At 44.8% G+C, this 50,801-nt stretch overlaps 1 protein-coding gene across 1 annotated transcript; it reads right to left on the bottom strand.

The window, feature by feature from the left end:
- Nucleotides 1-2,985: 2,985 nt before the first annotated feature.
- ABHD6 (abhydrolase domain containing 6, acylglycerol lipase) lies at nucleotides 2,986-35,127 on the bottom strand. The gene is made up of 8 exons (XM_004368647.2): nucleotides 34,979-35,127; nucleotides 22,364-22,520; nucleotides 21,037-21,150; nucleotides 19,675-19,807; nucleotides 17,249-17,406; nucleotides 12,270-12,324; nucleotides 11,724-11,824; nucleotides 2,986-4,460 (listed from the first exon to the last, which is right to left on the bottom strand). Exons 1-8 carry the CDS (start codon nucleotides 35,095-35,097, stop codon nucleotides 4,284-4,286), a joined length of 1,014 nt encoding a protein of 337 aa, XP_004368704.1. The 5' UTR covers nucleotides 35,098-35,127; the 3' UTR covers nucleotides 2,986-4,283.
- Nucleotides 35,128-50,801: the final 15,674 nt, after the last annotated feature.

The following is a 50,801-nucleotide window of genomic DNA, read 5'->3' as shown; positions in this document are numbered from 1 at the left end:
GAGGCTTCCCATTGTTAGGGGGGAGCATGCCTGGGTGAGGCTTCCCATTGTTGGGGGGGGTATGCCTCGGTGTGGCTTCCCACTGTTGGGGGGAGTATGCCTGGGTGAGGCCTCCCATTGTTAGGGGGGAGCATGCCTGGGTGCAGCTTCCCATTGTTGGGGGGGGTATGCCTCGGTGTGGCTTCCCACTGTTGGGGGGAGTATGCCTGGGTGAGGCCTCCCACTGTTGGGGGTGCGTATGCCTGGGTGCAGCTTCCCATTGTTGGGGGGCATATGCCCGGGTATGGCATGAGAGACAGAACAGAGACTAACAAAGATGGAAAGACATCAAGAGAGTTAAAAACAAAGATGCTCACAAATCTGGCCGAAGTGTATTTCAGCCAACCCATTTCTGAAGCAGACCCACTGAACTGCCATTTTTCATAAAAGGTTTCCTAACTTGATACAAGGAAATCCGCCGAGTAGAACACAGGCACCTGTGGGTGTTAAGTCTGCGTTGGTCATTTTAGAAAGACGTCATTAACCAACCGATCCACGGTTATCTCCAGATCGATATCTAGGGCTTGGAAAGTATACAAGGGGCCTAAACCCGGCATTTATGTTTAATTAAACCCCAAATGTGCCTAAAGGCCGTGGGAAAGCACTTGGCCAGTAAGAAGTCCAGGGTGCTGACCCTCCCCTTCAAAGGCCACATCTCTGCAAGTGTGCTTTCCACGCCTGGCCCCCTGAGGGGCAATGAGATCCAGCTGAGACTTCTCCCCAGGAAAACTGCTTCGGACAAACAGCATTATAATTTCCAGAGCATGGGAGGAGGTGTGGGGGTCTCAGTGTGGGGAATGAGCCACACACAGTGTGGGGAAAGAAGAGGGCAGGCTGTCCCCTGATGCCCCCTTAGCAGGATGATGCTGGGATCCAGGTGACCTCTGTTTCCTGCCTGGACATGGGAGGTCCTTAAGTATTTGCAGAATGAATGACTGGGTTGCCTTGCCCAGCAGGAGCCCAAGACAAGAGGCATGGCCTTGGGGACATATGGCTGAGGCTGCTGCACAACGGCCTGGTCCTGGTGATCCTAGAGGGCTGTCTGTCCTGCCAGCAGTGCTTCAGGCTCAGCTGGTAGGATGGGCAAGAGAGTGCCTACCTGAACTGGTGAAAGCACGTCACCTTCAATTATAAACAGAGAAGCTCCCCTCTACTTGTCAGCTGTGTGATCTTGGGCAAGACACTTCACCTTTCCATGCCTTGGTTTCCGTGGCTGTAAAATGGGCACAGGACTGCTCTTATCTCCTAGGGCTGTGAGAAAGCTTGGTGAGGTGATGCGTGGAAAGCACAGGCGAGCACCTGGCACACACGTGTGTGATTCAGTTCTCCAGCCCAGCCTGACATACATTCCAATTCCAGAATTTTCTGGGACCTTCCACCAGGCAAACCAACAAGTAGGGTTCCCTGGGATGGGGGATACTCACTGGGGCTCAAGTGGAAGGCACAGACTTACAGCACAGGTGGCCCTGCTCAACGAGGCAGCTAAGCTGTCACTCCTGGTCACCTGTGTCCTGGACAGGAGGTCCAGACTGACAGCAAACTGAGTTCTAACCACTACTTGTCCCTTGGTCTCTTCAATACCTGCCTGGGTGGGTCCATCCTCCTAGGAGCCCTCAACTCCAGACAGTGAGGTCAAGAACCCAGTCATGATTCCTGGGGCTTTCCCTTGTTATTTTGGAAGCTCCTGGAAGTCTTTCAGGGAGGGAGGGAGGGAGGCCTAAGCCTATCATTAAAGGCACACCGCACAGGGCCCAGCAAGGTGTGTGTGAATTGCGGAGGGAGGGCAGCTAGCTGGCAGTAACCAGCAGGCTGGTCATAATCATAAAGGCAGGAAATGAGGAGCAAGGGGGAGCTGTGCTTTTCTGCTTTCAAGTCTTCCTGGCACGGGCCGGAAGTGCAGAGCCAAGGGAGAACCTTGACAATCCACTTTAAAGGTTTACCCAAAACAACTCTTCCATATTCTCTGCTCATGACTCCAGTGCTTTCTGGTGACAGCGGAGGAGGTGGGAGCTGTGTCCCACTGCAGACCTGCCCACTGACTTCCAGAGCTGGGGTGGGCAGCACACACCCTGCCTGAATAGCCCCTCTGTGGGGACGGGGAAGGGCCTTCTTTTCACGTGCTCCTTGGCTGTTATACAATCCAGAACATAGTAACTCCTTCCCCTAGGAGGGTTTCTAGTCTGGGGTACTTATCCCAGTCTGCGGCTTCTTCAGTGGTCCTGAGGAGACCACCTCTCATCACCCAAACCCACAAAGATGGACCTTCTCTGCCAGAACCTCACCCAGCTCAGACTTCTTGTGAATAGAGGACACTGGAACAAGTCTCAGACCTACTTTCTTTTCTGTTTCACTGATTTTTGCACTTACCTATATTACTTCCTTTAGGTTTCATTTACTACTTCTTGAGATAGAAACTTACTGACTTTCAGCCTTTTTTCTTTTGTATTTATGTATTTAGGCCTATACATTTCCCTCTGAGCACTGCTTTAGCTGCATCCCACGAGTCTGATATATTTCCATCTTTTTGTTTTTTAAGATCTGTGTTCCACACGTATAAATTATTCAGATTGAGCCCAGAATTCCATTTTAAAACGATAAAGTTCATCTCACTCTATTTCCAGAACTACTTGGCTGTAGCATCTCTGTATCAGGATTAGAAGGAATTCGGCTCCTGGGGAGGTTAGGGCACAAGCAGTAACTAAATGCACAGAAGAGGGTCATAAGGAACAGCTGGATGACTCTTGCCCTTTGGTTCTGTTTTTAAACACTTTATTGTGCTTTAGGTGAAGTTTACAGAGCAAATTAGTTTCCCATTCAATAATTTACACACAAGTTGTTTCGTGGCATTGGTTGCAATCCCCACAATGTATCAGCACTCTCCCCCTTTCCACCCTGAGATCCCCATTTCCATTCATCCAGGTTTCCTGCCCCTTCCTGCCTTCCCGTCTTTGCTTTCGGGCAGGAGTTGCCTGTTTGGTCTCATATACTTGATTGTTCTAAGGAGCACGTTCCTCACGTGTGTTATGATTTGTTTTAGAGACCTGTCTAATCTTTGGCTGAAAGTGGATATCAGGAGTGGCTGCCCTTTGCTTTTGTATGCATTTTTCAATTGAATACAAACTGCAAACATGATTTTTTAAAAGGAAATTCATAAATCACCCCAGCCAAGACTTCCACTGCCTGTAGATCTAGCCTTACTTTAAAAAACACATTTTAACTTTAACAGCAAATCTGCCACCATTGCAGTTAATTAGAAGCTTCCAAATAGAAACCATCTGCATGGAGCTGATCTAGACTTAGTAAATTTATTTCAGGTCATTGTGGTCAATTTTACAGCTGTTTGGACTTACTTTCCATCACATTACTGTTCAGAGAATTCACAGAATTCATTAACAAGCTAGCAGTTTACATCCAAGGGTTTTCGGTAGCACAGCAAAAATAGAAAAGAGGCCCACGAGCTGCTTGTGTACAGAACCCCACTGTGATTATGCAGATCGATGTCTAGAACATTATTGCTTTATTATCCTATTTTTAAAATGATAAATTATTCCAGGAAACTTCCCCCACCCCCTGCGAGGTGTGCTTCGCACCGCGTGACTGCTCCGGCCGCACTGGTGACAGATGGGACGCGTGGGTGACAAACACACCAACCACCCGTGGTTCCCACTGCTCCGGCAGCTCCGAGGGCTGGCCGAGGGGCGTGGAAACGTCTCCTACGCTCTGCCATCCTCCCCCCGGGCCTGCAGCTGACAGGCTGCGTTCACGTGTGAGTCTCTATGTAAAGCTGAAATCAGACATAAATGTGAGGGGCTCAGTGAACACGCACACTAATGCTTCTAGAACAGTCATTGGCCAGGCAGGGGGGCACTGAAGAGACAGATACCTCAGGTATGAGTCCGTGAAGAATGTCAGAAGGTAAGTGTCCTCGGGGATCACGGCCCAAGGTGGCTGCTTTGCACAAGCCTGTCTGTGGCAGGAACTTGAAGACTTCGCGGTAGATTTTTATGGCTGGGTTTTCTTTTTCTGTTCTACATGAGTTTCCATTTGTGAAAAACATCTTGGAGATTTCCTCGGGGCCCCTGAAGCTCTGCGGAACTCTAGGTACCAGGGAGGGGAGCCTAGCTTCTTCAGGGATGCTGGTGCTCCGACCACATCTGGGGCAGGATCCCTGAGAAGTGGTGGCCGCGTCAGATTCTGGAGATGGGAGCGGATGCATGTGCAGAATGCAGGCTGCAGTCAGGGGCTCAGTCCAGCTTCTTGTTGTTGTCTGTGTTGTGTACGGATGCTAAAAAGTCGATGATGAGCTTGGCTGTCTTCCGGGGTCTCTCCATCACCACTGAGTGCCCACAGTTCTCCAGAAGTTCCACCTGGCAGTTGGCGATTGACTTGGCCAGCATGTCTGCCCCAGCCACATCGAGCACCTGCGGGGCAAGAGGGGAAACTAGATTGTACACAGAGTTTCGGATACCTAAGTGCACTCTGAGGACACAACTTCCATAGAAGCCTGCCCAGGGGAATTCTAAGACCAGGTCATGTCAAGGTTGGGGCTTGGGGCTGTCTGAGGGAAGGGACTGGAATGCTTCATGGTTTATTCAGCAACTAGTTACCAGGAGTTGTGCTGCTACCAGCAACACTGAGGTGAAAAACACAGTCCCTGACTGTGGGGAGGTTGTGGTCAGGCAGGGAAGCCAGACAGGGCAACAGACGAACGCAGCACAGAGAGCTGAGAGCGAGCAAGGAGGAGCAGGGAGGAGGGGAGACATCATTCCGGAGTCCTGTGGACCCACGGGAGAGGAAATAGCACCAGGGTGGGAGGTCATGGCTACTGCAGGGGACAGCAAGGAGCCTGGGTGACTGAGACATGGTGGAGAGAGGAGGGGACAGAGAGGAGGGGGCCAGCTACTCCAGCCATGGGGAGGGGGGCGCGGGTCAGGCCTCGATCTGAGGGCAGTGGGGCACCGCGAGGCTGTGTTAAGGAGAGTGGCTGGATCCACTTTAGCCAAGAGAATGGACCCTCCAGCTGGAGCAGGAGGAACCAAGGCCCAAGCTGTGGGACAGGCACCTGGGGAAGACACAAGAGGTGAAGCTGATCATCACAGAGTGTGGGGTACCTCCCTGAAGATCCTTTAGGGGGTCCCAGAGCTTTGTAAGCCCCAGCCCTGAAAGTATGTAAGTAATGGGGAATGCTTTTCCAACGTGAAACCCACTGCTTTCTGAGGGCTGACACTGTTGAAACAATTCATTCAAATGTCATTTGCATTTGGGTTGCCCTGCTGTCTCTCCACTGCAATGTAATTTTTCTCCCAAACTGCCTTTCCTTGGAGCTGGATTCACATTCACTCCCCGCACCGCACCCGTTAATAACCTCACCTTCAGTTCATCCCAGACAAGAGGGCGCCTCCCCTCTGTTCTTAAAGGCAAAAGAGAAATCTCCAACAAACTCGCGGCCTTTCTGTTTCTGAGCCTTACTCTCATCAACCACGCAACTCCAGGAGCATCTTTCATACAGATGACAATGCCCGCTGGCCCTCCGCAGTTGTGCGGTATGGTGGCCAGCCTACAGGGCGCCAAAGAGGGAGGGTGAAAGGCCGGCAGGGGTGGCTGCTGTGACGCCAAACACTGAGGACGGGGCAGGAAAAGAGCCAGCAGCTTGGGAAGCAAAAGGCCATGAAACGAAGGTCCCCCAGAAGCCTCTGCTGACTGGCCTCGGCCTTGGGGATGGTCCACAGAAGACCTCAGATCTGATCACGTTCAGAGCAGGCCCACGGAACGTTAGGCCCTTTCTCTGGAACCAAATGGACTTCAGAGTCTTTGAGGAAATCAGGACCATGGGCTCAGGCCAGTTATCAGAGGCGTGGACATGTGTGAGAATTTATTTTTCTAAAAACCAGAGAAAAGTTACTTCCATGAATATTATCTCATTTGAGTCCCACAGTAACTCTGTGATTTTTGGAGGGGCTGGGTGACTGCTCAAGGTCACGAGGCAGATAAAGGGCAAAGGCTGGGCTGGAAACCCAGACTTCTGGCCGCCAAGGCTACTGGTGCTCTCACCACTGCACTGTCTCCACAGGGCGATGGGTTCTCGCCTGTAGGTCCCGGACAGCCCCAAATCACCTTTGGGATTTTGATAATGAAGAAAGGCCCTCATTGTTCTGATCCTGATTGAATAACTCCCTGCTGGCCTAGCCTGGGTCAGGCTTCTCTGAATTAGACGCACACAAAGCTTCTTTCAGGCCCTTGGCTGCTGCAGGAGGGGCCAGATGAGACCGCATTCTTCTCTACGTCCACGCCTCTGCTCTGGGCATCCTCGGCCAGATCTCAGATGGCTGCATGCGGAGGCAGACTACCCTGCCCTACACATGCACACGTGTGCACACACACACACACACACGTGTGCAAACACACACACACACGGGGCCCAGGCCTGGTGTCTCTGCCTGCCAGGGCTGCCCCACACAGTGGGGCCTCTGTCAGCAGGTGCAGTGGGCATGTGTGGCCCCAGGCTGACTCCCTGCCGGGGCCTCCGTCAGCAGGTGCGGTGGACGTGTGTGGCCCCAGGCTGACTCCCGCCGGGGCCTCCATCAGCAGGTGCAATGGGCGTGTGTGGCCCCAGCCTGTCTCCCCGCCAGGGCCTCCGTCAGCAGGTGTAGTGGGCGTGTGTGGCCCCAGACCTGACTCCCCACCAGGGCCTCCATCAGCAGATGCAGTGATGATCAGCAGCCCAGGCAGGGCCCACAGCAGTGGCTTTCACCCTGGAGTCCTTTGGGGAATTGTCTCAATGGGGAGAGCTTTTCTCTAATTTCCTTTTCTCACAATGTTCAGTAGCACAAGACTCCTGGACACCCTTTATCAGCCAATGTAACTCTGTTTGCCTGTGGGCCTTATAAAGGCTTCACGTCTTATTGCCTCATCTTGCTTTTAAGCTTCAGGAAGAACTCTGAGTTAGATGTGGATTCTAAAGAACAGCTGCAAATGAAGGAGCTGCTGGGGTGTAAATCAGGATCCCTCTGGAGGGCCAGCTGACAAAACCTATTACATTTTAAAATGTACATGCCCTTTGATCCAGTGATTCCATGTCTAGGAGTTTACCCTTCAAATATGCTTATATGCTCCATAAACACACATGGATAATGATGGTCACTGAAGTACTGTTTATAGCAAAAAACTGGAAACAACCCAAATGACCATCAGTAAGATACTAATTAAAGTTAATTATGGCAGAATCATATACTGGAATACTATGCAGCTCTCTGGAGTCCCTGGGTGGTGATGGGGCCAAGATGGCGGAGTAGTTAGACGCTTCCGGTGGACCCTCTTACAACAAAGACCCGAAAAAACAAGTGAATCGATTGTGTATGACAATCTAGGAGCCCTGAACCTCAAAGGCGAAGTTGAGGAACCGAACTGAGTGGCAGGGGGAGGGAGAGATGGTTCGGAAGCAGCGAGGAGTTGCCAGACCTGACCTGGCAAGAGCCTGAGCCCTTCAGGCCTGATCAGCTCACGGGTGAGCAGTGAGGCAGGCAAGCAGTGCTGCTCGGGAGGCATTTTCCGCACTGGGGGAGACCCAGCAACAGAGAGTCTACTCGGCCACCCAGAACCAGTGAGAAGCAGCCCTTGATAGGTGCAAGACAAGTACTTGCATCCAGCCTACCGCGCGGATCAAAAACACAACCCTTAGGGGAAAACCTCTCTCCCATTTACCTCCCTGCTCCCTGCTCTGCACTGGGTCCTGGACCGGCTTCAGCAATTGCCAAGTCCCCTGGGCTGGAAGGAGGATCTGTCACATGCCCTGAGCTATTCTCCCAGCCTTGGAAAGTGAACAGATTAATAAACGGGGGAAAAAAATAATCTGTCGGCTCCCCTAAGCCAGGAACTCAGGGTAGGCACAGCTCCTTTGCCTAGGCACAGGCGTAAGGGATCCATGGACCTTTAGTGCCTTTCCCCCTGCATAGACTTGTGTGGGCCCATTTCAACAGTGTAGGCCCTCATTACCGCAGTACAAGGTATATACCTGCAGTCTAACTTCAGCTGTTTCAACTGTGAAGTGGCAGGTTCCTGACATTTGCCACTGCTCTGCCCATTAAGCAGGGTCTTCACCTACCCACATCAGGGGCCTGAGGACTGGTGGCTTCACCCACACCACCTAGCCACCTGCGATAGGGGCCCATGAATAAGAGGTGCCCCCCAGTCCTTACAGCCAACAGCACTGGGTGCTCATAGTCCAGCTGCAAAACCTATCCACCTATGCGCTCTAGGGAACAGGGACACGCCTTCCTCCTGGACACCTGGGGGCGGCTGTCAGCCCCCACCTTGCTCAGAGTGTGTCCCCCTGCTGCAGCCAGATTGCTTGTGCCTACACCAATCACCCATGCCTGTCTAGGACTGTAAGTGAGAGCCTACACTACACACTTGGTGGCTATCTACCTGGGCACCTGAGCTGAATCCATACAGGAGGAGCGGGCAGACTCCTGAGCTCACATACCTAGTAACAGATCTAGCTACCTGGTGACAGGACATTAGAGCTTCAAAGCTGCCAGTAATCAAACTAGCTCATACGAGCAGCCTATTTGGGCACATCAAAACAAAACAAGAAGCTAGGACACAGTAAGCAAACATAAAATAAATATAATAACTTATTGATGGCTCGGAGACAAAGTCAGTATCAAATCACATAAAGAGGCAGTCCATAATAGCTTCAGCAAGCTCCAAAAATAAAGAATCTAGAAATTTTCCAGGGGAGGAATACACAAGATTAATATACAGAACTCTTCAAGAAATTAGGAAGGAAATTAAGCAACACGCAGAATACACAACAGAGGAAATTAAAAAGATTAGAGAAGAGCATAATGACAAATTTAACAGGCTGCAAGAATCCATAGAGAGACAGCAATCAGAAATCCAGAAGATTAACAATAAAATTTCAGAATTAGACAACTCAGTAGAAAGTCATAGGAGCAGAATTGAGGCAATGGAAGTCAGAATTAGTGAGATTGAAGATAAAGCGCTTTACACCAACTTATTTGAGGAAAAATCAGATAAAAGGATTAAAAATAATGAGGAAACCCTAAGAATTATGTGGGACTCTATCAAGAGGAATAACCTACGAGTGACTGGAATACCAGAACAGGATGGGATAACAGAAAAGACAGAATTGTTGAAGATTTGTTGGCAGAAAACTTCCCTGATATCGTGGAATCCCTGAGTGGTGAAAATAGTTACCATGTTTAGCTGCTAACCGAAGGTTGGAGGTTTGACCGTACCCAGAGGAACCTCAGAAGAAAGGCCTGGCGATCTACTTCCAAAAAATCAGCCACTGAAAACCCTATGGAACACAGTTCTCCTCTGATACACATGGGGTCACTATGAGTCAGAGTCGACTCAATGCAACTGGTCTGGATGCAGCTCTTAAAAAGAATGAGTAAAAGATTTTTTTGGGCAAGAATCATCCATAAATGCTAAATCTAGGGCAGAAAGTTTGATAAGGAGCAGAGTATCTGCATGGTCTCAAAGTGTCTCCTCGGACTGCTTACTGGTGGCAAGAGGAGAAATAGTAACTCTACAATGAAGAAATCAGATGACACCTTGACCAGGCAATCAAAACTAGTATCACCAGTGACCTGCAGAAGAACACTGTGTGTCTGAGGACATGACGGCTTGCTGCTTATGAGATACTCTGGTTAGGAATCATGAGAAACAGCAGACAGACTCAAACTGAGCAACATTTTATGAAGTTATTGCCGTGTACTCTTGGTAAAGTAGAGGGTCAGCGAAAGAGAGGAAGACCCTCAACAAGATGGATTGACACAGTGGCTGCAACAGTGGACTCAAGCGTAACAAGGATCATGAGGATGGCACAGGACCAGGCAGTGTTTCGTTCTGTTGTACATAGGGTTGCTATGAGTTGGAACTGACTCAATGGCACCTAACAACACTCTTCGAATATGTCAAAGTCCTAAAAGACAAAGTTAGACCTTGGAGTCGCTTCCTATTAAAGGAGACTAAAGAGACATGGAGTGCCTCAGTAGTCAAATGGTTCAGTGCTCGACTACCAGCCAAAAGATCGGCAGTTTGAATCCACCCAGAGGAACCTTAAAAGACTGGCGATCTGCTTTCAAAAGATCACAACCTTGAAAACCCTATGGAGCAGTTCCACTCTGCACACATGGGGTCACCGTGAGTCGGAATCAACTCTCCATGGAAACTTAACAAAGAGACAGCTAATCTGTGATCCTGGAGTGGATACCACATAGAACATTATTGCAGCAAATGACGAAACCAGAATACTATGGATTGTAGATTGCACTGTATCAATGTTAACTTTCCCGAACGTGATACTGTATTGTGGACATGCGACGGAATATTCTTGTTCATAGGAAATACACCCGAAATATCCGGGGTAAAGGGGCATATGTAAGCAGCCTTCTCCAAATGGTCCGAAAGTATTTTTTTTCCAGATAAACAAATGAGAATGATAAAGCCAACATGGCAAAATGTTAAACACTGGTAATAAATAAAATGTGGTACATCCGTATCATGAACTAACAGTCAGCAATAAAAAGGCACAAGCTATTGTACGTGCAACAACATAAGTGGACCTTGAAAACACCACGCTGAGTGGAAAAAAAGCCAGATATGAAAGACTACATGTTGTACGATCCCATTTATGCGGAATTTCTAAAAAGGCAAAAATATAGAAGCAGAAAATAGATCATAGTTGTGTGGGGCTGGGGTGGGAGTGGAGATGGGCTGCAGATGGGCAGGAGGGGACTTTTTGGGGTGACAGAAGTTCTACAATGGGGCTGTGCCAACAGCAGCAGACTGGGAGAATTTTATGGTATGTAAATTACACCTCAATAAAGCTGTTAATAAAAATGAATTTGGGTAAAGAATACACAGGAGTACTCTCTACTATTCTTAAAATTTTTCTTTAGGTTTGAAAGCATTTCAGAATAAAATATTTTTTAAAAAATAAAACGAGCAGATCTGTATGGGCTGATGTAAAATGATTTCCAAGGTATGTATTTAAGTAAATAAAGTCAGGTGCAAAACAGTGTATACAGTGTGTCTGAAAAACTTGCCTATCTAATCTGTGCATATATATGCGTGCTAAGAATAGGGTGGGCAAACAGGGTTGCTGCCTGTTTCTGTAAGTAAAGGCTCATCAGAACACAGCCATGCCCATTTGCTGATGTGCTGTCTCCCGTTGCTTTTGCACTACGGCGGCAGAGTTGTTAAACAACAGAGACCGCAGGACCCACAACACTGAAAATATTTTCTATCTGGCCCTTACAGAAAAAGCGTGTCAACCCCTGGCTTAGAAAATGTAAGACAGATACACAAGGCAGTAAAGAGCTGGCTCGAGGAAGTGGGAATTGGGATCTGGGATGTAAAAAGAGACCAAATTTTCATTATAAACTCTTCTGTATTCTTTAGATTTTTTTTTTTTTTTTGTCTCAGGTGACTATACAGCATTTATAAAAATAATGTTCAAAAACAAGTTAAGATTGCCTTTCATTTTCAAAGACAAACGTTATCGCTGTCAACGCTCCCTGTATACTCTGGTGCCTGAACCTGCTTTATCCCGCCTCTTCCTGACAACAGAAACAAGTTAGCGAGTCTCAGTTTATAGAGGAACACTTGCCTTTCCTCCAGGCCATTTGTCCTCAGAGGCCCGTGTCACCTACCTGGTCCTGCTTCCCCCAGATGATCTGCGTCGGCACCTTGATCTTGTCCATGTTCTGATGAAGGGAGTGTCTTGATCTCTCACTGACGATTTCGAAAAATACTTTTCAGAAAAGGAAAACCAAGTCAGTGCACACTGGTCTATGCCCGTGGGCACCACCAGACACAGGACGGTCCCCAAGTCCAGGCCACCGTGTTCTCTCTCCAAGGACCCAGGAAAACATTTGGAGTCTCAGAACTTTAAGAAACAAAAGCCAGCCATCCACAAAGCATCAGGACGGATCAGTCCCTGGAGAAGGACATCATGCCTGGTAAAGTAAAGTGTCAGCGAAAACGAGGAAGACCCTCAACGAGATGGACTGACACAGTGGCTGCAACAACGGGCTCAAACATAGCCACGATTTTGGGGATGGCACAGGACCAGGCATTGTTTTGTCCCATTGTACACAGGGTCGCTACGAGTCAGAACCGACTCAACAGTACCGAACAACAACAACCCACAAAGCAACACTCTTAACCAGCTGAAAACTTAACGCAGGGCTACTTACGCTTTCGGTAGAAGTCGTTATGAGGGATGCGGACGTCGACAAGGCCCTGCAGGATCTAAGGATAAACAGCCTAGAGTCAGAAAGCAAAAGAAGACTGCTCTCCCCAGGCCTCACACAGCTCTGGGACAGGGAAGGGAGATAAAATCCAGCAATTTATTACACTGCCAAGGTTTTTAGGACCTGGCCCTCTCGACTCCTATGGTGTATTAGACAATGTGGAGTCCCAGGTGGTGCAAACAGTTAATGCGCTTGGCTGCTAACCGAAAGGTTAGAAGTTCCACTCCACCCAGAGGCACCTCAGAAGAAAGGGCTGGTGATCTACTTCTAAAAAATCAGTCACTGAAGACCCTTGGAGCACAGTTCTATTCTGACACATGAATCGGAGGCAACTTAATGGCAATTACTTTTTTTTTAATTATACAATGTAATTGGGAGTTAGGATCCTAAGACGCCTTTTTTCTTTTTTTTTAAATTAGGGAGGAGTTTGGGTAATATTAGGAAGCCACAGATCTCCCTGCAGCACGTAGAAAACACCCGAAATGGCCTAACAGCCGCTTTACCTTGAGAAATTCGCTGCTTAGCCGAAAACACAATTTGGATGAAAATAATATCAAGTCATTATTCAGTAATAGCCAAATGCAGAGCAAGGCCTATTAAAAGTACAAATTAAACCACTGGGGATGGAGGGCCTCTTAAAGAATGAAGAAATAAACTACTGGGAACATTCTGGAAAGGGCTCTGTAGTCCTTTGTTTATCATCTGACATGGGCTCTGCCTTCCCTGCTGAGGCTGGTGAAGGCTGCAGCAAACACGGACAGGCCAGATCTCCTGGGCCTGGGGCTACTGACCCTGAGAGGCGGCTGTGGCCTGAAGGAACACCGTCCTCCTCTTCCTCTCTCCTCAGGATTCTTGACATAGATTGCAGGGTTCATAGAAGCAACCACCAGTCCTCTCATCCACCTGGGAAGATGACCCCTCAAATGCACTCCACCCGGAGTCCCGCCCATTGACTGAGGTGGGGAAGACCCAGCCATGGCTGCTTTGGGATAAACCAACCCCTTGGAGTTTGATTAGAATCTGACTAGTCTGGAAGTAGAAGCCTAGAGGTGATACCAGTGGCAAGTTGTTGACCTTGATTCTGCTCAGCATCAGACATTTTGTTTGTTCATCCACCCATTTATTCATCCATCTATCTACCCACCTATCTATCCATCTATATATTCTGTAACCCTGAATCACCTATGCATGTCCCTGCATCAATCCATCCATCTATCCTCCACCCAGCTATCCATTCTCATCCCTGCATTATCTAGGCATTCACTCAACCACAAAACCAACCATTCAGCCTCCCATCCATCCCACATGCCTGAATCATATATGCATGCAAATGCATCAATTCATGTATCTATCTATCCTGCATGTACCCAGCCGTGCATTCTCCATCCCTGCATAATCCAGGCATCCTCCCACCCACGCACCCACCCATCCACCCACCCATCCATCCAGTCTATACCTAGGACCTACATCATGCAAGCACTGTACTAGAGCCTGGGGTAGAACAGTGAATTAAGACAAAGACCATGAACTTACAGAGCTTAGAGTGGAGGACACAGACAAACAGACAGTCACAACACAACATGACACTGTGGGCTAAGTGCTCAAAGGCATCTTCTCTTCTAGGAGGGAAAGGCTTCTGGAGCTGCCATTTATTTTCTCTCAGTGGTTGCATATCCCTGACAACTCAGAACATTAGTTTGGTTGCTGTATCCTGGGAAGGGACAGTAGCTGTGAGGCAATGTTTCAACTTCACCACTACAAAGGAACGCAGGGGATTCAGGGATAGCTAATACCACTGTTGATGTCGAACTGTACCTCAACCTTGTGAAACTGGAAAATAGTGATGGTTAAAGAAATCCTCCCACCCTCTGTGTTCAGGAAAATGGCCTGCTGCAAATAGCTGTCCTTCCCATAAGTCTTAGATGATAAGACTCACAGGTGCCCCCTTGCTTGCTTATGACAAGGCCAGACATAGACTGCCCAAATTCCCATTCTTTGCCTCATAAATGAGTAACTGAATTGCTTGTCCCCAATGATCAATCAGAAACAAAGTGCTTGTTAATGAAACTTGGATTAAGCTTCTCTCTTTCCCCCGAGTCCCTGCACTCTGGGCCACCCTCAGCTTGAGCCAGCATACTACCCCTCTTTGAGGGCCCTTTCCAGGGAACAGGCTGACCTCAGCATGTACAGTGAAACCTGTGAGAGCCAGAACTCAACGTGACTGCCTTGTTTTTCCAGTTCTTGAAAGTTTTCTGCCTTCTCTGACAGGTTTCCACCTTACACAGGTTCCGGCTTTCACCGGTTTTATTGTAAGGTAGTCCCTGGGTTAGGTATGTCCGACTTACGTACGGCCTATAGTTATGAACCAACCACCATAAAGCCTATCATATTAAAAATCTCAGGTATATACAGTGGTTCGTAATAACAAACGGGCGCTACTTTGCAAACCCGTAAAACATTATTATTACTGTGTTATTATATTAAAGATGTTTTAGTGTATCAGGAAGTGTTTCTTTAATGTTTTATGCACAGAAAGGTACACTGTAGTAATATACTAAGACAAACATTTGACTGACATTAGATATGAACCATACCTAACTGTTCCGACTTAGGTACAAATTAGACTTAAAGACAGACTTGGGAAGGGAACTCATTCGTAATCCGGGCACTGCTTGTACATTCTGATTTCCTATCTGATGATGTCAGCCTTTCATGCTACTCCTCCACACCTGGGTTTCTTCTAGCTGTGTCTGCGCTCAGTCTCTATAAAGAAAATGCTTTTTCCCTAACGCTTGGAGATCTTATGGTCTGAGTGTTCTCCTTATTGTAGTTGTTCCCTCCCCCACTGCTACAATAGTCCCTTTTCTTTCTGGATAAAGCGTCTCCCTATCAAAGTATGGGATTGTTTTTTGTCTTTTTTTTTTCATTTGACACCAACGAATCAGATTCCTGGTGCTTCCTCTGAAACAAGCCACACCCATGAACTGGGTTGTGTTCCCACCTTCTGAATAGAGCCCATTCTCTCAACTCCTGGGAGGAACCGCCCCACACCCTGGGGCAGAGCCCAATTCCTACAATGTAGAAACCAAACCAGCAGACCGCTCAATCAATTCCGACTCATGGAGACCCCCCGTGTCAGAGAGCTGTGCTCCACAGGGCTTTCATGACTGTGACCTTTTGGAAGCAGATCACTAGGCCTTTCTTCCAGTGCACCTCTGGGTGGATTCAAACAGCCAACCTTTAGGTTAGTGGTCAAGCGCTTAACTGTGTGCACCACCCTGGGGCTCCTAATTTGTACAGTGTTGTTGTTGTATGCCACTGAGTCTATCCCAACTCACAGCGACTCTGCAGGACAGAGCAGAACTGCCCCATCGAGTTTCCTAGGCTGTAATCTTCATGGGAACAGACTTCCAGGTCTTTTCTCCCACAGAGAGGCTGGTGGGTTAGAACTGCAGACCTTTTGGTTAGAAGCCGAGCGCTTAACCATTGCACCACCAGGGCTCTTTGTTCTTACAATAAAGAGAGACAATGCGGTGTAACGAGGCCTCTGCCATGGACTCTCTTTTCTTGGCTCTCCACACCCCTTCCCTAGATTACCTCATTCAGACCCATGACTGTCAATACCTGTCTGCTGATGGTGCTAATCGTATACCTCCAGGCCAGACTTCTCTCAGCTCCGCTTGTATATACAACTACCTACTTGACGTCTCCACTTAGACGCCTCACAGAAACTTGAACCTAGCACACTCAAAATGGAGGTGGCCCAAACCCACCCTCTCTTGCCTTTCCCTTAGCCTTCAACCCCTCAGTTACTCAAGTACCAGAAATCACCTGAGACTCCTCATTTTCCCTTACCCCCTACTTCCAATTTGCCAGTAAGTCCTGTCCATTCTTCCTCCCACAGCATCTCAGATCTGTTTCCTTCTCATCTCCACTGCCACCACCCTCGTCTAAGCCACTATCACCTCCAAGTCACAAGAGAATCTTAGTGGGTTTCTCTGCTTCCGCTTTTGCTCCCTACAGCTCTTCAGTGGTTCTATTGTGCTTAGAAAACACCCAGACTCCTTCCCATAACCTTTAAGGCTTTATACAATCCAGGCCAGTGCTTCTCAAAGTGGTTCTTTCTTCTCCCTGAGGCCCTACCAGGGAGTCCATGAGGTCAAAACTATTTTCATAATAATCCTAAGTGTTATTTGCCTCTTTTACTTTCTTTCTTTCTCAAGCATGCCATTGTCCCAAGCTTACGTTAACACGGGATAATGCATCATTCTGATAGCTAATGGAATGAGTGCTTGTGTATATTCTTGTGTTTTAAATTTTTCTCAGTTTTAATGTCTAACATGGTAAATATCAACTACATCTATTGATATAAACAAAAGTTCTTTGGGGTCCCCAATTCTTTTTAAGAATGTAAAATAATCCTGACATAGAAAAAATGAGAACCTCTGATCTCACCCTGCCTCGCTTTCCAGCCCCATCTCAGCCCACTCTCCCCTTGCCCTCCAGGCTCCAGCCATCCCGGCCTCCTTCCAGCACCTTGAGCTTGCCTGTGTTTTCCACCCCTGCACATGCTGCTTCTCAAAGAGGCTTATCAAAGCTTCCCACACCCCCATTTTCAACCACTGCACCCTCTTCATTTCCTCAGTAAAGTTATTACGATTTGTAATGGTTTGTTTACTAGTTAACTGTGTGAACTGTCTTTCTGGGGACCTTCTGTCTCATTTATTCACCCCTGCGCCCATGCAGTGCCTGACACGTCATAGACACTATATGGATACTCGTTGAGTGAATGAATGAATGAGCACATGAAGGAGCCAATGAGTAGATAAACGACAGAATGAATGAAGCTGGTCCTCACCACCAGAGCCAGGCTGCCTAGCTTGTGGCCAAGGGCAGGCTCATTGCTGCCGAGACCGCGTTACCTGCTGGGGCACCTTGAAGCGGACATAGGAGCAGAGCTGGAGCATTTCACTCATCTCCTCTGGGGTGGATGGGATCAACGGAATCTTCTCTATGGCGGCCGAGTCCTGCAGTTCTTTGAGCCGCTGTACAAACTGATTATCACTTGAGTACTGCAGGCCTGTGGGATTCAAACCAAAACAGCTTGGCAATACAGCCTGGCAATACACATGTTATTTATGTACATTCCCATTTCTGTAGTGAACTTCTAAGATCTGCCCAGAGCTAATATATTTCAGGTTTCTTTCACCAACAGATTTTTTTTTCCCCAGCACTAGATTTAAAAAAAAAATTGATACTGCATTCTTAACTCAATATCAAGCCACACTCTGGGAAACAGAGAGAAAAATCCTTACAGATGTCTTCAAGCCTCGTTACTCAAACTGCGGTCCACGGGCCAGCAGCACTGGCATCGCATGGGAGCTCCCGAGACATGCAGAATCTCAGCTCCTCCCTGAGTTCTCGCATCTGCATCTTAACAAGTTGTCAGAGGCATCCTATGCCCATTAGAGTTTTATGAAGCACTAGTCAGAAGATGAGGAGCCCTGGTGACACAACAGTTAAGCGCTCGGCTGCTAACTGAAAGGATGGCAGTTCGAACCTGCCCCGTCAGTGGATCCATGGGAGAAAGACCTGGAGATCTGCTCCTGTAAAGATTAGAAAAGCTCTACGGAGCAGTTCTACTCTGCCACATGGGATCGCTATGAGTTGACTCCGTGGCACACAACAATCTAGAAGACAACTTGCTTAAGCCCATTTCACATCTGTGTCTTTGGGAGACTGGATAAAATGCATGAAGGAAAGGAAAAGAAAAAAAAATCCTGCAGTGATTTACTACCCCTGCCATTGGCCTGGACCCCTTCCTTGTAATCTCTTCCTTTGGGGACAAGACACAAAGCACGGGGAGAGTGGGAGTCCTCTCCTGAGCTGTCCCCACGTCAGGGCAGCAGCACCCCTGCCCTCTACACAGGCCCTTTTCTCAGGAGAGTAGCAGGCTGCTGCTGAGAGCAGATCTCTGAGACTGACTGTTATTTCCCATCACCCTGCAGCATGACACGAGATGGTCTACGGAAGCTGATGCTACAGAGGAGTGCAAAACTATTCTCACTGCCATGACTGAGCAAATTTCTAGGTGTCAAACTTAGTCCAAAAGCTAGATTTTAGAAAGAAATGCAGTGGTGTCAATAATACTGGCTAAACTCTTCAGACAAAGATTGGACTGGACTGTGGGACATGAAATGATACTCGTGAAGAGCATGCTTCTTAGCTCAAGTAGATACATGAGACTCAATGGGCAGCTTCTGTCCGGAGATGAGATGAGAAGGCAGAGAGGGTTAGGAGCTGGTTAATGGACACGGGAAATCAGGGGTGGAAAGGAGGAGTGTGCTGTCATAGTACAGGGAGAGCAACTAGGGTCACATAACAATGTATGTATAAATTTTTATATGAGAGACTAACTTGAATTGTAAACTTTCACTTGAACTACAAATAATAATAATAATAATACTGGCTATGCTGCAGAAATCCACACCTTATGAATCTCTCTATCCAGCAACCCTTTGGATCTAATATGGGGTATCGTGTATGGCTTTCACAATGCCATGGGCAGATTCCATGATCCATCCATTTGTGGTACTTCTGTTATAGCAGTACTGGATAACTAAGACATTCAGTATGGTATGATTATTGTTCTATAGCTACTGTTTGGTTAGAGTTATCACTAAAACACTGCATATCTCTAAGGCACTTGTCTTAGTCATTTAGTGCTGCTATAATAGAAATACCAGAAGTGGATGGTTTTAACAAAGAGAAATTTATTCTCTCACAGTTTAGGAGGCTAGAAGTCCAAATTTAGGGCGCCAGCTCCAGGGGAAGGCTTTCTCTCTCTCTGTCAGTTCTGGGGGAAGGTCCTTATCATCAATCTTCCCTTGGTCTAGGAGCTTCTCAGCACAGGAACCCTGGGTCCAAAGGACGCACTCTGCTCCCAGCATTGCTTTCTTGGTGATATGAGGTCCCTTGTCTCTGCGCTCACTTCTCTCTTTTATATCTCAAAAGAGATTGACTGAAGACACAACCTAATCTCTGAGTCCTGCCTCATTAACATAACCGCCTCTAATCCTGCCTCATTAACACCATAGAGGCAGGATTTACAACACATAGGAAAATCACATCAGATGACAAACTGGAGGATAATCACACAATACTGGGAATCGTGGCCTAGCCAAGTTGACACACATTTTTGGAGGACACAATTCAATCCATAACAGCACTCATTAAAAAGATGCTGCTGAGGAAACAGTCATAGCAGACACTGGCCACTTGTTTCTTCAGAGTTCCCAATCCTGCTGTGCTCAAGTCCCTCACAGGGATACTTCAGCCTGTAACTTACCAGCGGGGCACACAAGGGACAGGCTGCAGATATCCGACGGGTAGTAAGCAGCGTACACCCCAGCCACATGGCCACCCATGGAGGTGCCTACCAGATGGAAGGGTTTTTTGTTCAGCTTGAGACACTCTACAAACTAGGAAGGGAGATGAGAGGGCGGCTTGGTTATACAGCTGTAGACAATGACAATCACGGAGCAGAAAACTGTACTTCCTATGGGGACAATCAAAAAGGGCTATTGAGGAAACGGTCTCAAACTCTACTGGATCCGTTTTAAGACGAGTATTTCTCTTTACCTGGCACAAGTTATTGAGGGGTCATTTATAAGTAAACAAGGACTCTCCTAATTCATGAGTCAGCAAACTTTTTTTTAATAAAGGTCCAGAGAGTAAGTATTTTCTCTTTGTGTACCATATAATCTCTGTTGCGACTGCTCGACTCTGCTGTTGTAGCACAAAAGCAGCCAAAGACAATACATAAATGAAGGAACGTGGCTTTGTTCCAAAAGAAGTTGGTTTACAAAAACAGGTGGCAGGCCAAATTTGGCCCAGAGGCAATAGTTTGCTGACTACTGGCCTAATTTAAAGCCCTCCCTGCCTCCCATCCATCCATCCATCCATCCATCCATCCATCCATCCATCCATCCATCCATCCATCCATCCATCCATCCAGTCAGCCATCAGATCATCTAACCACCTAAAAAATATTTATCAGATATCTATTATGTACCAGGAACTATGGCCATGTGCTGAGAATACAGCAAAGAGCCAAAGAAACAGGGTTCCTGACCTCATTAGAATACACAGTTTAAGGGAGAGGCAGATATTAAATAAATATCCTCATCTGGGGAAAACAAAAAACAAAAAAATTAATGTCAGTCTGAAACTTATAGGCTAATAAATTCTGAAATGGCTCATGAGCCTCTATGGCCTGCAATGCCTAGCCGGAGATGCTGAAGACAGATGCTAAAATAGGACAAAATGCAGGGAGCACTCCCCCGATCCTCCCCAACCAGGCAGAGAGGCTATTGCTGTCATCACACAACAAATAAGCAGAAAAATAGACCCCCAGGGAAGGAAATGGCCTTGACAAATTCCAAACTCCTTTTTCAAAGAGCTGAGAAAATACCCAGATTGTATTTCTTCAGAAACAGCTACAATAGGCTTAGAGGAGGACATCTGCAATAAGCCTTGGCCGGCCACAGCTGACCGGGACTACTATCTGGTTGCTACTTTGTTTGCAATTACTTGCAGACAGAATGGGTTAGAAGCTCACCATGAAACCTTCTTGCCTGCTCTCCAGACTTGGGCATGCAATGGCGGGTAGGACTCAGTCTGGGCAGTTTTGGTCCCGCCTCCTGCTTACCTGGTGTATCCTCTTGACTTGCCCGTCTATGGACAAGTCATCCAGGGAGGAGCGGGTGGTCCCCTCGTGTCCTGGCATGTCCACGCAGACCAAGTGCAGGTTCTTCGGAAGGAACTGAGGACACACGGCCCCAGAGTCAGTATGTGGCTTGCAGAACATGTCTGCCCTCTTTCCTAGAGGACCCAGACAGCCATCCCTGGGGATGTGTGAGCCTGGGCCACTTGGTTTTACCCCAGTAACATCTGATGTGAATGAGCATTGCCAGAAGCCTCAGAGGGAGCACAGACCCTCCTCCTTTCTTGCACCCTGTCCACACTTACTCCAGTCAGGCAGCCACCGACTTGGAACTAGAAGGGGTTCTGTTCCCCAGAGCCCTGGCCAGCTCCACCATGCTTTCCCTAAGAACCATGTCTGATCACCCCAATTCTGGTTTCAGTGACTTTTTTTTTGCATTAAGGTCTAATGCCGGGGTGATTATTTTCCTAAAACAACTTCCACCTTCTTCCATTTACGTATATACCACTTTCAACCAGGAAACTGAGAAAAACCAGTTATCAACAAACAAATATCCAGTTATATAAAGGATGCTTATCTGAGGTGGGGTCAGGAAGCAAGAGGCTCATGAACACATGCGGATGACTGTCCTCATAGTGAAATTTGGAAATAAGAACACAGGTAAGTAGAGATGTGTGAGCCCTTCCTCCTGGTGTAGACAGTTACTTGGGAGCATTTGGGTAGTTCTGCTTGAGGTGGGGGCCTGGGGTGCTGCCCTCCCAAGACCTCTCCCAGCCCTGGCGTCACGAACCAGTTACTCTCACCAAGTCAAACAAGGAGCCACACTCAAGTAAACCTGGACAAAAAGTGAGTGATTTGGGAAACTGTCCCAGAAAGCTGCTAGATCAAGGCCATTTCTCTACATATCTTAAAAAAAAAAAAAAAAGTGAAAAAGAAGAAGCAAAAGTAGAAGAAGGAAAAGGAAGGAGAAGGAGGGGAAGAAAGAGGAGGAACTTGGAGTATAAAGGAACAAATTATTTTTTCAAGCCTTATCTTAATAACCTGGGCAGCTCTGACATGAAGCAGAGTGTCAGAAACCCTCTCTAAGGTGAAATCATTTCTAAGGCACAGATTTGATGAATAATATTCAACCCAGTAAACTTTTGTCTGACAAATGTGAACAGTACATTGGGTTAGTCTGTAAGTAAGATGACTTGACCCACAGTTCGGGGTTCCCTCTGCTTTCTACCATTTCTGATGACATCAGGTCCAAGTGGAAACCCTTTACTGAGTGACAGACACCCCCTTGTGAGAGAAGAATCTAGAACCCCACCTTGACCACGCTGAGCCACATATCTTTGTGTGCAGAGAATCCATGGAGCATGAGGATGGTGGGTTTGTGCCCAGGTCTGCCACGGAAGGAATAACAGAACTGATAGTCTTCGTGGTGGACATAGCGGACCTGCATGCCCAAAGTCCTCCGCCAGTACCTACGAGGGAAAAATAACGGCAAAACAAAATCAGCAAGCTCCAGGGAAGTGGCTCCGAGAGGGGCCCCAGATCCTCTCTGTACATCTTACTCCATGGAAACGCAAACACTTCTGCCAGCCTTGTCCCCCATGTAGGTCTCTGGAGTCACCCAGAGCTTCAACCTCAAGGAGCAGTAAACAAAACCATTCCAGAAAGCACCTTAAATGAACTAGTCTACTAAATGCTCTCACTAGGAAGGGGAAAGGGGGTGTTTTCGTAAGAAGGTATCTCTCACGTAATAACCTGGAGTTAATACATATTCCCAGAGACTTGGAAAGCGACAACTTGTTTCTTGAGAACTATCTGCGTTGGTCCTCTGGCCTTATTCCTGACAACATATGGCAGCTGTTTGAAAGCTCAGCTTCTGTTGGTTACATAAGACTTGGCAGTGCTGGAGTTTGGCCCCAAATCAATTTCAATTCAAAATTACCATCTAAACAAATTGAACTATCTGCATGAAGAATCCCTCCAAGATGGAAGATAAAATTAATTCAATCAGAGATCCACTTTGTGGTGTACTTTGCACCAAAGAGGTAGCCAAGTCTTACACATGCAAAGCAAATAGTCTAAATGGACTGATTTTAACCCTTCGTATAAAATAAGAGGAGGGGAGGAGATAAGGATAGACATTCATCCTTACTTGTATCTGCACACAGAAAGCATGGAAGCATATATAAGACACTATTAAGATGCGTACCTGGACGGAGGTAAGAATAAAGTGAGAAAAGGAGGTGGATGGGAACAGCAGTGGGGGAGAGACTTTTCACAGCATTCCTTTATATATTTTTTCAATGAATGTATTGCCTATTCAAAACACTAAAGATATAATAAGGTTAATTGTTCAGCTTAAAAGCTCTTCTTTGACAAAGCAAGCATAATTCAAAATCATGGCATCATCATGAGTTTGTTCATTCATTCATATACCTAATTCATTCATTTACTAGCTAGGTGATCTTGAACCTCATCCACAGTATGGGGAAATGCTGCAGTCTATTGAGGCAATGGCAGAGATTAAAGGAGACAACCCATGTATAAAGTTTTGTTCAGTGCCCAGCATGGGTACGTATTTAATAAATGGCAGTTATTAGTATTACATAAAAAAGATGCTGCAAATTATCAAACAATATCATTAATATCACACACAAGTAAAATTTTGCTGAAGATCATTCAAAAGTGGTTGCAGCAGTACATCGACAGAGAACTGCCAGAAATTCAAGGTGGATTCAGAAGAGGCCGTGGGACAAGGGATATCATTGCTGATGTCAGACGGATCTTGGCTGAAAGCAGAGAATATCAGAAAGATGTTTACCTGTGTCTTACTGACTATGCAAAGGCGTTCAACTGTGTGGATCATGACAAATTATGGATAACATTGTGAAGAAAGGGAATTCCAGAACACTTAATTGTGCCCATAAGGAACCTGTACTTAGACCAAGAGGCAGTCGTTCAAACAGAACAAGGGGACACTGCATGGTTTAAAGTCAGGAAAGGGGTGTGTCAGGATGGTATCCTTTCACCATACTTGTCCAATCTGTATGCTGAGCAAATAATCTGAGAAGGTGGACTATATGAAGAAGAATGCAGCATCAGGATTGGAGGAAGACTCATTAACAACCTGCGAGATGCCCATGACATAACCTTGCTTGCTGAAAGTGAAGAGGACTTGAAGCACTTACTGATGAAGACGAAAGACTACAGTCTTCAGTGTGGATTACACCTCAACATAAAGAAAACAAGAAGCAACATCATGATAAATGGAGAAAACAATGAAGTTGTAAAGGATTTCATTTTACTTGGATCTATAATCGATGCCCATGGAAGCAGCTGTCGGGAAATCAAACGACACGTTGCATTGGGCAAATCTGCTGCAAAAGACCTATTTGAAGTGTTAAAAAGCAAAGATGTCACCTTGAAAACTAAGGTGCGCCTGAATCCAAGCCATGGTGTTTTCAATTGCCTCATATGTATGTGAAAGGTGGATAATGGATAAGGAAGACCAAAGAAGAAATGACACCTTTGAATTATGTTGTTGGCAAAGAATATTGACTATACCATGAACCGCCAAAAGAATGAACAAATGTGTCTTGGAAGAAATACAGCCAGCATGCCCCTTAGAAGCAAGGATGGCAAGACTACAACTCACATACTTTGAACAGGTTATCAGGAGGAATCACTCCCTGGAGAAGGACATCGTGCTTGGTAAAGTAGAGTCAGCAAAAAAGAGGAAGGCCCTCAATGAGATGGATTGACACAGTAGCTGCAACAATTGGCTCAAGCATAACAATTGTGAGGATGGCACAGGAGTGGGCAGTGTTTCGTTCTGTTGTACTTAGGGCTGCTATGAGACAGAACCAACTCAATGGCACCTAACAACAACAACAACAAAAGATTCTGTCCTTTAAAAAATAGTTTGCCAAAATTTAAAGGCAAATAATAAGCTGGGGAAAAATATGTGTAACAAATATGACAGCCACAGATTGATATCCTTAATATGTAAACAGCTTTTACACACTGATATGAACCATGCCAAAACCCCAATTCCACACTGGGCAAAATAAAAGATAACTCAGAGTAGAAGGATATTAATGATCAACAAACACAGGAAAGATGTTCAACTTCACTAATAATTAAAGAAATGAATATCAAACCAAGAGATGTCATTTTTATGGCCTTCTAAGTTAGAATTTTTTTTTAACCAATTATAATGTTCAACCTTTCTAAGAAGCAATCTGGCACTAAACATCAGGAATCTTTAAAAACCTCACACCCTATGACCCAGTAAATACATTCCCAGAAAACTGTCTTGGGTGCAGTGAATTACTTAATATGGCCCTTCTAGCCATAGTCTTTGTAACTCCCACCAAACAACTGGGTGGGACTATGCAAATGAGGTGCTTATGGCCCACCAAGGGGATTGGATAGCTTGCCAATAATGTAAATAAGGTGCATGGCACCCTTGTGGGGGTGGGACCATGCAAATAAGGTATATGGAACCCTAACGAGGGAATTGGTCAGTTTTGCCATCTTGCCAGGCTTAAAGGGAGACACGGAGAGAGGAGCTATAACACAGAAGACAGAGAGAGATGGTGGTACAAGATGGCTGCGGTGGGGGGCTTGCATATCCACAGAGTCAAGAGGTGTAACACTTGCCTGAGAAGGCCCGCAGCAGGGCCCGGTGGCAAAGGGTGAGAAGGCGCTGTCCTGATCAAGCTACTGCATCCTGAGTTGTTCCTGTTACCTCCAAGTTGATCCCAATCCCGAGTTGTACCGTTACTTCCCTAATAAACCACTTAACTGTAAGAACGGTTCTTGAGTTCTGTGAGACGTTGCAGTGAATTACCAAATCCAAAGACGGAGGGAGAGTACTGAGGGGAGGGGGAGTAGTTGGTGTTAGAGATGACGGAGTGATACAGCAGTTTGGAAAAGCTGGACATTTTGGACACCTGTAACCTCTGCCTCACACGAACCAGCTTTGTAGTAATCCTTATTAAAAAAAATTATTTATTTACTGTCCCAAGGAAATAAGAAGATATTGGGAAAAAATTATTTCCCAGCAAGACAGTTTAAGATAGAAAAAAAAATGCTAACCAAAATGTCCATAAACAGAAAAACTGTCACATAAATTGTAATACATCCCGACAATGGACTACTTTGCTGTTGTTAAAATTGGAGTTTTCAAAGAATATTCAATAATATAGAAAAATGTTTACAACATGATATCAAGTGAAAATGTAACAAATTGGAACCTTATACTATCGATCCCAATTCTGTTAAAAAAAATTTAATTATACACACGTTGTTGTTGTTAGGTGCTGTCAAGTCAGTTCCGACTTACAGCAACTCTGTGTACAACAGAACAAAACACTGCCCAGTCCTGAGCCATCCTCACAATCACTGCTATGCTTTAGCCCATCATTGCAGCCACTGTGTCAATCCATCTTGTTGAGGGTCTTCCTTTCTTTCACTGATTCTCTTCTTTACCAAGCATGATGTCCTTCTCTGGGATTGATCCCTCCTGATAACATGTCCAAAGTATGTGAGACAAAGTCTTGCCATCCTTGCTTCTAACAAGCATTCTGGTTGTACTTCTTCCAAGACAGGTTTGTTCGTTCTTCTGGCAATCCATGGTATATTCAATATTCTTTGCCAATACCATAATTCAAGGCATCAATTCTTCTTCGGTCTTCCTTATTCATTGTCCAGCTTTCACAAGTGTATAAGGCGACTAAAAATACCAAGGCTTGGGTCAGGCACACCATAGTCCTCAAAGTGACATCTTTGCTTTTCAACACTTTAAAGAGGTCCTTTGCAGCAGATTTTCCCAATTCAATATGTCATTTGATTTCTTGACTGCTGCTTCCATGGGCGTTGATTGTGGATCCAAGCAAAATGAAATCCTTGACAACTTTAATGTTTTCTCCATTTATCATGATGTTGCTTACTGGTCCAGTTATGAGGATTTCTGTTTTCTTTATGTTGAGGTGTAATCCATACTGAAGGCTGTAGTCTGATCTTCATCGGTAAGTGCTTCTTCAAGTCCTCTTCCCTTTCAGCAAGCAAGGTGGTTTCAATTGTGTACTGCAGGTTGTTAATGAGTCTTCCTCCAATCCTGATGCAGCGTTCTTTTTCCTATAGTCCAGCTTCTCCAATTATTTGTGTCATGTTCATGAAGTCATAAGAATATGTTTCTATGTTTTCTTCTAAAAGCTTTTTGGTTTACCTTTCACATTTCAATCTACAATCCACCTGGATGTGATTTTTGTCTAAGATACGAGGTTGGGATGGGGCTGTAACAGTTTCCTCTGGCTGTCATAACAAATTACAACCACTGATCATCTCAGTTCTGTAGGTTAGATGTGGGCTCAGCTGGGTTCTCTCCTCAGGTATACCAGGCTGAAATCAAGGGGTCAGCTGGGCTGGACTCTCATTTGGAGGCTCTGGGAAAGAATCCACTTTCAAGCTCATTCAGGTTGTGGGGAGAATTCAGTTCTTTGCGGTCGTGGGACTGAGCTTCCCATTTCTTTGCTGGTTGTTGGTTGGGGGCTCCTCCTTGGTCCTAGAGCCCTCCTGCATTCCTTCTCACATGGCTAACTTCAAACCAGCAACAGGCTGAGTCCTTCACATGCTTCCAATCTCTCCACTTTTTTTTAAGGGCTAATGTGATTAGATAAGGCCCACCCGGATAATCTCCCTATCTTAGGGTCAACTATGCCACGTAAATAACATAATTCATCATATTCACAAGTTCCAGGAGCTAGGGCAGGGTATCTTTGGGGGACCGTTTTAGACATTCTGCCTAACACAGGAATCGGGATTCTGTTTTTTCCATAGGGATATCCCCTCTCCAGCTGCAGTAGAGAGCCACCTTAGTCATAAATCAAGCGACTGCATCTATGTGCATCTGCAATGGACTCTCCTGCTCCACTGGTCTATTTGTCCCACTTTGTGCCAATTTCACACTGTCTTAATTTACTGTAGCTTTATAATTAGTCTTGATAGCTGATATGTAAATCATCTAGCTTTGTTCACCTTCAAGACTGTCTCGCTTAATTGGTTTTTTGTTTTTCCTTATAAATTTAAGGATCAGTTTATTAAACACTATGCAAAAAAAAACCTGCTGGGATTTTAATTGGGTGTACCCTGAATCTGTAGATCATTGTGGGGAAATCTGACATCTCTATAATGTTAAGTCGTCCAACTCATGAATATAGTAATCCCTCCATTTATTTAGGTCTTTTTAAATTTCTCTCACCATTACTTTGTAGTCTTCTTTGTAGCAGACTTCCACATTGTCGTTCAGAGTTATTCTTAGGTATTTTGTATTTGTTAACGCTATTGTAAATGCCATCATTGAGAAATTTTCATTTTTGTTTGTTTGTTGCTAGTATATAGAAAGATAACTGGTTTTTGTTTATTGATCTTGTATTCAGCAACTTTTCAAATTTAGTTATCAATGTTAAGAAATTAGCTATAGACTCTTTTGAACTTTCTATGTACATAATCATGTCACTGCAAACAATAGCAGGTTTTTCCCTTTCCTTTCCAATCCTTATCCCTTTCTTCCTCTCATATTCAGTACTTCTTATCCTGATTTCACTAATGAGTTTCTTTGGACAAACAAAAACCTTAGAAAAATCTCAGTTTTTTCCGTCATGTGAAAAGTCTTAGTATTTTCAATAAACAATGAAAATCAGAGCTAGCCCTGATGTCACCCACAGCGGCCGCCGCACCTCCGCTGTGGCTCTGCTCTGACATGTGGTGAAGTCTGTGGCACCTCCTGCAGGCACAGCAGTTGTCCACATCGCTGTGGAAATGGGCTGGACAGACTCCAGGGACACTTAGTCCCAAAGAGAGCTGCTCCTAAGGCCGGATGTAGCCTACTGGGGACACCTGTTCCCTGTTACCTGAGGAGCTGAGAAGATGTTGGCCTGCCAAGGAAGATCCCAGAGGGAAGTTGAGGAGAGCACATCATATAACATTTTCACCTCACCCTGAGTGCACTCCTTCAGCAGGGTGGTGAGGATGGGGGGGTGGGGGGTGCTACCTCTACTGCCTGCTGTTTCCTGCTTGTGTAGCTGTCCTGAAATGCCCTGAGCCACCCAGGTCTGCAAAGTGACCCCACTGGATCATTACAAGGAGCTCAGTAAGTGAAGGCCTTGGGAGAAGCACCATGGCTAAGGGTTCCTTAAGGGTGGGTCTTAAGATCCCATGTGTCTGTCCCATCAATTAAAGAGGGACTGAAGGCTCTGATCTGTGGGCCTCTCTAGGTTTGGATGGTATTATTTATTAATAGAAGTGAACTATTTGCTATGTGGCATTATTCATAAAAGACAAAAAGTGGAAGCAACCCAAATGTCCACCAACAGATGACTGGATAAACACAGAAGCCCTGGTGGCAGGATGGTTAAGCACTCAGCTGCTAACTGAAAGGTTGGCTGCACGAGAAACGCCTGCCGATCTGCTCCCATAAAGACTCCCACTGCCAAGCCCCACTGCCGCCGAGTCGATTCTGACTCACAGCAACCCTACAAGACAGAATAGAACTGCCCCATAGGGTTTCCAAGGCTGTGACTCTTTACAAAAACATACTACCACATCTTTCTCCTGCAGAGCCACTGGTGGGTTCCAACTGCTGCCCTTTTTGGTTAGCAGCCAAGTGCTTCAACCACTGCGCCACCAGGGCTCCTCCATAAAGTTTACAGCCTAGAAAACCCTATGGGGGCAGTTCTACTCTGTCACATGGGGTTGCCATGAGTTGGAATCAACTGAAAGGTACAGAACAACAACAAAGTATATCCATACAGTGGAATGTTATTCAGCCACAGATATGAATGAAGTACTCGTATATGTTACAATATGGATGAACCCTGAAAACATCATGCGAAGTGAAAGGAAAAAAACAAAACAAAACAAAACAAAAACAGTTGTTGCTGTCGCGTCGATTCCTACTCATGGTGACTCCATGTGCTTCAGAGTAGAACTGTGCTCCACAGGGTTTTCTTGGCTGTGATCTCCTAGAAGCAGATCGTCAGGTCTTCTGTGATGCCACCAGATGGATTCAAACCACCAGCCTTTCAGTTAGTAGTCGAGAGCAAACCGTTTGCACTCCCGACAGATCTAAGTGAAAGAAGCCCGTCACGAAAGGCCACATGTTGTATGATTCTACTCATATGACGTGTTCAGAAGAGGCAAATCCAAAGAGACAGAAACTAGACTAGCGGTTGCCAGGGGATGAAGAAGGGAAATTGGGAGAGGACACTAACAGGCAAGGACTTTCTTTTTGGGGAGATGGAGAGTTCTGGAATTAGACGGGGGGACGGTCACACAACTCTGTTGGTATACGGAAAACCACTGAATTGTCCCCTTTGAATGGGTTAATTTTACGTTATGTGAACTTTAACTCGGTTTTTAAAAAGTGAATTATTTGCTACGAAGTTATTTTTCTCTTTAAAAGCCAAGTATCAAAATGATTCTGAAACTCTGACTCTGAAACCCTTCTCCTCGACAGCCCAGAAAGCATGGGGGCTGGGAGGCAGCACTGGGGCTGGTTTCTGCGTTTGGTGGGTGGGATCAGCCTTGATAGAATCACAGGTCTGTAGGCAGCCATATCCATGGTTACGGGCCATATCCATGGTTACGGTCCACATCAGCAAACGACATTCTCTGCTTCAGTTTGATTTGTTTAATAAGAATGGCGCTTGTGTAGGGAAGTCTACGGTGCCCCTGCTGGACAGGGGGGAAGGAGAGGACCCTGTCCTCTCCATTCTGGGGGCCACACAGGAGCCTTGGCCCCAAGCACTGAAGTCCCGGGCAATGATTGGCAGAGTCTCAGCTTTGTGAGAGAGGGAGAGGGAGAGAGAGAGAGAGAGAGGGATGGATGAAAGGCTCCCTTCTGTTCAATTAGCTTCTTTTCAAGGATCAGGCAGGCGGAAAATTCCACACTCCAGTGAAACAGAAGGGAACACAGAAAGGAGGGCAGATAAAGGGCACAAGCGCCAGGCGTTCTTCTGCGCACGGAAGTGAGTGCTAACCAAAAAACCCAAAACACCAAACTGCCGTCGAGTCGATTCCGAGTCATAGCGACCCCAAAGGATTTCCAAGGCTGTAAATCTCTACAGAAGAAACCACCACATCTTTCTCCCATGGAGACACTGGTAGTTTCAAACCTCCGACCTTTTGGTTAGCATTCGATCACTTTAACCACTGCACCATCAGGGCTCCTTAACTTCCAGAGGCCCTGGTTAAATCTGTGTGCTTACTTAGGGCAGAGGGAAGAACCACGTCTATTTCACTGTTTCTCACGGTGGGATGCATACCCTGGGGTGTGAGAAGTGAGCTTACTTGGCAAATGGATGTGTCATGAAAAGTCACTGTCTTACAGTACACAATACTGGGGAAGCCAGCATAACTTGTACAAGGAAAGGTCATGGAAGCTCCATTTACACATCCAAATTCCTTCAGGGACTGAATTGCTGGGCGGAGGGCTGTGGGGACCACAGTCTCGGGGAATCTCTAGCTCAACTGGCATAACACAGTTTATAAAGACAATGTTCTACTTTCTACCTTGGTGAGTAGCATCTGGGGTCTTATAAGCCTGTCAGCAGCCATCTAAGGTACTCCACTGGTCTCACCCCTTTGGGAGCAAGGGAGAATGAAGAGAACAGGATACAAGGAAAAGATTAGTCCAAAGGACTAATGGTCCACAGCTACCAAGGCCTCCACCAGACTGAGTCCAGTACAGCTAGATGGTGCCCAGCTACCACCACTGACTGCTCTGACCGGGATCACAACAGAGTATTCTGGACAGAGCTGGAGAAGGATGTAGAACAAAATTATAACACACACAAAAAAGACCAGATTTACTGGCCTGAAAGAGACTGGAGAAACCCCTAGAGTATGGCCCCCAGACACCCTTTTATAAGCTCAGTGGTGAAGTCACTTCTGAGGTTCACCTTTGTCATGGTTTGAATTATATCCCCCCAAAAAAGTGTTTATCAGTTTGGCTAGGCCACGATTCCTGGTACTGTGTGATTTTCCTGTGTGTTGTAAACCTGCCTCTATGATGTTAATGAGGGAGGATGGGTGGCAGTTGTGTTAGTAAGGCAGGACCTGATCTACAAAACTGAATTGTGTCCTGAGGCAATCTCTTGAGATGTAAAAGACAGAAGTGAGCAGTGAGCCAGGGGGACCTCATACCATCAAGAAAGCAGTGCCAGGAGCAGAGCACGCCCTTTGTACCGGGGTCCCTGCACCGAGAAGCTCCTAGTCTGGGGGAACACTGAAGAGAAGAAGGCCAACAGAGAGAAAAAGCCTTCCCCTGGGGCTGACGCCCTGAATTTGGACTTTTAGCCTACTTTGACTGTAAGTAAATAAACTTCTCTTCATTAAAACCATCCACTTGTGGTATTTCTGTTGTAGCAGCACTAGATGACTAAGACAACCGTTCAGCCGGGGAGTGGACAGCCCCATAAAACAAAACAGGACTAATGAGGCACAGCAGTCCAGGGCCAAGGACTAGAAGGCAGAAGGGGACAGGAAAGCTGGTGATAGGGAGCCCAAGGCTGAGTAAGCACAGTGTTGATATGTAGTGGGGTTGTTAACCATTGTCATAGGGCAACATCTGTACTGTTTAATGAGAAACTATTTTGTTCTGTAAACCTTCATCTAAAGTGAGAATAGCAGCACAACTGGAAGAACGTAATCAATGTCACTGAACTGTGCATGTAGAAATTTTTGAAATGGTGTATCTTTGGGTATGTGTATTTTCACAAAAAAAAAGATTGAGAAGGGAGAGTGTTGACACTCTCCCTCGGGGTTGTTAACCAATGTCATAATACAATATATGTACTGGCTGTTTAATGAGAAACTATTTGTTCTATAAACCTTCACCTAAAGTACAATAAAAAAAAAGAAAAGTCACCATCTTAGTTATTGAGTGCTGCTATAATAGAAATACCACAAGTGGGTGGAAGGCCCTTGTCTCTTTGAGTTTCTGCTCCTGGGAGATCTTCATGTAGCTTGGCATCTCTATTCCCTCATCTCTGCCTCTAGCTTGCGTTTAATCTTTTATATCTCAAAAGAGACTGACCCAAGATACACCTTACACAAAATCCTGTCTCATTAATATAACAAAGACAACCCACTCCCAAATGAGATTATAACCACAGGCATAGAAGCTAGGATTTACAACACATATTTTGGGGGGACACAATTCAGTCCCTAACAGTCACTGAAGCGCCTCATGAGAAAGTCATTCTTCAACTATTAACCTTCCAATTTTTACCAAGGAGAAAGGTCCTAGCCTTTGGGGCTGCTGCACCTCTAACACCTCTTTTAGATTTTATAACAAAGAGAAAGGAGACTCAGAATCTTTTGTAGGCAACAGCATCTAGGCTAAACTGAGTAACATGTTTAATGTCATTGTGTTTATTTTTACTTTTTTATGTTAATTTACTATTTATGGCAAGTTTTCCTGGTAAGGTAGAGATAGAAAGCTTCCTTTTAAAATAGACTTAAGGTTTAAAAAAAAAAGTAAGTCACTCTTAAAAAATATAGAAAAGAAAATAAAAGTATAGGTGGTATGCAGATGGGACAAGAATCATGAAGGTGGTACAAGAATGACAGAAACTCTGGAAACTTCTTTTTCTTTCTGTTACTTTACTAATAAATACTTTTCTAACACATCTAAAACCACTGGTCTGTCCTTACACATGCTGTCTCAATGGTCCTGGCTTCCTTCTAATTCCTTTTCCTAAATAATATTTTATTGTGTTTTCAGTGAAGGTTTACAGAACAGTTTAGGTTCCCATTCAACAATTTCTACACAAGCTGTTCAGTGATACTGGTTATATTCTTCACAACATGTGAACATCCTCATTATTTCTATTCTGGTTGTTCCGTTTCCATTAATCTAGTTTCCCTTCCTCCTTACATTCTTGTCTTTGTTTTAAAGTAATTGTTAATTGTTTGGTCTAATATAGGTGATTTTTTAAAGGAGCACAGTACTTACGGGTGATATTCATTATTTTTGGGGCCAATTTGTTATTTAGCTACAAGGTGACCTCAGGGGTTAGCTTCAAGGTTTGAGGTTCAAGGTTTTAAGAGTATCTTGACAACAGTCTTGGGGAATCTTCCTCCTCCAATCTCAACTAGTCCAATAGAAATTTGAGGTTCTGTTCCGTATTTTTCTCCCATTCTATCAGGGTCCATCTATTGTGGCCCTGATCAGAATGGTTGGTAGTGGTAGCTGGGTACCATCTAGTTCTTCTGGTCCCAGGGTAGATGAGGCTGTGGTTTGTATAGACTATCTGTCCTATAGACTAGTTTCTTCTTTGAGTCTTTGGTTTCCTTCTTTCTCTTTTGCTCTGATGAGTAGAGACCAATAGTTGTATCTTAGATGGTCACTCACAAGCTTTTAAAACCCCAGACATTACTCACCAATCTAGGAGGTAGAACATAACTTTATGTCAATTGACCAAGTGTACCACAAGACTATGGTCCTAATCTTTCAAACCCAGAAATCCTAATCCTTCGAGGAGTCTAATTCATTTTTTTTAGTGCACATTACTGTACCTGTAAGGACCTCACAGGATCAGCATCCAGTGACAAACAAAATATCAAAGAACTGATAAACGCACAATCCTTGCTTGCTCGAAGACAGACTCAGTGACCGGGAGCGTGGGTGGCCTCCCAAAGACACTATCAAAAACCTGAAAAAATCTATCTGGTAAGAAACTGCCACCAATTCTTCAAGAATACTTCCAAAATTTAAAAAAAAGGGATGAGCATCTTTCAACTTTTCTGTATGACTGAAATTTTTCATGATAAACTGTTGAACAACAGCGATTAAAAAGGATAAGCAGAGAAGATGACATTATGCTACTCTTGAGAACTTCAATTATAAAATGAATTAACTTACCAATAATAGATTTTTATCAGTGCCGAAGGCCACAGGAGAAACGAGGCTACAAAGGCCAGGATTGGGATGGCCAGGGTGCCACCCGCAATCACAAACATGTTAACCACATCAAGATCCATTCTACTCTCCAGGGCCGGCGAACACCTGCAGGGGCTGAAGAGAGTGATCGTATTGAAATTCTGTCTCAAGAGGAAAGGAGCAAAAGCAAAGGGGCAAAGAAACGTGCAGAACCCAGAAAGAGGATAAAGATGAGGACGAGGGAGGAGAGTGCTTAAACACGCTAGACATGACAACCAAATGTGGTGAGGGATCCTCGGGTGGGTCTCAGATTTTAAAAGACTCTAAGGGACATTACTGGGACAATGAGGGAAATCTGAGTAAGGACTGGGTATCAGATAATATTGTATCAGTGATACGTTCGTTGAGTGCGATGATGAAATTGTGGTTATGCAGGCAAATGTCCTTGTTCTTAGGGGATATCTGATGAAGTATTTAGGAGGGAAGTATAATGACACCTGCTACTCACGTTTAAAATTTCAGGAAAGTAAAAATACTGTGTGTGTGCGCGCGTGTACCCATGTATGCATGTGCGTGTTAAGGGGAGAGGGAAAGGAGAGAGACATAAAGCAAATACAAACACAGTGAAATGCGAACCACTGGTGAATCCAGGTGAAGGATAAATGGGTGTTTACAGTTTCATTCTTTCAACTTTTCTAAAGTCTGCAATTTTTAAAAATAAAAATTAGGGCGGACATGGGACCCTGAAGAAACAAATGAAAAAAAATGTATGTATACATGAGTGCTTTATTCACACAGAATAACTCTGGAAGTATGCATAAGACACCAGGACCAGTGGTCGCATCCATGGTGTCAGGGATAGAAGGGAAACTTGTTTTTCACTGTATACCCCTTTAAATCTTTTAAATTACATATCATGTACATGTACAGCCTATTCAAAATACATAATGTACAATAAAAAGGTAAATCAAACCTGTTGCTATCGAGTTGATTCCAAATCATGGCGACCCCGTGTGTTACAGAGTAGAACTGCTCCATAGGGTTTTCGTGGCTGTAATTTTTATGGAAACAGATCACCAGGCCTTTCTTCCTTGGTGCCACTGGGTAAATTTGAACCACCAACCTTTAGGTTAGTGGTCAAGTGCAAATCATTTGTACCACCCAGGAACCTTTTCAATAAAAAGTTAGGATAGAAAAAAACAAAAAAACATAGTTTTCTGTGTACTTTCTGATGTCTTCCTAATGGACACATCTGAAGGCTAGAATGTGGGCTCCATGAGGACAGGGACGGTGTCCCCAGCACCCACCCATACCAGGGGCTGGCACATCATAGGTGCTCTAGAACTCACAGTTGAATGTAAGGCCAGAACTCCCATTTTGACCTGTCTCATAAGCGCAAACGAGGTTCATTCTAGCATGGATGGAAAAATATTTCAAGTCCCATCATGCTCCCCAGTCTAGAAACCAACTCCCCCAATGACCTCAAAGCCAGGTATCCCTCTGCCTCGATTCCCAGCCACCTATGTTAAGTGTGCAGTGTTCACTAAACACAAAAAAGAGACTATCTAACAAATCACAGCCTTTGAATTTCCTGTAAAATGGAGAGATCTTTCCCATATACCTCTGTCACGGGTACACGTTTAAATTTTATAATGAATTCCTGAGGGCACAGCATGATCTCACAACTATGCAGCATAGGAGTTGGCAACTTTTTCTGTAAAGGGACAGATAATAAATGTTTTTGGCTTTGTGGGCCATAGGGTTTCTGTTACAACTTCTGAACTCACGAGAAAGCAGCCACAGGCAATATGTAACAAATGGGTGCAATAAATGGGCGTGACCTAACTGTATTCAGTGAAGGTTATTTACGAAAACAGGCTGCAGGCCAAATGTGGCCCACAGGCCATAATTTGCCAACCGTAGATACAGCACATCAACCCTGTTGAATAGGTAAGGCAGATGTTTTATCCCCAGCTGGGAAAACTGAGGTTCAGAGAGGTTAAGCAACTTGCCCCAGGCTACCCAGCTGAAGGAGTCGTGACTACAAACAGTTTTCTGACTCAGACCCGTTGTCCCTTCCTCCCAGATCCACTTCGTCTGTTTTTTTTAGGTGCCTTTTCTTGGTCTCTGGAGCCTCTCTGCTGTTAAGCACTTCCACTTGTCCTCCCTCCTTTCTCCACTGAAGGTGCTGAAGATGTGACATCTCCATTTAGAGGTTTGGTCTCTTCCAAGAGCTCTGGCCAGACCAGCTCCTCACAGTCCTCTAGGGGGGTGACAGGTGAGCACAGGGGGGTCAGATGGCTGTTTTCAGTTCCACGCACACTCTCTCTGGCAACAGTCCTGGTCTACAGTGATGAAAGCGGCCGCTGTCCCAAGGGCACAAACACTGCCTCTGACTCCACTGCCATCTTGGGTTTTCAGCCACTGTAAGTACTTTTCCCAGCCCACGTAAATCACTACCTGTTTTTCTTTCTAGAACCACAGCTCCTTAAGGCTGGGACAATCATATATGGTCCTCTTTCTCAGTGCCTAGAATAGCACATGACACAGATGAGGGACAAGTGAATTAATGAGAAGCAAAGTTACAAAAAGGACCCAATCCTGTTCAGTTTGTTCTAGGGACAACCATGGCCCATGACGCTGTAAGAGATGTGACATGCTCCTGGTTTTCAGTAATTACAAAACTCCCCAGAGGAGTCAACTATTTAACGCAGGGTACAACTGGCACTGCTGAAAGCGCTCACCGTTGAGGGTGAGCAAATTAATCCCAGAGGGAAGGGAATTTGTGTGAATCTGTCTGAACCTCATGGGTCAAGAAAAACTTGAACATGGGAACTGCCAGCATCAAGAGGACTTCTCGACAAAATACCAAGACCTCAAAGACCGCCAAGGGCCACTGTGAATTCTGCTTCCTGAGCTGCAGGAAGTTAATTACATGATGTCCCTTTGGACTAGAAAACAGGACATCTTATGCCCAGAGCCACATACATCACCGACGGACACCAGAGGTGGTCCTGAACGCAGGGTACTGTCAGCTCCTGCCGTGGAGGTCAAAGTCAGTTTCATCGGGCTCCACCTTCCATTTAATAACAGAATAAAGTCTTTAGTAAGGAGCTTTTGTAGAGTACAGTCAATTTATAGCAAGCCATGGACTTATTACAGAGAGCCCCAAACACTTCCCCTGACAAGGTCAAATAAAGTTAGGCTCTGGTTGAAGAAACCGCAATGCTTTCTGAGTTTTCTATACAGATAAAGAGTAGGCAATTGCTCCTGTCTCTGCAACATCCGTCATTTTACAGAAGACTTGCCCCAGCTTTCCTCTGAAAAGGCACTTGCCTGTTCCCACTTTGTTGTTGTTAGGTGCCATCAACTCGGTTCTGACTCACAGCGACCCGATGTACAACAGAACGAAACACTGCCTAGTCCTGCGCCATCCTCACAATCCCTGTTATGCTTGAGCCCACTGTTGCAGCCACTGTGTCAATCCATCTCGTTGAGGGTCTTCCTCTTTTTTGCTGATCCTCTACTTTACCAAGCATGATGTCCTTCTCCAGGGACTGATCCGTCCTAACAACATGTCTAAAGTATGTAAAATGTAGTCTCGCCATCCTTGCTTCTAAGGAGCATTCTAGTTGTACTTCTTCCAAGACAGTCCTGTTCGTTCTTTTGGCAGTCCATGGTATAGTCAACATTCTTCGTCAACACCACAATTCAAAGGCGTCAGTTCTTCTTTGGTCTTCCTTATGCATTGTCCAGCTTTCACATGCATATGATGTGACTGAAAACACCATGGCTTGGGTCAGGCGCACCTTAGTCTTCAAGGTGACATCTTTTCTTTTCAACACTTAAAAGCGGTCTTTTTGCAGCAGATTTGCCCAGTGCAAGGCGTTGTTTGACTTCCTGTCTGCTCCTTCCATGGGTGTTGATTGCGGATCCAAGTAAAATGAAATAACGATTGTCCCTGCTCGTGTTGGTTTATAGAATACTTTAGGTACTCAAGGAAACTGAAGCCTCGTGAGCCAGGAACCACCAATGACCAAAAATCAACTAAGGGGTATAATGTAGAGTGTCCCAAAGCATGGGGCCCATACAACTGATGGTTTGTGTCATGGATTGAACTGTGTCTCCCCAAAATGTGTGCTGGAATCCTAACCCCTGTAACTGTGGATTGGAGCCCTGGTGACGCAATGGTTAAGAACTCAGCAGCAAACCAAAAGGTCAGCAGTTCAAATCCACCACCGCTCCTTAGAAACCCTATGGGGCAGTTCTACTCTGTCCTATAGGGTCGCTATGAGTTGGAATTGACTTGTCGGCAACAAGTTTGGGGTCTTTTTTGTATACTTGTGGATCGTTTGGGAATAGGGTTCTTGTTCCGTTAATAAGAACATATCAGTGTAGGGTATGTCTTACATCTAATCACTTTTGAGTTATAAAAAGAGCAGATTAGGCACAGGGACAAGCAAGTACAAATGGGGGAAAGATAGATGCCACCTGGAGGTCGCCAAGGAACTGAGAAATGCCGGGACTACAGGAGCTGACCAAAGGACCTCCCCCCAGAGCAACAGAGAGAGAGAGAGCGAGCCTTTCTCTAGAGTCAGTGCCCTGAATTTGGACTTTAGACTTCTGAACTGTGAGAAAATAAATGTCTGTTCTTTAAAGCCACCCACTTGTGGTATTTCTGTTACAGCAGCACTAGAAAATGAACAGTTTGGGAGAGGACTTTCGGGAGTATAAGAATACTAAATCATGCCTCAGGGGTACCCGGCATTAAATAACGCTGACACACACTGAGAAAGTTATTTCTTTTCAGTTTTTTCAGTCCCGCTTAAGTCAAAGAGATACTCTCAGGACAGCTCTCTAACCCTGAGCCTTCTGCAGGAAACAGCATCTAGCCATTTAATAACATTGTTTCTTTATATGTATTTTTTATGGATCCTTTCAGTTTATGATAGGGATGCTTTAAAAATAAATTAAGTTAAAGAAAAACATTACGTAGGTGATACATGGATCCGGCGAACACCGTGATGGCGGCACGTGAGCGGCTGCCGATGGGGTCACACTAGTGCAGTGGAGGTGCAGGGGGCTGGGGACCGGGCGCTCCAGCTGGTGCTCTGCCTGGCCTGGCCACACACCAGCGGTGAGACCTTGGTTTCCTCATCTATTCCATGAGAACAATCAACCAAGTCATCTCCCCTGTCCTCTCCTACTCTGTCGACTGAACACATTTCTGAAATTACGCCAGTCAATTTGAGAGCAGGGTCTGGCACACTCCATGAGTATCTTGTTCCCTGTTATATCTTTCCAGAAGCTAGAACGGTACCTGGCAAACACATGGTCCTTGATAATGTCTATTGCCTGAATAAATGGAAAAATAAAAACTCACTCGTTTTACCTATTATGTAAAGTGAGGCACCCCAGGGTTAAAGACGGTTCAAGGCAGCCCTGCAGCACCGTGGGAAAAGAGGTGATGTCAGGAAGGAGAGCAGACTGTTAGCATACGAAGGACAACAACACACTCTCAGATCCCAGACTGAGATCACCCTCAGATCCCTGCCCCCGGCCTCCTCTGCCACCTTTTAACACCCAAGCCTTTCTCTCTGAACACAGAGGGAACGATTGATTGAATAGAGGATATTCAGTGGATCCAGATAAACATTGCATCAGAGAAACCTTAGCCTCCCAAGTTTACTGGGAGGGCATAAAATTAGACAAGGAGCCCTGGCGGCACAATGGTTAAGCGCTTGGCAGCTAACAGAAAGGTTGGCAGTTTGAACCCACCCAATGGCTCTGCAGGAGAAAGACCTGGTGATCTGCTCCTGTAAAGACTACAGCCAAGAAAATCCTATGGGACAGTTGTACTCTGTCACATGGGATTGCTATGAGTAAAAATCAACTCGAACGGTACCCAACAACCACAATAATATACTATTTGATAGACCCATTCTCTTTCTATGTTCTAATTGATTTTGAAAACTGGGGATCCTGAGCTTAATCTTCAGGGTATAAAGTAAAAATCCAAGAGTAAATAGAATGTATAAATTACAGTTTCAGATGTCTTTCCCCAGACATCTACATATGTTACAAAATTTAACGTGCCCGCAAAATAATAATAAATCGTAACAGCAACAATAACCATGCCCACCACCACCAGAACCAAAGACGTAAGAGTGACGGCCTCCATTTATTGAGTAACTACTACATGCCAGGCCCCGCATAGGTGACTGATAGACAGCCTCTCATTTTGTCCCTTATAAAATCATATGGAATTAAGTATTTACCCCATTTTAAAGATTGAGAAACTGAGGCCTAAAGAGGTTAAGAATACACCTCCAAGGTCACCTGGTGGATTAGTGGCATGACCTGAATTTCGGTCCAATCATGTGGGCCTCCCAGTTCGTGCTATCTCTGCCATTCCTCCAGGCTTTCTGTAAACTGACATTTATTGCACAATAGTGCAATCAGTTACGCATAAGGCACAGAGCTCAGTGCCCCCACCAACATCACTGTATTCTTTTAGAATTGTTTTAAGAGCAAGTAACATGCCAACAACTTTACAAATCACCTTATCCAGGCTGATGTGTTTTTAAAACTATCCAGAGCTGCTTATGATTTTTCCCTTTAATTCTGTGAAGTGAAAATTATTTCCTAGTGGAAAACACTAAGTACTTGAAATCTCCGTGCAGTACCCCACCTGCTGCATCTATCCAACACTGATTCTGAAACCAGGCTTCGTAAATATCAATGGATTCCTCAAAACTATCGTTAATGATTAACAGCTGAAAAAGACACAAAGAAAAGATTTTCTCTGGAAGCCCCAGGATTGAGGAGACAGAGTAACTCAAGAAATGGGCAATTCTAACACCTTGTCACACCTATCTTCTCCTTCATGGAGGAAGAACACACTGAAACTTTCAAGCAAGCAGCTAAGCTTGCCCAGTCATCACTGAAAGCATGACACCACCCCCAGGATTACTGCCTTCCTGTCTCCCACTCACTCTGCCTGAGCCCATTCCTCCTCTGCACTCTGCAGCTCCGGCAGCTCAGCTGTTAGAGCAAGCTATGGCTGTGAGCAAACCTGGTCAGGGTCCCACGATGCTCTCCTCACTCTCCCCCCTGGATATTCCCACGATGCTCTCCTTACTCTCTCCCCTGGATATTCCTATGATGCTCTCCTTACTCTCTCCCCTGGATATTCCTATGATGCTCTCCTCACTCTCTCCCCTGGATATTCCCAGGATGCTCTCCTCACTCTCCCCTCTGGATATTCCCATGATGCTCTCCTTACTCTCTCCCCTGGATATTCCCATGATGCTCTCCTCACTCTTTCCCCTGGATATTCCCATGATGCTCTCCTCATTCTCCCCCTGGATATTCCCACGATGCTCTCCTCAGTCTCCCCCCTAGATATTCCCATGATGCTCTCCTCAGTCTCCCCACTGGATATTCCCAAGATGCTCTCCTCACTCTTTCCCCTGGATATTCCCAGGATGCTCTCCTCACTCTCCCCCCTGGATATTCCCACGATGCTCTCCTCACTCTCCCCCCTAGATATTCCCATGATGCTCTCCTCAGTCTCCCCACTGGATATTCCCAAGATGCTCTCCTCACTCTCTCCCACGGATAGTCCCATGATGCTGTCCTCACTCTCCCCCCTGCATATTCCCATGATGCTCTCCTCAGTCTCCCCCAGATATTCCCAGGATGCTCTCCTCACTCTCTCCCCGGATATTCCCACAATGTTCTCCTCACTCTCTCCCCTGGATATGCGCACGATGCTCTCCTCACTCTCCCCACTGGATATTCCCAAGATGCTCTCCTCACTCTTTCCCCTGGATATTCCCAGGATGCTCTCCTCACTCTCCCCCCTGGATATTCCCAGGATGCTCTCCTCACTCTCCACCCTGGATATTCCCAAGATGCTCTCCTCACTCTTTCCCCTGGATATTCCCAGGATGCTCTCCTCACTCTTTCCCCTGGATATTTCCAGGATGCTCTCCTCACTCTCTCTCCGGATATTCCCACAATGTTCTCCTCACTCTCTCCCCTGGAAATGCCCACAATGCTCTCCTCACTCTCCCCACTGGATATTCCCAAGATGCTCTCCTCACTCTTTCCCCTGGGTATTCCCAGGATGCTCTCCTCACTCTCCCCACTGGATATTCCTAGGATGCTCTCCTCACTCTCCCCCCTGGATATTCCCAGGATGTTCTCCTTACTCTCCCCCCTGGATATTCCCATGATGCTCTCCGCACTCTCTCCATTCCCACATTCTCCACCGCTTGCTCCTGAAGGGAACTTGAAAAGAACATTCCTGGCCAAGAGCTCCTCAGACTTTTCCAGATGCCTGCTAGACTACCTCTGTGACCCAAAAGTCTTACCAGAGCACCAGACACACCTTCCCACTTTTCCCAACTCACCAATTCCTGCCCAGTCTCCCCATCAGTCTAGCCTCCCGGACTCCAAAGCACCTTTCACTCTTCTAACTTGCTCGCCACTCCTGTTAGTGCAATGGTGAAGAGGTACCAGCAATGGATTAACTTGCCTGAGTCCACACAAGCCGCTCTATCCAAGGTGGCAGATACTAGCCTCATGTGGTTATTTAAATTTAAATTAGTTAAAATTAAATAAAATTCAAAAAGGTTCTTGCAACCAATCCCTTTAGCCTGTTTGGTTCAACATCTACTAGGAATGTTAGATAGGAATAAAAATTCCCGTTAGGTGTGGCACCTTGTATGAGTCAGCTCACAGCTCTCTCGGCCACCATACTGGGTCCTTGTCTTCATTTCTTCCTGCTCCCGTTTCTGTAAAGGCTACACTTTCCCATCCCAAGCTGCCAAAGGAATTCTCTCAGTTCACACCAGGGATTAGGCTGCCCTGGCCTAACACTCACCAAATAAAATGTGGACTCCAACCATGCCACACAGTCTCAACTCAGCTTTCCAGTCTTGATTCCCATGTCTCCACCTGTATCCCAAACAACCAACTCCTGTTCCCCATGCAAGCCCCATACAGCCTCATCACTTTGTCTTTCCTCAGCTCCTTCCGTGTCGTGCACCCTCATGCCCTGGCTGCCTGATGAGCTCCTCTCCGGCCTTCACAGCCTGTCCTGGCCCCACAGGCCCATGTCTTCTAGACTCCTTTCAAGCTCAGAGCTCTACTCCTGGCACAGCCTTTGAGGACTGTTTGTAGGGGGATGGAAAGGAGCTTCTGAAAGCTTCAGGTGCCCAGTCCCTCCCCCCACCACCAGACATACTAAATCAGAGAAATCACCCACCAGGTTGGCCTGCAGAGGGGTTGCGAGGGAGTGTGCAGGGGCGGCCCCAATCCCATTAAGTGCTGATGTTGAGGTAATCTATGATGTTAAAAATCAATACTCACTCTTTAAAGAGCACAGCCTTCTTTTCCAGCTGCTACTGGCTCTGGCAGAAGCTGAAAATGAGATTCTGGAATCACAAGAAATAAAATGACAAAGCATTAAATCAAATTAGGGAATATGAATGAACTGCTAACAGCAGTCCAAATTGCTGGCTTCAACAGAGGTGGAGCTTTCTCCTCCAAAGCAAAGTCAAAGTACAAAAATCCTGTGGCTTTATAGTCTGCCTCTTGCTCAGGACACCTCCCCCAATTAAACAACCTGTACTGGTCCTTCCAGTGTGCACAAAGGGCAGGCCATCTCAGATAAGCACCCAGGCATAGATATGCTTGAAAGAGGTCAAGAATAAAATAAGCAGTGAGAGGTCATAGCAGGGGACGTGCTTTGTGATACCCAGGCTTCATGGGTGTGAAACGCAATAATGGAAGAACAGGCATTCTCAGGAGAACGGTGGTTCTGGAGGACTACGAACTCAACTAAGAACGTCAAATAAAGATACAGAACTCTCCTTCTCCATCTAGGATTAGAGTTTATCTAAAAGTTATTCAGAAGGGAATGGGAGAAGGCAGCAACCAATGGGCAAACGCGGATAATATTGCTACCACGGTGTTTAGTGACCAGGGATCACACTGCTCAAGAACAGGGCTGGCCAGCCATAAACAGAAACGAAGTCTTAACACATGCTACGGCACAGATGAGCCTGGAAGACACTAAACAGCATTATGCTGAGTGAAATAAGCCAGACACAAAAGGACCAATATTGTATGATCCCACTCATACGAAATACCTAGAAGAGACAAATGCCTAGAGACCAAAGTTTATTAGTGGTTACCAGGGACAAAGAGCCCTGGTGGGGCAGTGGTTAACAGCTCAGCTGCCAATCAAAAGGTTGGCAGTTCAACTCCACCAGCCACCCGTTGGAAACCCTATGGGGCAGTTCTACTCTGTCCTATAGAGTTGCTATGAGTGGAATGGAATCGACGGCAATGGGTTTGGTTTTTTTGGACTGGGGCGGGGGGTGGGGGGAGAGGGAATGGGAGTTATTGCTGAAGGGGTGCTGAATTTTTTGTTTGGGGTGATGTTAAACTTTTAGAAACGGGTGGTGGTGGTGATAGCACAAGATGGTGAATGTAATTAATGTCACTGAATTGTACACTTAAAAATAGTTAAAAAAAGAAAACAAGGCTGGGAAGAAGCAGAAGCAGAGAGATGCTAGCCATGGCCCAGCAGCAGAAAAAGGAGATGGGCAAAGGATAATCGCAAAAATCCCTATATTATTTCAGATGAGTCAAAGAGTTAAACAGAAAAATAAAACTATAAAAGTTCTAAAAGAAAACCTAAGAGCTCTGTTTTTTCTCCATGGAGAAGGCTTTTCTAAATATGCTATAAAACCCAGAGGCCATAAAAAAAGATGAATAAGTTGATTGCATACAAATGTTTTAAATGTTCACAAGTACAGAAATATCACAAATAAGGCTAAAATTTGTTAATACATATCAGAGGCAATAGATTAATTTCCTTAATGTATAAAGAACACCTGCAAACTCAGTAAGAACAAGAACAAAAAAAAAACACAATCCAGTAGAAAAATGGGCAAATGATATGAATAGATGATTTACCAGAAAAATAACACAAATGATGCTTCAATCTATAAAAAAATGCTCAATTCCATTTATAAGAGAAATGCGAATTAAAACCACAGGGTGATACTAATCTTTATCATACTGACAACAAAAAGTTTAACAGACCATGTTGATGACCCGTTGCCAAACCAAACCCGTTGCTGTCAAGTCGATTCCAACTCATAGCAACTCTATAGGACAGAGAAGAACTGCCCCATAGAGTTTCCAAGGAGCACCTGTTGGATTCGAACTGCCGACCTCTTCGTTAGCAGCCGTAGCTCTTAACCACTACACCACCAGGGTGTTGGTGAGGATATGGGGAAACAGATACTCTCATGCGATGGACCACCTTAAATTGCCGTCAACAAATTCTATGGATGACAATTTGGCAAAACTGATGTCAATGTGAAAAGCACATATTCTTGATTTACCAATCTCACTTCTAGAAATTTATCTATGTTTATAACTGAACAGGTGTAAAAATGTTTGTGCAAGACCCTTCATTACAACATTTCTATGGCAAAAGACTGGAAAGAACTTCCATGCCCATTTTGTCGTTGCTGTGCAATCATCCGTGGCCATTTACAGGGGATCTCTTAAGTATATGATGGGAGAGCTTCACAAAGGAATATTATGAACAGCCATTAAGTGTAAATGAAAGTAAATATAAACTATTAAAATAACAAGGAAATTCTATTTGTCCCTATGGGGGAATGACCTCCAAGGTATACTGTTCACTCAAAAAAAGCAAGGAACAAGAGTGGACAGAATAACTCCTCTTGTGAAGAAAAGAGCCAGAAGGGGGTAGAATATATCATGCTTATGTATGTGTGGAATGTTTCTGGGATAGATTCACAAGAAGCTGGCAATGGAAAGGGGAACTAGGGCAGAGGTCAGAAGGAGACTTTTCACTGATACCCTTTTGTACCTTTTGAATTGCTACCATGTCCGTTACAAAGTTTATTTTACTTAAATAAAAATACCATATAAACTCTCAAATAAAATAGCCTATCCTATGCTGTCCAATACAGAAGCTATTAGCCACATGTGGCTGTTTAAATTAAATAAAACTCAGTTCCTTGGCTGCACTAGCCACATTGTAATATGCTCAATGGAGCCCTGGTACACAAAGGTTAAGGGCTGGGCTGCTAACCAAAAAGTTGGCAGTTTGAACCCACCCAGTGGCTCTGTGAGGAAAAGACCTAGCAATCTGCTCCCATAAAGATTACAGCCAAGAAAACACTATGGGGCAGGAGGCGGAACCAACGTGGCGCCATAGACAGAAGCACCATGCCGTCCCTCTGTGGCAAGGACTCGAAAAACTAAGAAAAACAGATAAAAGCGTCAATCCTGGAACTCTAAGCATCAATTTAAGAAATAAAGAACTCGATGAAGCACCGAATGGAATAAGAAACTGGCAGAGAACAGAGAATGAGGAGAGCTACAGAGTGGAGGTCCCCTGCCAGCTAACGCAGCACAGATTCACCATCTTGGACTACAGACACCAAGAAACGCGGGCAAGGAGTACAGAAAGGCAACTTCATGGAGTTCTCAACAGGACGATAAACAGAAATTAAAGGAATATGTAAAAACCAAACCAAATTTACAAAAATTATTAAAGGCAGTCCTTCAGTTAGAGAACCAACGACATCAGACAACAGCCTGAATCTAGGACATAAAACAGCACCAGTCTGATACCAACCTAGATAAGGAACTGTCAAGGATAAAAGAAAACTAAAAAATTTACAACAGAGAACCAGAGAGGTCAATCTGTAAATAACAACAACGTCAGAACAATAAAAGAGGGAATAAACGGTATAGGTATAGAACTTTCAAATAGAGAGGAAGTCAAGGTGATCTCAAGTAATAAAAGACTGGTTTAAACTTAGGAAGATAGGGGTAAATTTCAAGGTAACCACAAAGAAAGTTAACAAACCTACTCATCAAAATAAAGTAGAAAAACATAAAATCTCAGTAAACACAAAATCTACAAAAACGAAAGAAACAAAAAATCCACAAACAAAAGGAATTCAGCACAGGAGAGTAAGAGGAACAAAGAAAACGTCAGCATCACAAAAAAAAGAACTACAAAATGACAGCAATAAACTCACACCTATCAATAATCAGACGGAACGTAAATAGCTTAAATGCACCCATAAAGAGACAGAGAGTGACAGAATGGATAAAAAAACAGGACCCATCAATATGCTGTCTATAAGAGACAGACCTTAGAACAAAGACATAAATATATTAAAAATCAAAGGATGGAAGAAAATATATCAAGGAAACAGCTACCAAAAAAGAGCAGGAGTGGCAATACTAATCTCAGATAAAATAGACTTTAAAACAAAATCCACCATAAAAGGCAAGCAAGAACATTATATAATGATTAAAGGGACAATCCATCATGAGGACATAACCATAATAAATATCTACACACCCACTAATGGGGCTCCAAAATACATAAAACAAACTCTAACAGCACTGAAAAGAGAAACTGACAATTCCATACTAATAGTAGGAGACTTCAACACACCACTCTCAGTAAAGGACAGAACATCTAGAAAGAAACTCAGCAAAGATAAAGAAGATCTAAAGGCCATAATCAACTAACTTGACCTCACAGACATATACAGAACACTCCACCCAACAGCTGTAAAGTACACATTCTTTTCCAAAGCACATGGAACATTCTCCAGAACAGACCACATCTTAGGCCACAAAGCAACCCTCAACAAAAAATCCCAAACAATGAGATAATACAAAGCATCTTCTCTGATCACAATGCCATAAAAGTAGAAATCAATACCAGGAAGAGCAAGGATAAAAAATCAAGTACACCGAAACTGAACAACACCTTGCTTAAAAACCACTGGGCAATAGAAGAAATCAAAGATGGAATAAAAAAAAAATTCCTAGAATCAAACAAGAATGAAAACACATCATACCAAAACCTCTGAGATTCAGCAAAGGCAGTGCTCAGAGGTCAATTTATAGCAATGCACACACACATCAAAAAAGAAGAAAGGGGCAAAATTAAAACATTAACTATACAACTCAAACAAACAGAAAGAGAACAGCAAAAGAAGCCCACAGCCACCAAAAGAAAGGAAATAATAAAGATCACAGCAGAAATAAATGAAATAGAGAATAGAAAAACCATAGAAAGAATCAATAAAACCAAAAGTTGGTTCTTTGAAAGGATCAACAAAATCGATAAACCATTGGCCAAACTGACAAAAGAAAAACGAGAGGATGCAAATAACCCAAATAAGAAACAAAACAGGGGACATTACAACAGACCCAAATGAAATAAAAAGGATCATAAAAGAATACTATGGAAAACTATACGCTGATAAATTTGAAACCGAGAGGAAGTGGACAAATTTCTAGAAACACACTACCTATCTAAAGTAACACAAACTGAGATCGAAAATATGAACAGACTTATAAAATGAGATTGAAAAGGTAATTTAAAAAAAAAAAAAAACCTCCCAACAACAAAAAAGCCCTGGCCCAGATGGCTTCACTGGAGGATTCTACCAAACATTCAGAGAAGAGCTTGCACTAGTACTACTCAAACTATTTCAGAACAAAGAAAAGGAAGGGATACTTCCGAATTCATTCTATGAAGCCAGCATAACCCTAATACCAAAACCAGGCAAAGAAAATTACAGACCAATATCTCTCATGAATATAGATGCAGAAATTCTCAACAAAATTCTAGCCAATAGAATTCAGCATCATATTAAAAATAATAATAATAATACACCACAACCAACTGGGATTCATACCCGGTATGCAAGGATGGTTCAATATTAGAAAATCAATCAACGTAATCCACCACATAAATAAAACAAAAGAATCATGTGATCATCTCAATTGACACAGAAAAAGCATTTAATAAAGTCCAACACCCATTCCTAATAAAAACGCTTAATAAAATAGGCATAGAAGGGAAATTCCTCAACATAATAAAGGGCATCTATACAAAACCAACAGCCAAGATCATTCTCAATGGAGAAAAGCTGAAAATATTTCCCCTAGAACAGGAACAAGACAAGGATGCCCTTTTCACCACTCCTATTTAACACTGTGCTGGAAATCCTAGCTAGAGCAATAAGGCAAGAAAAAGAAATAAAGGGCATTCAAATTGATAAGGAAGAAGTAAAATATCCCTGTTCGCAGATGATACAGTACTATATGTAGAGAACCCAAAGCAATCCACAAGAAAACTACTGGAACTAATAGAAAGATTCAGCAGAGTAGGAGGATACGAGATCAATATACAAATATCAGTTGGACTCTTATACACCAATAAAGAGCACTACGAACAAGAAATCAGGAAAACAATACTATTTATAATAGACCCTAAAAAATAGAATACTTAGGAATAAATCTAACCAGGGACATAAAAGACCTATTCAAAGAAAACTACAAAACACTACTGCAAGAAACCAAATGAGACTAACATAAACAGAAAAACGTATTATGCTCATAGATAGGTAGACTCAACATTGTGAAAATGTCAATTCTACCCAAAGCAATCTACAAATATAATGCAATCTCGATCCAAATACCAACAGCATTTTTAACGAGATGGAAAAACTAATCATTAACTTTATATGGAAAGGAAAGAGGCCGGGGATAAGTAAAGCACTACTGAAGAAAAAGAATAAAGTAGGAGGACGCGCACTGCCTGACCTCAGAACCTACCATACAGCTATGCTAATCAAAACAGGCTGGTATTGGTACAAGAACAGACACACTGACCAATGGAACAGAACTGAGAACCCAGATGTAAATCCGT

This window comes from Trichechus manatus, unplaced genomic scaffold (assembly GCF_000243295.1).
Source record: "Trichechus manatus latirostris isolate Lorelei unplaced genomic scaffold, TriManLat1.0 scaffold00001, whole genome shotgun sequence".
Classification (NCBI taxonomy): domain Eukaryota; kingdom Metazoa; phylum Chordata; class Mammalia; order Sirenia; family Trichechidae; genus Trichechus; species Trichechus manatus.
Note: the sequence above shows the minus strand (reverse complement) of the source record. Positions and strands in the feature narration are given on the sequence as shown.

Excerpts from the sequence above, each read along its gene's own strand:
- ABHD6 (XM_004368647.2), bottom strand. The coding sequence starts at position 35,097 with ATGGATCTTGATGTGGTTAACATGTTTGTGATTGCGGGTGGCACCCTG. Across the intron at positions 22,521-34,978 it reads CTGATAAAAATCTATTATTG|GTACTGGCGGAGGACTTTGG; the intron begins GTAAGTTAATTC and ends TTTCCCTCGTAG. Across the intron at positions 4,461-11,723 it reads TCTGGGGGAAGCAGGACCAG|GTGCTCGATGTGGCTGGGGC; the intron begins GTAGGTGACACG and ends CTTGCCCCGCAG.